Here is a 65181-nt window from a genome sequence, read left to right on the forward strand (position 1 = left end):
ATCTGATAGAGTTTCCTGCCAAGTATTAGGAACTCAAACAGAAGAAAGGGAAGAAATAAAAGCATGAAATGATGGGGAAAGGGAGTCATAAGAAACAACATGAGATATAGGATGCTGAGTGCAAGTCCTGACACCTTTGCTAAGGGCAATAGGTAACTCAGGAGAAGAAATATTACCAGGTGGAGAGGCAGGTCCTGGATCCAGATTTGGCAATTGGATGGGTACTGGAGCAACGGTTGATTGAACCTGCTTATGTTTCCTTCCATAGGTCTTCATATTGCTAGCATCAATCCTCTTCTGAAATTCACTAATAGTCCTCTGGACCATAGTTGTCATGGCGCCGCCATGGCGTCCTGGCACTGGGGGAAAGGGCATATCGAGGTCCGCCATGGTATATGTATAAATATCGAGCGATATGGCTTCCATGGCGTCACCGTGGACGCCATACCACGATATATGGGTATGTCGACCGATATTTGAACATTTAATGTATAAAAGTCAGGTTTATATATATATATATTTTTTAAAAATGATTTAATAATTTAGATGCTTATTCGTTAATGTGTATTGGAGGTGTAACTCCCCAATACACATTATCATAAAACTTAAAAATATTAAACATAATAACTTATACCCTAATGGGGGGAAATAGAAATCGCAAAAGCGAAAATCGAGAGGAGAGGGATTGTGACTCCGGCAACAGTAACTTCCTCGCTTCCTGCAACTCTCGAGTCTCGGCAGCCTTCGAACATTCGAAGTTCGAACTTCTCCAGTTCTCCGGCAATCTCCAGGACTCCAACTCTCCAAGTAAGTAATTTTTTATTTTTTTTTTAATTTGGATCTTCTTCCTCCTCCCAGGTAGACCTCGTCTTCTTCTTCTTCAGTTCTTCTCCTCCCAGCCTCCGGTAGTGATTACAGCCAGTAGTATCGTTTTTTTTTTTTTTTTTTTTTTTCTCTTGCCTTGCTTCCTCCTCCCAGGCAGACCTCTTATTCTTCTTCAGTTCTTCTCCTCCCAGCCTCCGGTAGTGATTACAGCCAGTAGTATCATTTTATTTTTATTTTTTTTTTTCTCTTGCCTTGCACAGCCACATTCACACACACACAGAGACAGGGAGAGAGTCGAGAGACAGAGGGGGGGATTTATTTCAGTTAGTAGTCCTCGACTCCTCTCGGGTTTTTTTTTTTTTTTCTTTTTTCTTCTTTGCTTGTACAATCACAAAGACAGGGACATAGTCGAGAGACAGAGGGGAGGGATTTATTCCGGTCAGTCTTGTAACCATAGTCCTCTCGGTTTTTTTTCTTTTTCTTTTTTCTTCTTCTTGCCTTGCAACTAGCTTGCTTACGATCACAGACCTTGGGACTTCTTGCCTTGCATTTTTTTTTTCTTCTTCTTGCCCTGCACAGTGCACACATACACACAGTGTCACACACAGAGACAGGGAGAGAGTCGAGATACAGACGGGGGGAGGGATTTATTACAGCCGAACTATCTCTGTTTTTTGTTTTTTTGTTTTCCTTTTTCTTGCCTTGCAGTTGCAGGGTTGCACAGTCACAGAGAAGGTGTTTGTTTTTTATTTTTTCTTCTTCTTACCTTGCACACAGGCCCACACATACACAGTTACACTTACACACACAGAGACAGGGAGAGAGTCGAGAGACAAGGGGGGGAGGGATTTAATAGTTATTACAACCAATCAGCCAGTAGTCCATCACTATTCACTGATTTCACTCACAGTCTCAGTCACAGACTCACAGTCTCACACACACAACAGCAGCAAGCACATATTCAACTCCATAATTTCAGTTTTTTTTCCCCCTCCATCCATTAATGTTAATCTACTAAAAACCAGTACTTGGATTTTGTGTTTTGACTGTTTTCCATCCTAGTTCAGCTTAATGTTAATATGCTAAAAACCAGTTTAATTTTTTTTTTTTTTTGTTTTGTTACCTTTGTAGTCTACTAGTCTCTTTCACTCAACTAATGGATGGTTCTACACCAATTAGTAGTGGGGGTGAAAATATTGCAAGTATTGGAGCTACTCCAGGATATGATCCAAGCAAAGACCCAGCAAGAAAGGCCAAATCAAATGACCCTGGGTGGAAGTATGGGTATTGGCCAGATCCAACAAACAAGAATGTTGTTAAATGCACCCTTTGTGGCAAAGAAATGAGTTGTGGAATATTGTTAAATATCGATCTTGTTCTTTATAATGGTAATGGGGTTAGTAATAAGGGTAAATTACACGTCATCCCCTAGTTTTCAAACAAAACTTAGATCACCCCCTGATTGTTGAAAAAACTCAATTCACCCCCTCTACAATAATGGTGTTAGTCTACTGTTAGTTATTGGTGTGAAAGGACTATTTTGCCCTTGTACTAAAACATTAGAATTAAATTTACAATACTATCCTTCCCTCATCTTCAACATTGGTCAAGGGTAGTTTAGGGATTTAAATTTATTTAACTGGCTGATATCATCACTTAACAACATAAAATTAACGGTAGATACTACTTTGTCATATTGGGGTCTTAACCAAGTGGTGATTTGAGTTTTTTCAAAAACCAAGGGGTGATCTGAGTTTCGTTTGAAAACCAAGGGGTTATGTGTAATTTACGCTAGTAATAATTATGGATATACATGTGGTATTTACCCATTCTTCCAAAATTTTCTACCAAAAAAACAAAAAAATCTTCCAAAATTTAAACTATTTGTAAGGAAAGTGTTACTGAATGGGCTCTATACTAAGTATCATATTTATAAATTTATGGGTATTGATGATGTTTGCAGATTTTCTTAAAAAGAACAAGAATCAGATTGGCATGTGTTTCATTATGAATTCAATAAACGTATTTGGGTAGCAGATCCATTAGGGCTTAAAACTGAACATCTAAGTAGTTCTTCTTTATCTCAACTTTTCATGATATTGTAAATAATTCTTCTTTTTCCAAAGTTCAAATTAAAGAGATCCTTTCGATGGCAGCTATAACATTTTATTTTCCATGGCTTCCTAGAAATCGAATGGTTTGTAACTATCTTAGTCAAAATCTTACTAGAGTCTAGCTAGTCATCTGTATTCCTTTATAAGTCTCAATTACTTGTGGTTTTCATGATTCATGGATTTGTAGGAAGCACACAAGACTCAAAAATCAAAGGAGTTTTTAACGATCGTAAGAGGCAAAAAGATAACGACGAAAATAGATAGACATGAGAATGGATCATCTGCACGTACCAACAGGTGAACGTACATCTCAGAGTCAATCACATTTTAATTTTGTTTTCATAAAAACCCCTCTTCGATGCTCCCCTTGTAATTGGCAAAAATAGGACAAGTGGTTGGCTCTCACATGTATGTTAGTTCACCTGTTGGTATGTGCAGAGGAATCGAACTCGATAAACATCTGGACAGATTATAAATAAATGACTAGTTGACTAACTCAAGGGACTAAGGTTGGATGACCATGAGATCTTTTTGTGTTGTTATCTCAAGATGAACTTTGTTCATACCCCCAAAAAATAAAAAAGTTTATGAACTTACTGTTGTTCTATATAATACTGTTATTTTCTTTTTGTCCACAAAAAAAAAACAAAAAAAGGAAAATAATAGTTCAATTTGTGAGGCTCTTAAGCAAAATCAGCCTTGCATGGTAGTCCAAGGGTGTCAATTTAGGATCGGACTTGGGAATCATCCCAAAACGTCCTACTAAAATCCGGAATTGATTTGTTTCATTATTAAATGGGATGAAGTTGGGAGCTGATTTTGGGACTCAATATTAAATGAGATTGGTTTAGGGATAGGTGTCCCAATAGGTCTAGAACCGAAAGATCAATAAAGAATCAATTGGTGTTAACAAAACAACACCCAGAATGGCGATTTGCCGAAGAAAAACGAAAAACAGAAAGAAAGCTCACAACGCACAACACAGAGATTTACTTGGTTCACCTCCAATATGGAAGCTACGTCCACGGTCGAGCAGTAGAACAGGTTTCAGTAGTCTCTGAAAAATGTTTACAAAACCCTCATTTTCCTATCTAACAGATAAGAACAATATATAAGGAAATCCTAACCCCAAAAAGTACACAAATGTCCCTAGTCCAAAAACTTGCCAAAAAACCTGGCCCAGACCAAAACATAACACATGGCTCAAAAGTACTCATTTCGAAGATCTCGACGAGCCCAATATAACTCCACGCTAAGCGTCGAGCCCCGCCACTTTTTGCCATTCCGAGGTCGTTTCGAGGCTGAAATGGCCCTCCAAAGATCTCAACCGCACTTTCTAGATCAAATCAGGCTTCACCACAACAATTGGAACCAGAACTGCAAGGGTTTGTTACTTATTTAAGATTAGTTAATGACGAATTATTATTGTGACAAAAGTCTGTCATTTTCCCAAATGTCACAAGGCATCTATTCTACCACGTGGATGGATAATATGTCTATTCTGACTGTTGGATAGAGAAAACATGCTTAGATTAGGCACATGTAAATTTTAAGAGTCTAATTCAATAAAATACCCTCTTTTGTATTGGCACACATCCCGCATATGTCTATACATAAGTACCAGTACTCATGACATTGTTGTGCACTCCCCCAACTCTAGTTGAGAACATACAGTTTAGATTAAAGAAACATACAAGTGGATGATTAAGATTTGCCTAGTGATTTTTGGAAACATTGCCTTTCATTGTTACATATAAGGGTTGTCGTACGTACAAAAAACTAAGGATTCTGTGTCAAAGAAACACTTAGACTTGAGTGTTTGAGATTTTGAGGACCCATAACCATTAAGAAACCATGATTTGGGTGCAGTCGTAATTACAAAGAAACACTTATGTTTGACTTTTGGAATGTTTAGAATCAGAACGAGATATCTCAGAATTAAATGAGACGAATCCTAATCTTAAGACCGTTTTGTATACAAAGCAATTTTAGAATTGGTTCCCTTGGGACTGGAACCGGTAATGAATCGTCTTGAATACCTCGAACCATCCTCTCTTTTTTTTTGGATAAACAGGAACCATCTTATTTGACACCCTTACACAGCACCTTCAAGTGCGACCTTTTATATGCATTAGTTGATGCTGTGTAGAATCGAACGATCTTCTTTTGATTTTTTTTGATGAAGGAATCAAATGATTCATCTATTCAATTCCGATTCCTCAATCCATGTTCTATACCCCAGTGTGCCCACCGAGTGGGTGAGCCGGTGAGCCTTGGTGCAACAGTTAAGTGGTGCAATTGCAACCAACAAGTTGCGGGTTTGCGCCTCCTAGACTCTGCAGTCGCTAGACCTGAACGTATGTGTGAGAGGCAACCACTTGTCCCTTTGCTCCAATAAAAACTCTTCCTCATCTTGTAAATGATAATAATAGGACGGTGGTTGCCTCCCACATGTACGTGCACCTGCACGTACGTGTTGAGGAAGTGAACTCGTTCTCTTTTTACAAGTTTCTTGTTCGTTAAGTCGCCAGTCCTGCAAACTAAAGCAAACAACACCCTTCCTTTATATTTATCCTTCGTTGCAGGCCCATAGCTCATACTCGAAGTGAAGAACAACGAGAAAAGGGGAGGGAAGAGAGAAAAACGAGGTGTGTGAGAGAGAGAGATGGAGTGTGTTTTCGGACTTGTTGGGAATGGATTCGCACTGGTGGTGTCGGATACTTCGGCAGTAAACAGCATATTGGTTCATAAATCGAACGAAGACAAGATAATGGTCCTCGACTCTCACAAGCTTATGGGCACCAGCGGAGAGCACGGTGACAGGTTCTTATCTCTTTCTCTCTTTTCTTTTTCTTTATGATTCGTCTTATGGGAAGAATTTATTGTAGACGATGATTTTCGTTTTTCAATTTTTGAATTGTGAAAGTTCGTCTTTCTTTCTTAACCATATAATTGCAGAGTTCAATTCACGGAGTATATACAGAAGAACGTAGCTTTGTATCAGTTCCGTAATGGGATCCCGTTGACTACGGCTGCTGCTGCGAATTTCACCCGCAATGAGCTCGCCGTCGCCTTGAGAAAGGTCCTTTTTTTATTGATACTTGTTGATTCTTATTTGCTTGATGTAGGGTTTCGTGGATATTTTAAGTTTCTACTTTCTGGGGCTTAAGAACTTTTACTTACCCCTCTCTTTAGGCATTGTTCTGTGCTATTCTGAATGTTGCGGTCTGATGCTGGAACATCCGATAGGGTTTCATCTGGTAATGTTTGGGTACTTGGCGGATCCATTTTGAATATCTTTGCAATATTCCATGGTGAAGCTGCTACTTTGGGGGGCGGTGGGGGTGGGTTGGGAACACTTGTTTTATGACCTGAAATCAACAGTAAGAATTTAGCTTCTAGCGAATTGACAGTTAGGGCCCCTCTTCGTGTTTGGCTTTAAGGTTTCATTTTTTAGTGGTGTTAAGCATCGGTTTTTACTTGAAAGTCGAATTTCATCTGTCACAATTGCTTGATGCTTCTGGTATAAGTTTTAGAAACGATTTTGGGTCAGTGTTCTTTCATGCTTTTCATCACCTTACCGGTTGAGATCATGGTGTATTAAATTCTCTCCTCTGGTGGTGTTAATCCACCCCTGCCAAGCAACCCCCCTATGGTCCTACCCCCATATTTAACAACCCATTCATAATAGTTTTAAAACCTTTATTTATCACGTTGTGGAGTTATTTTAGAGATGTGATTCCTGATAAGTGTGGGTTTGAAGGTGTTAGAGTAAGTCAGGAGTACATAGGATATTCTGGTATGTCAAGGGGTGAAATTTGGGAGGATATTTGATTGAGAAAATCAACTTGGTGTTTTTCATATGCCTTAGCTACTGATCTCAAATATCGTTTTTGAATCCACCAGGATTGTATGTTGGGAACCAGTAGCCTATTCTAAGTCATGGGATTAAAATAAATTAATATTTGTCAAAATCACCAAAATATCTGGATTTTTTTTTCAGGATTAAAATTCTAAAATTTAATTAATTTCAGTTGGAGTCAGCTAAAAAAAAAGGCATACCCAGTGCACGAGGCTCCCGCCACTGCGGGGTCTGGGGAGGGTCATAATGTACGCAGCCTTACCCTTGCTTTTGCAAAGAGGCTGTTTCCAGACTCGAACCCGTGACCACTTGGTCATAATGGAGCAACCTTTACCATTGCACCAAGGCCCACCCTCAGTTGGAGTCAGCTAAATTTCTGTAAAATCTACATATTTTCAACCAATATTGAAGTTGAATCCTCTGAAAATATTGTCAGCCATGACCAAAATCATGTTTGAAATCGAAGCTTAATTCCATGTATCAGCTAAAGGTTGCAATCCATCTTCGCCCCCAGAATACTAAAATGTAAACATTTTTTTTTACTGGTCTAACATCCAGCAAGATCTCGACTCATCACATCCTTTATTGTTTGGAAGTGGAGAGTCTTGCTTCTTAATTCTAATCTTTTGCTGGTCAGTCGGAAGCTCCTGAAAATCATATTTCGTTACTCTGTTATTGCTAGAGGAATTTGACTTTAATCCCTTAAACTATTGGAATGAGATGAATCATGTCATGTATCACACAATATTTGCAATCTAACCTTTTGATTTAATAGCCATTTAAGTCCTGATTGTGATATGTGGAGTATTTGGGAGAGGGAAAAACAAAAAATACAGTTTTCATATTTGTGGCTCTGTCACCATTTTGAAAATCTTAAGTAAGATAAAGGTGAAGGTGGTCTGGTGATCATCAAGAAGGCCCTTTAAAACATTGAAATTGTTTTTGGTTGTAAAATTTCACATTATTAATTAGAATTTTGTGCCTGATAAAGTAAATGGGAAATTCATTTGAGGCATCCATTTGAATCTAGAAGTTTGCACCTGATAAAGTAAATGGGATCTTCATTTGAGGCATCTTAAAGACTCTAAATGAAGTATCCTTCCAATCTAAAGGATTTGAGCTTACTGAAATTACAAAAGGGAGCTTTACTTATTGAGAGGAATGAATTTTTGTAGTTGTCAGGGGAGGAGTTCTTTGAAAAAGAATGAAGTAAAGGGTCATCAATACGTGCACATGCCTCGAAGGGCTTAGTAGAACAGTTTGCTAAATCATTCTTGTAGATAGGTTCAAGGTTTGGTTGACTTTTCTTTAGGTCATAGTTATCAAGGCGGCAAGGCGACCATGGCGCCTTAGAGGGTTCAAAAGCAAGGCGACACTGCCAAGGTGCCCGCCTAGACATCCAAGGCGACCAAGGAGCCTGGACGCCTAGGCGTCGCCTTGATAACTATGCTTTAGGTGCTCGTAGATCAGCTTTACTCTGCCCATGGGGTAGCACACCTTCTATTCACACCTCTGCCTCTTATAGGGTAACTCACTCCCTTATATACAAAATTTCAGTCAGTTTGACAATTCATCCCTCCGGGCACTGAACAAAGATTTCGTTGACCACGGACACCATTTGTTGATGATTAAAATGATCCATCGGATACAAGTGTCCTCATTGCTTAACGAGACAGGCTCTTTGTCTAATATCCGAATATCCTACCATTAACCATAGTTACAGGTTTTGAAACCAGGCTCAAAACAGAAATATTTTACGAAACCTTGAAATTTCGGTGGATGGTTTCAAGTGAGGGTTTCGAGACCCAAATGGCCAAATTAGGTCCTGAAACTTCTAGGAAACCATTTTTTAGATCCTCTAAACATAGTGGAACCTTTAGATTTTAAAAAACACCCAAAATGGTATCCTAGGTTGGTAATACATGATGTATGCTGCTGTATTGTATAGATTCTCTAATATGGCCTATTCCACAACAAATTTTGTACTCCAACACCCATAATTCAATTAAAACAACTAAAATATGCATTCGGAATGAATAGACAAAATTATAAACTACACAACTTGTTCGACACTTGTATGGGAATGGTTTGGTCAAAAATCACAAAAAACTAGGTTTGCACAATCCTTAAAGTCGAAGCCAGTGAAGTGAACGAAATGGGTTGAAATTTTGACCAATTTCGATCGAAACTGTACATTTTATACTAAAGAAATGTATCATTTTGGTCAAGACGATACATTTCATCGAAATTTCGCTGAAACATCAAAATTCGATAAAAAAAAACTGAACCTTGTACTTAAAAGTTGAAGGTAAGGATGGTCCAGCCATGGTTCAATTTTGTAAATTTTACTCCCCAGTAGAAAGAAAATTGAATGATGTTGCAATTTCCAGGTTTGTTACTTAAAATGATAATATACCATGCAAAGGCAACTTTTTGCATAATCTTAATCTTGTTTTTTAGTCCATGTGATAACTTTTGTTGATAGGCACTTTCCTGTCTAATATAAATGAGCTCTATTTGGGTAAAAATTCAGATTCCAGCTGAAGCTAGTTTAATGGAACATTTTGTATTTTCTCTGAATTCATTGGGCGTAGGCATGGTTGAGTTTGGTGTCTTAATGGTTGTTGAAACAGTAGTCAAGATCATGGGCCCATGGCTACATATTTTGCTCAGAAGCTAAAAAGTATTAGCCAGTCAGATATCCTTCTAATAAACAATCTAGGGTTGTACCTAAGTTGGTTGATAATCAGTCAAACAGAGAATGTGAAGGTGAGTTTAAAGCCACATAAAAAAGCTGTAGGAGATTGATCAACAATGTATAAATAAATAATTCCTCAGTCTCACAGGACAATTAATACCCAACGGGGAAAGAAACTTCAACTTTTACAACCCATCCAATTCCATCTAGAAAACTGCAAAGTTTACAAGAATCAAATAATAACTTAAATTATAACAAATGCCAATAACTGATCATAAATTTTATAGAATATGAATTGAATAATTTACAGTTATATGAAACCTTGGATACATTCCAATCCCCATAATCGAAGACTAAGATAAACATCATATGAGTCTGCTCTCTCTATATGATCCTAATCAAATTTCCCTCTGTTCACTATCTGTCAAATTTCATCTTCAAATATCTTCTATTTTATTCCACTCTGCCAGCTGTCTGCCACAACTTCTTAACTCATAGTGATCTCCCAATTGCTTGCTATTTAAGCCATAATATCTTGCTTTGGAATTATATGGCCTAGCTTTAGCCAATACATGCTCCAGCATCTATAGAGCTCTTTCCTTATGCTTCATCAAATCTCCTCAGACAGTTGCAAATTCATATTTTCAAAATCCAGAAATTGGCTACGAGTCCTCCAAAAGACAAGATGGTTTGATTTTCTCCCTTATGGATTCCCATGGGGGTTCACTAGCAAAGAGAGAAAGTGATGCAATATCGCTTTTGCGGACCAGGCCAAACCTGATTAGAGGCTCAGACCAAGAACCGGTTCCATATTTTCTCTGAATTATTTAAGACCCTCTAACCAACTGAGCTGCCCTTGCAAGTTGCAACAACAATGAGTTTGAATCATCCCATCAATACCCATTCTTCTCCTAATCCTCCAAACCACCCCAAAACCCTAATTTTCCCACCCATCTCTTGAAACCATCACCTCTCCCAAAATTCTTAACAAACCATTCAGCTAACAACACCTTCACATAATTGGATTGAGTATTCTCCTGTCCAATTGGAATACTCAAACCAAGTTGTTTCCCATTACTCCATTCAAACCACCACATCCCACCTATTTCTGGAGATCATTCCATTACCCAAATTCTTCACAGACCAATCCAACCATCAGAAACTCGCCATACCTGAATCAGATTTCATTCCCTACACTAGGAATAATCAATCCAAACCCCAGCCCCAAATTTCACCAAAAAAACCTATTTTTGACTTATTAGCTGATTTACCTGTTCATAACAGATCCTGGTTTACTGGTTCCTAGTTGGTCTTCTACCAATCTAGGACTACATTAATCCTTCATTCGAACATCGGTTTGTATGGTTTCATCTTGGTAAAATAGATAGACCAGTGGGGTGCAAATCATATCACAAATTTGCAGACCTTGGCTCAACGATAAGGTTTCTCCCTTTGACCTAGTGGTCTCAGGTTCGAGTAGGGAAACAGCCTCTCTGTGAAGTGGGGGTAAGGCTGCGTAAATTATGACCCTCCCCAGACCTTCGTTTTTAAAACTTGTTTGTCTTCTGTGATCTTGATTTAGACGATTTTGTAGTTTTAAGCTCTAGCCATTGTTATATATCATTATCATCTCATTTGTTCTGATTGGTTCACTCAAGTTGTAACTTGTTATGAAATTTGAAGTATACGATTTGAATGTTGTTGAATTATCAAATGAAATTTAAGCAAGCATTAGTGCACAATGTGATGTGTTCTCTCTCCCCCTCCCCACAAACACACTACACCCAGTCTGTTATAGTGATACACTGTGAACTGAGCTATGTAAATCGTAGTCTCATGAAATTAGTTTCGAGGAAGCATTGCTTTGTTTTCCTTAACTGGTTATGTCATTGGGAATTGAATTCCATTGAGCCACTATTCCCAGTCATTTACCAGGGGTCATCTGCTCACTGCCCTTTGAGAACTTTTCTTGATCTTTTTAGAGTGTGCAAACCTACCTTTTATATAGAGGGGATCACTATCGAATTCTTTCACCTTATCAATGCATCCCTGTCCTTCACAGAAAGGGATCATTTGGACAAGGGAATTTTTTGTTTTCACGACCCTGTTCTGATAAGAGTCCACTATTTTGAGCCACATGAAAGGCTGATGTGGTAATTCTGACTTTTCGAAGACAGTCAAGGTTTTGGATTAGCCACCTTTCAAATTTCAGGCTGAAATTCAGTCAACCAATCCACAAAATCTGGGCCCAGTTCGATCTTCCACATGGCTGATATTTGGGCAGTTATGGAAACATTTCCTCGGGAAGGGAAATTTTATCTTTCTGTTATTTATTTATGGGGGAAGTTTTCATACACGGCTGTGTAAGCCGTGCATGTGAGAGGGTGGGAGTTTCAAAGCATTAAATATGGGTGGGGGGGGTTTATGACTTTTCCTACTTTTTGTGAGAGGGGACACGACCGTGCATGCTTGCACGGCCGTGTGTGAAATCTTTGGCCTTTATTTATAGTTCTAAAAAAAGTTAACCCAAAATAACTCATCTTTTCTGCTTCGTGTGGCACTCTTTATTCTCCAGAATCCATACTCTGTCAACATACTTTTGGCTGGCTATGACAAGGAGACTGGCCCATCACTATACTACATTGACTACATTGCGACACTGCACAAAATCGAGAAAGGGGCGTTTGGTTATGGATCCTATTTCTCTCTGTCCATGATGGACAGACACTACCACAGTGGGATGTTGGTGGAAGAAGCAATTGATTTGGTTGACAAATGCATACTGGAGATCAGGTCCCGGTTGGTTGTGGCGCCACCAAATTTTGTGATCAAGATAGTTGACAAGGACGGAGCGAGGGAATATGCCTGGCGTGAAACCATTAAAGATGCTGATGTTTCATCAGCCTGAGCACATTTTGTTCGTTTCACTTGGACCATCTACCCTTGTTTTTGGTTCCTCCAAAATGGGGTATTGTCCTGTTCATGGAAAAAGAACTTTTTTTATGCTTTCTTAACTGTTCAAAACTGTTGAAATGTCATGTATACATGCATTATTATGGTTGTAGCCCCAGAGGGGAGTTGAGCTAAGGCGATGGACATCGAAGGACTGGTAACTTGGTAGGTTTATTTGGAAATTTAGAATTTTGTTGTTGTTGGGAATAGGAAAGATATATTACATTTTAACCCCTTCCACCCTCTCTTTGAAGGTGGGAGTGGTAACTTGGTCTTCTTATTTTGGAATTCTGATTTTATTTAATTGTCATCCAACTGCTCCATATTATCACCTTCCCAAAATGAAGAAAGCAGTATGCTAGGACGCCGGGTTTCAGCTATCTAGTGTAAATCTCCTATTGCATGGCACTACACGCTATTCTTTATTTCATTGCCTTCTTTTATTTTTATCCTTATATGATTTTTTTTTGTTGGGTTGGGGGGGTTGGGTTTGGTTGTGGTTCTTTGTTGTATTGATCCCATTGAGTTTTAATTAGTCTTAGTTGAGTTGAGTTTTTTTTACAGGGTTTTCCATGCCCAAATTTCAAAGTTTGGTATTCAGATAGACCGGCGAGCTCGCTGCAAGGTTGTTGTTTATGGGAGTTCAGCAAATTTCCCTCAATAATGTGGATTCATCTGAAAAGTCACCGATTTTGTTAAATCTTTGCTTTTTCTTCCCAATCCAAACCTCCTTCCCCCAAATTCCCTGTTTAAAGTTCTGACTCCTAAGTTACTACTAATAGGTATGTGACTTTGCAATTGCAACCCGAGCTTTCTTCTTCTACCAATCTTACCCTCTCTTTACAGATTACTCTCCCACCGCCTCCACTCCAGGTGCTTCACTCGACTATGTCATTGGATCCTTACCCTCACTCTCTTATATCATGTATTTATGTTTTCCTTTTGGATTGAGCTTCCTTCACCTACTCTTCACTTGAGGGTTCTCATGGATTCTCAGATCACTGCCAAGGGTTTTCGGATATTCATATGTGAAGAGAGGTCATTATCACAAAGGAAAAACTTTCACCTTTCCATCTGGCTGTATATGGTGCCCCCTTCATCTTGCTTTATCCATATGTCAAATTTCAGGTTCAACAGAATCTTCGATGTGGCAAAATAGAATCAAAAGCAGGTTCAAAAAAAGGAGTGAAGGAGCTCTGAACCTATCAATTGAATAGTTGAGGTCAGCCATGCCATCTCTCGATTTTGCTCAAAATCAAGCAGCCATTGAACTAGACGTAAATGTGTTGCAGTGGCAAAACACTAGGAATGAAATTGATTCAGTTTGGTTTGAATTCAGAGTGAGGAGATTTTAAGATTTCAAGAGACAAAAGGCATTTCTTTTTCATTGCTGTTCGGGATGACTTCATTTTGGGTAATGAAAATATGAGCTCAAAGTACACTGAAAACCAAAACGAATTCATTTTTATGCAAAGTGCCTTTGTGGGTTAGTTTCTTATGTAGTTCCAAGTGTCTTTCAACTACTGGTTTAATAATGAGTTTCTCAAGGTGTTATTAGACTAGCACAATTGCTTGTAATGGAGCTACAACTTCTAAAGCAAAAGAGGAATCGTGGGGATCCTTTCATATATTGGTAGATCTTGAGCTGTATTGTTGTTTACTTTGACAATCTAATAAGCAACAACTTCAATACATTCTGGTTTGGTGATGAGTTTCTAAAGGTGTTGTCAGACTAGTTCGAGGGAGGAAATTTCACTCCCCATATCCTATCATGTCTGATGAGTAGCAGCTTAATCCACAGTGACAGCAAGATCGCTCTCAAATTGGGTCCACAGCACCAAAGAGTTTATGAAAAAAGTTTGATGAATCAAGTACCACATACTGGTGAAGATGGGAACAAGAAAGAGCACAATTCCAGGTTGAAGCAGAGGGCCCCTGTTGTTAACTGGCTTCATTCTTGGTGAATCTACCCCAAGTGTTGGTGGTGTAGGGGAACTTGCATTCGATTCTGGTGGCAAGTTCATGAAAGGGGCTGAAGAATTTTCAGAGCCTGCAAGTGAGTGTGAGTAAGTTTAGGAAATGAGATGGGAAAGGATAAGGGTTTAAATTTCCTGATCAAATATGTTGAACATATATATACCAAATTACAAATAGTTTCAAAATTCGTATCCTCAACTTCAAACTTGAGTGATGGCCAATTGCATTTGAAGTGAAATGAGTTGCATTGGTATTCTTTCTTTCTTGCCTATCACCCATCCAAAATGTGATCCACACCATCAGTTCAGATTGATGAATTGGTGTAGGCCACGTTATACCGCAAACCTCTAAAAGGTGGCACCACAGTATCCCAAATAACAACCATAAACCCGTAATCTTAGAAAGGAGAATATGGGAGAGAACAACAGTGTTAGTAGAACGCAGAAGCTAATGGTAAGGTTCCTCCATTCTGACCAAATGGTCACAGTTTCAAGTCTGAACACAGCCTCTCTGTGAAAGCAGGGACAAGATTGAGTACATTATGACCTTCATGGGACACCCTGTTTTTTTCAAGAAGCTAATAGATTGGTTGCTGCTAAATCGAAAAGGCTGGGAACGCAGAATATTGTAAGACAGTATAGAAGAAGGGAGCAAAGGATCACAATGCATACCTGTTGTGTACTGAAGAGGAGGCAAAATTGGAGACCCTGTAACACATCAATAATTAAATTGATATAAGTAATTAGTCATTCAAATTGTTACACAAAAAAAAAAAAAAACTAGTCATTCAATTCCATAAGAACACAAATGCATCAGTAGCTTAGCCCAATGGCTTGCAAGGGCACTTTCGTCACTGTAGACAACTTGTTTTCCCCCTTCTTTCCTTCAAAAAGGACAGAAAAATCCTCTCGAAGAAATGGGCGCCTAATTCACAATTCAGAATTAAAAAAACCTATTTGTTCGAACAAATGGGCGCCTAATTCACGATTCATAAAAACACATTTGTTCGAACTTCGAATAGACGCACAGGAAGTAAAGTTACGTTTCTAATTGTTTAGAAAAGACTCTAACGAAGCAATCATCACGTTGCTTTTTTTTTTTGTTACCTGAACCTTAAATGTGGAAGCGCATTGTGGTTGCAGCTAGGGCTAGTATATCTTCTGGAGACGTTTATCGTTTTAGATCGTTAGCAGTAGCTTTGGGTTTACCGGATAATGCTGAATGCATTACTATCGCTATGAGCTAATGGATGAATAACATCGTTTTGAATTAAAGAAAAACACAAAAATCACAGGCCACAACACAGGAACCCTGAGACATTACGCGATGCGATCGATACGATCGGAGTAAGATCTCTCCAATTACACGGAGAGACGAAGAACCGTACACATTAGCAATCAGAAATCTAAATGAAAAAAAAAAGAAACTTAAAACGAGAAATTAAAGAAGAGAAGGAAAGCCGCAGGAGCTAGCTAGTCGCAAATCCAGGTAGGAAAACATAGATAAATATAAAAATCCGCAAGTTTAAACTTGGAACTTGAAAGTAAGCGGAAATCGTACCTTCGCAGAGATGTTCCAGAGATGCCGCGGTTGTTGTTGAAGTAGTGGAGTTGTTGGAAGAACAAAGAGATGATAGCGATAGGATCCTCGAAGTATTGAGAGGGAAGCCGAGGAGCAAAGGTTGGCTGAGGAGGTAACAGTAACAGACAGCGCCGGAGGTGTTAAAGGTGGAAGAGAAAACATCGCAACAGAGAGGAGGGATTGAGGAGGAGAGATTGTTGGGCGGCGATGAGATAAAAGGAAGGCAAGGGGACAGTGCCGTTAGCTCGTTGAAACAGACTTCGGTTGGAGAGGTAGGTACAATTACCAGAAACGTGAGAAGCAGAGCAAGTATGGTCTCTCCCTGCAGATCCCTCGCCGCCGGTATCCGAACCAGAATCATCACATCCACCATTTCTTCCGTCTGGAGAGTAGCTCTCCAACTCTGATAGAATCAAGACTGTTTCCTTCCTTCCTTCGTTCCTTCTCAGTTGCTGAACAGTGAAAATCAAAATGTTTGAACCTAAAATGTTTTTATAGGCTGAATGGCGGGAGGCTCTGCTGTAGAGGGGCAAGAGATCGCTGCCTGGTCATGTAGTTCTTCTACGACTACAGGGGGCCAATGAGAGCAAGGCATTAACATGGATGAGATATTTTATTTTACAGGGGGTGGGGCAGTAATTTCGCACTCTAGTGTTACCCACCATTTATACTTCACTAACACCAACCAATAGGACCTCAGATCACAATCTCGTACCGAGAATGTGAACCGGCCTAAACCAATAAAACCAATAGTTCAAGGTAGTGGCTTGACGAGGACCCACTGAATATTGTGACAAATCAATAATCGACCGGTCATAGCCCAATTAATCCGTTTAAGCCCATTTAACCCAATTATAGCTTGTTTATGTCTTGTTTAAGAACAATTTATAGTCCAATTAGTCAATTATTCCGTTTCAAGCCTGACTAACTTAAGCTCGATTTTAGATCAGTAATTGATCGTTCGAATAGAAATGTGTCCATGCCTTGGTCTATAAAGCTTGATTCCCTAAATATGCGGGAACCATGGTTTTAGGGCATGGTATCAAATGATAGAATTGTTTATCAACCAACCTAGAAATCGATATAGTATAGCCGTATAGGTCGTATCGGATTGGTATCAGCCAAATGCTGGGTCAATATACCTTTTTTTTGTACCAGACCAGGTATTGATTAGAAAAAAAAATGCCAAAAAAATGTCATAAATAATAACAAAATATTTATAAAAAATCTATAAAATAAATCAATTTTGTGTGATGAATATGCAATAAGTATGTAAAGAATATAAAAGGGTCGATTTCTAGAAAAATCCATTCAATATAAAAATTAAATTGTGTTAGAATGAGATATATATCTTTATATTAAATACTGCATAAAATGTATGACCAAAATTTTAGGGATTTTTTTTTTAGGTAGAAAGAAATCTATTCATTCATGCGCGCCCAACGCCAACCAAAGGAAATCAAAATACATAAAATAGATAGAGAACATGATAAACACAAGGTATGGATATACGGTATCCAAAACCAATGGGTGGAAATTGACCCGGTCTCACATGCCATTGATTGGGTCATTCAGACTAGGGGATGGGATGCAACTACTTCCCTAGATAAAATTAAGCACATGGACATGCGTGCCAATAGAGGGGGGCCCATACATGCTGAAAAGTCCATCGCCACACTACCCACGCGTGCCAACACACTACCACAACCTACTTTCAAATAGACTTGCCGGATCGACAAAGGTCTGCTGGATTGACGAGTGGAGCTTCGATCGACGACAAGAAGACCACCATAATCGCTGCCACAGCCTACTTTCGAATAGATTTGCAAGGATCTGCTAGATCGGCAAGTAGAGCATCGTCTGGTGATAGGAGAGGGATGGTGAAGATTGAACAGCTGGAGCTTCGGAGCCGATGAAAACCTCGGTGCCACTAGCACCTGAGTCGACATCACCTGCAAACACACAAACAAAGAAAAAGGAAATGTCTCCCCTGTTTGGGAGCCCAGAAACTAAAACCCAAAATTGAAGCATATAAATTACAGTTGTTTGCCGACGATGGCTAAAGACCATAACCAACCACAGAGGTGAAGCCCACAGGGTGAGATGGCAAAATGGATAGGGCAGAACAAGGAGCTTCAGGGGAGGGGGAGGGGGAGGTGTATGGTAGAAAGGTTTGGAGGTGACAGCCATGGTAGGGAGCGGGCCGGAAGGATGGCAGGCGCAAAAGGCGGTGGAGCAAGGTGGAATGGGGGCAAGCACAGAGGGCGGTGGAGAATGGCGGAAGGGGGGCGGACATATAGGGCGGTGAGGCAAGGTGGTGGCTGTGATGATCCATGAAAGGGGAAATGCTTTTCCAGGCAGGTTCATTATCATCATCGGCATCGTCGGCGTCGTCGGCATCGTCACCTATGGCGGTTCCAAGGATCATGGCTGAAGGAGCAGAGAAGGAGAGGAGAAGAATGATTACCTGCATAAGGCGGATGTGTTACACGCACAACGACGAAGAAACCCTAGTGTTACACACACAGTGGCGGAGGCAAAGCAATGAAAACCCTACTTTCTCTACTTAAATTTTTTAAGGAATATAGGGATTGAATCGGAAGTTTCGGTATTTGATTGTATCGACATTATAACATAATATTGAGTATTTGAGAAAATAGTAATAAAACTCCAGACTAGGTGTCAAAATTGAGACTGAATAGGGTAAATCGGCCTGGATCGAACCACATCGAACGAAAGAACCCGAAACCGAAACCAAACTGATCTACCCTGATAAGAAACCGATAACAACCCAAAATCCATTAAAAATCATAAATTCTATAGTTTTATATAAATGTGTAAGTTAAACCAAACCCAAACAGGTCGAAACCGAAGCCGACCTTGATAACAAACCGATACAACCCGAAACTAAACCGAATCGAGCCAAAACCGAACTTTCCTTATTGGTTTGGTTTCATATTCACCATTCCCAAATTGAAACTGACTCAACCTGAACCGATCGATTGACACTCCTAGTCTTGACAATCATATCTAATCATCATAGTACAATAAAATACATCTGACAACCCAAAAAAAAAACCGAGTAATCCATAAAAACTAACAATGTAAAATGACAGGCATACGTCACCTAACCCAGCCTGATGCAAACTACAATTCTACGAAAACAAGTAGTTTTCAATTAATTTTATTAGTTCAATTATCAATCTATAATTAAATAAAAAAGCATCTGATCCAAAGAAATATTTAATTATACATATTTCATATCCCCAATGCACCGAATGTCATGTCCATGGTATGTATCATCATCATCCCCTCGTGACAAAGAGTGCTATTGGTACGCTACTGAAGGTGGGAATAACTGATAGAAGAAAGATGACATACCACTCTTAGGAGTCTGACTCCTCCTATTGGTGTCTCCAATAGTTAGACTCCAACTATTACTCCCCCTACTATTGTCCCTACATGACTCATGGCTTGACTATGAGGGATAAGCAAGGTGCAGTAGATAGATAGGATGAGGTGGATAGGTGGGTTATTCAGCGGATGTGGATATTGAAAAAAATATATATGATACTGTGTGGGGTTTGGTGGCTGAGTCTCAAACTCGTGCCTTACGTCAATATGGGGAATATGTCCCTCCCTCTACTTCTCAACATACCTTCTTTGGACGTCATCCATCACACATATAATCTCCCCACCATACGTCGAAGGTTTCAAAACATAACATGACTGTGTCTCAAAACCATTATCAACATCATCCTCCTGTGCATCCTCGGCCGTCACCTGTAGACTTATAATGTTGGTGGAGATCTTGCGCCATTTCACTTGCATGTCTCTAATCTCAGGGAAGCATGCCATATCCTCCAATATAAGATCAAGGCAATGTGCAATGCATGGGGCCCAAGAAAGGTATGGCCTTTGGTGCTCTTGTAGTCTCCCCATTGGCTTTTACGCTGCCTAGTTGTCCGTCACCACCTGAATAACGTGCTCGTCCTCAATCTTAGCAACTACCATGGCTATTTGTTGGAATATGTACTCAACCATCTTTCGCTCACCAGATGCATCGACAGACTTGTGGAATATCATATTGCCACAATAGTATACCATAAAGTTGATGAGATCTTCTTCGTTATGTAAGTCCACCCATCACACATTATAAAAACACCCTTTTTGGCCCAAAGTGATCCATGACTGCAAGGATCGGATGTAATCCTTTAGGTCCAACTTCTCAAGTGGTAGGTATGTATGCTGAATTTTCCAAGGCATAGGGGTTTTCACCTTTCCCTCCTCTGCACAAACATCGAGGAGGTTCTATAGTTGAAACCCTAATTTAAAGGTCTAAATGTAAAACATATGTACGTCTTGTGTTGATTAATTAACAAATTTAGGAAACTTATTCCATGGAAAGGGAACTTGCTGTCAAATATGGAAAGACTTTTTTTTTTTTGGTTAAGTATGGAAAGACATTCATTCAATTATATAGTTGGGTTATGTAAGATTCTGGGACTTTGTTTAAAAAAATAATATATCTCTGATGACTTTTTTTTTTGTTAGAGTTTAGAGGTTGTCTAATTGCCTATGTCTTCGATAACACAGATGTGTGTAGGTGTGTGTGGGTCTCAACAAGACAACTCGGGTGTGTTTGCAAAATCTATTTCAAATTCATCAAAATCTGTGATATATAACAAAAGTTTGATCTCAATATCTTCCCTTTCCCATTTTCCTTGCAACCAAACAAAGCTTTTGGATCCCATTTTGATGTAATTGAAATTATATGCTAGCAACACTCTTCCTCTTCTCTACCTTATTCCCAAAATCTCCTTCAAGGAATTAATCATTGCTTCTCATTAAAATATCAAGTGATCACGGGTTCGAGTCTGAAAATGGCCACTTTGTGAAAGCAGGGGTAAGGGCGTAAGGCTGCATACATTATGACCCTCCTCAGACCCCACAGTTAAGGGTGTCAAAATGGAACCGAAACCGATTGTCGGAATCGGAACCGACCGTTTACGATCGAACCGCACCAAACAAAAACGACATGATTTTAATTTCATAGGTTCTATTACCGGTTTGGTTCGATTCAAAATTGGAAAACCGTCGGTTAACCGAATAGAAACCGAGTAGAAAAACGAGATTAGCAATATTCTTATTTGTTTAAGAATAGAGTTAAGTACTCTAAAATATTAGGACTCCTTACTAAGATTTTTTTGAATTTCAGTTTGAGTGTCAAATTCATGAAGGGACGAAAGATTTTAGTACGAGCATGTCTTAGTGGACTTTGTTAATGAATTGAGTGGGGGATGGATCGGTGATGTCCTCAAGTTGGTTTCCCTTGCGGTATTTTACAGCCTTGAGTAATCACTTAAAATTATCATTGCTACTAGCATGTCTAAGTGAACTTTGCCTAGAGTTAGATGTACATGTATGAAACAATATAGTTTCTCCCATATAATAAGGATATGGAAAATAAAATTAAAGGGTACAAAGGTGAAACCGGTATTACAAATCGCATGTAAATCAAATAACGAAAATCGAATAGAAACCGTTGAAACCGCACTGCTTATAAAACGAATCTAATTGTAAGTGATTCTTATCCGGTGCGGTTTTGATTTCTACCTTGCAAAATGTGCACCGAACCAGAACCGCACCATTTGACACCCTTACCCATAGTGGTGGGAGCCTTGTGCAACGGATAAGCCCTTTCTCATTAAAAATATCACTAGGATAAAATGATGTCCAGGCAAGTCCTAAGTGGTCCAAGGTGTATTTTAGTAATTTGGGGGATCTTGATGTACCTTCTTAGTATAGTTTCATATTTGACAAATCTATGAGATCAAAAAACGAATCAAAATTGGATTAATTTATAAGGAATTACAATACAATCGCCAATAGATGCTCAATATATAGAGGATACACTCAGACTAAACACAACCAATATATAGAATCTCAGACTTAATAGTACTTCAAAGCCAGAACTCCTACAGCAAATAATAGGAGAGATGGTGAGAAACTCTCAGAGGGATTGGCGGCTGATGGGGATAGAACCGGACGGATCCCTGAACTCGCCGGAGTTTCTGAGCTCACTGGTGTAGATGCCGGAGTTAATCCTGTAGGGAGTTCTGCTTGTGGTGCCAGAGCTGGAGATGTCGATTTGGGGACTGCAGAAGGTGCCCAACAAAGGAAACAGAGTTAAGTGCTATTGACACAAGCCAAGAAGATTGCTAACTGTGACCTCTGCTCAGTACATTAGGTGACCCAATTACCCAAAACTAAATATTATATGATCGAACAAATTACCTGGGGGAGACAGAGTTGGCCCAAATGCTATAGGACCTGCCAGAAATCAATTATTATTAGTGTAAACAATTAGCTTAACAGCTCCACATTAAGGGTGGATCAAGTGTTCAACCCAAAAACTTAAGTTGTTAGGTGGAGAGACCCAACTAGTATATGAAATCACCCAAAATTCTTGAGTTAGTCGATGTGAGACTATTCCCAACACTACCCCTCACGTGTTGGTTCTCTTTTAAGTGGGGGTATACGTTACACATAGAACTTAAGCTGTTAGAGAGACCCGAAAAATTATCTCCTCCAGTTCCCTGCCCGGTTAGTTCCCCAGTGCCACTAATAAGGGGGGTGGACCCCACCCGGACAGAGTGTTCGGGTTGGGGTAGGGTGGTCATTGTGCCCCCCCCCCTTTGTTAGACACACTGGGGAACTAGGCCGAACAGGGAACTAGAGGGGATAAAGATCCAAAGAGACCCAACTAATATATGAAATCACCCAAAGTTCTCAAGTTAGTCGATGTGAGACTATTCCCAATACTACCCCTCATGTGTTGGCTCTCTTTTAAGTTAGTCGAGTACAGACCAGCTCCCCGGTCCACATGGGAATAGGGTGTGCGTTCCACACCCCATGGAGGGTGGGGATCTGTCCCCACCCATCCCCCATGTGGGGAGCAAATCTTTTCCCTGACATGTATGTCCCTCTCTAATATCATATTGAAGTGTTCAACCTAAAAGCTTAAGCTATTAAGTGGAGAGGTCCAACTGATAGATAAAGTCATCTAAGGTCTCAAAATTAGTCTATGTAAAACTATTCACAATAGGTGTTTCATAACTATCATTGTACCTGGAGCAGGAAGAGGAGAACCAGTGGCTGCAAACAGAATGAACCCACAATTAGTAATCTTTAATTACAAGTTAAGCTGATGAATGCACTGAAAACCCTAAAAAACAAGCTTACCTTTGCATTGAACCGGCACACCAGACATGTTACACGCACGGGGTAGTGAAACGGCAAGGGTTCGATTGATGGGTAGGCGTAAAGGAACATTTCCAGCGACAACAAGACATGCACAATCCATGCTAGTGTTCATAAGAGTCCCAAGAGATCTGCAACAATCTGCAGTTGGAGAAGATCCATTTGCTGCACTTCCTGTGATGTAACTCATGCATGGGGTGAAGCTAGTGATCATAGAGGTTGTGCATGATCTACTCATCTGGCCCTGTAGTACTGGAATCACTGACATCACTAATGCAATTGAAGAGATGGCAATGAAGAAGCACTTGAAACTCTTGAGACCCTCCATGTATCTGATCCTATTAAGAAGAGCTAGCTAAGTGTGGAGTACTATTCAATTCTATAGCTAAGAGAAGAGGAGTTTTAAGAGAAACAAGTATAGAGAGATTAATAGAAACAAGGGCAGGTATGAAACTGAAATGGGTTACGTGGTGTTGGAGTAAGAGATTGGGAGGAGATTCATATAGGTAAGAAAAGTGGTAGTGTGGATGGAATAGAAATTGGTAGATTTGAAGTGGGTTTTGGAGTTCACCAACCTTAGCTAACTTTAGTTTTTTGGATGAGCTAACATCTATGATAGATAAATTAATGGATAACTAACTATTTCTTTCTTTCTTTCTTTCTAGTCTCTGCTAGAGAGCAATTAGGTGGAGTTGGCATGTATGTGTAGGGTCCAAGGGTTCTTAGCTTGGAGCCTGGAGGTTGGATGGTTGCTTCGGTCAGCATCTATCAATGATTATACCCGTTAAAAAAAATTTTAAACTAAAAGAAAAAAAAAAAAATGAAAGGAAACGCGCCAGGTAGGGGTCGAACCTACGACTTTCTGCTTAGGAAACAGACGCTCTATCCACTGAGCTACAGGCGCTTGTTGATTTTGAATTCCTACTTATTAAATTAAACATATATAAACTTGTAGGAAGGAAAACATTTTTCACTGAAAAATTTGCAAAGGATTCAGTTTCTCTTCACCATTTCACCTGATTAAAAGAAATATATATTTTCTTTTTATAGAAAAATATGAACCTTATTAAAATTAACCTGAATTACACATGGATGGAGTTGAACATAACTCCTAGATACATGGATCAAAATTTGACCAGACTGTTGTGCATACGTTAACAACAATTTGATTAAAAGAAAAAAATATTTCGAACCATAAGCAATAGGGGTGAGAGTTAATTATAAACCTAGAGTCTCATCAGATTGTACCTTCTATCCATTCTCTATTCACCCAATCCTTTGGGTAATCTCAAGTTAGTTGATTGCTAGATTGCACCAATGTTATAGAAACCTGATTCAGCCCTCAACCCATCTTGGGATTGGTCTGGTTCAACCACCAGTCTACAAGATCATTCAAGTTGTTGTCCACTCAAAAAAGGAGAAGGGATCAAGTAGGGGGCTTGATCCACTCACTTATTGTCCAGGTCTCAGAGCAACGGATTGGACATAAATACTCTCTATAGATCCAAAGAGCTTTTCTCTTATACCAAATTCGTCATATCCTTCTTTTGTTTTTTTTAAATCACCACCTCACTTCATTTTATTTTTTCTTAATTTTCTTAAGAAGGAAAATGTTTTCTGTTCAGGAGTGTGGCCTACACCAATGCTCCCCTTAAGGGTGCCAATTTTGAACTAGAAGAACCTGCTAGGAACCGAAACCAACCCACCTGATAGCTTATTGGTTCTGTTCTGAATCTACCAATTAGGAACCAGTGGAATCGGGGTGGAACTGAGACAAATTCACATCCTAACCCTATATATTATATAATATAATTCTTAAGACTCAAGGTCATGAAAGCTAAGGTCAAACCCTTTATTTAGTTTAGTCTTCAATTTTGATTGGTACCATTTGTCTCATATACTATTTTACCAAAGATTTGGCAGTACATTTAAAGGTATATTTGGGAATGCTAACTTAAGAACATACCTTAAAATAATCATACTTATTAATTAATACAAAACAAGAGGTAATATAGACTAATTCTATGATTTGAGAAAAAAAATGAAAAATATCTCATGTAATTGAAATTAGTGTCTTATTATAATATTATTAAATATATGTAGCATGTGTTAAGGAATTTTATTTTTAAATTTTGGACTGTTTGGAACCGTTTTGGAATTGGAATCAACCCACCCATTAGTTAATGGTCCTGGATCTCAAGTTTGGAACTGATTAGCTTATTGGTCTGGTTATAATCTTGACCCGTTAGGGATGGAACAGTTAAGGAACCAGACCAATTGACATCCCTAGCTCCACTATGTCTATCTCTCTCCTCCCTCTATGAAATGACATCTTTGTCCCTCTTTGGGGAAGAGAGAGATAGACCCTGGGGATGCTGACGTAGGCCACACTCCTAGATGGAAAACTCCGACCCTTTTCTTAAATCTGCTTAGAGTGGTAACTTGTTATGTTAACGTAGGCCACGCTCCCGGATAGAAAACTCCAACCCTTTTCTTATATTTGCGTAGAGTGGTATGTTATAGGACTTATTACTTAGGGTAAATGACACGTCACCCCTTGGTTTTCAAACGAAACATAAATCACCCCCTGATTTTTGAAAAAACTCATCTGTCCCACTCTATAGTAACAGTGTTACTCTATTGTTAGTTATTGGTGTGAAAGGACTATTTTACCCTTGTACTAAAACATTAGAATCAAATTTACAATACTACCCTTCAGAATCTATGTTTGAATGTCAAGGGTAGTGTAGGAATTTTAACTTATTTAACTGGCTGACATCATCATGTAACAGCATAAAACTAACGATAGGGGCTAATTTATCATATTGGGGTCTAATACAGGGGGTGATTTGAATATTTTTAAAAACTAGAAGGTGATTTGAGTTTCGTTTGAAAATCAGGGGGTGATGTGTAATTTATCCTATTACTTATGGATATTTTGTTTTCAAGCAACATGTATTAATTGAGTGAATTACTTTTGGGTACCTTTTGTTGTAACCAAAGTGGTGAATAGGTAAAGGTACTTTTTTTTGTAATCAAATTATTAGAACTTGTAATCTTCTTTTTTTGATTGTTTCTTGTCTTATTCTTTACAATTCTTTTAAGTCAATAAAGGGTTTTTAAAATAAGAGAAAAGTATTATCACAACATCAATGTGCAAATTCCTATGTCGTCCTCTCACATCCCACTCTTTCCTCATTAAAATCCCCTACTAGGCAATTTGATTTCCCACCCACCCCCTCATTGGTGGAAAATTGCACTCTTGATACGTTGAGCAATGCCTCTCATTTAAAAAGTGATTGAACATTATATCATTCTTAAGAACCTTCATTCTCTTGCACCATAATAGGATTTTACCCCATTAAAAGAAAAAAGTGTATTAAATAAAAGGGCAAAAAGATAAGGATACAAATACTATTTACTAACTTAGTTACAACAAAATTTTCTCATATATCCACCATTGTCGAGGATATTTTAGCTTTGAAGTCCGCTTTTGTTTTCTGTAGCTTTGTGCATATTGTTAGGACTGAGAATATGTTCATCCATACTATTTCTAAGTGGACTCTTTTTTACACCCGGCTTGGGCTTGGGTGTCTTTCTTTCCAGAGGACTTTTTGTTATTGTATCCCCCTTTTTGCCTCAGTGAGTGAATAAATTCCACCCTAGTGGGCTCTTTGAACCCCTCCCCCTCCCCCCAAAAAAAAAAAATCCATAAAGTTATGGATGACTTAATTAATATATTTGTATTATAAATGATGAAGCCCTTTAAAATAAGATGCAAGGATGTCCTTTCAGGTTCCAAGTTCAATAAATAAAGTTGCAACCCCGGGTTACAACTTTTTAAGTCTTAGCAACTTCAATTTAATAAGGCAAATCTCCTAAATTTGCAAAATTTGAGAAGGAATTGCCTACCCTTTTACCTTTTACCTTTTACCTTTTACCTACCCATCTGGCAAAGGTTCTTCTATTTTGTTGTGGTATAAAAAATTTGAATTGTTCATTAAAAAATTTACATTATTGGATTGACCATGACCAAAGCTAAATATTTTAGCAGTTACTAGTGTTTTCAATTAGTATTAATAGCTTGAGTCTATAATCTGTTTCACTGTGTCACTTTCCGAGCCCATTTGGTTTACCAAAAGTAATCCCAAAATTTTGGAGTAGGCCAACCAAAAACGCCCAATTTTTGTTTTCCTCTCAAGCCTCTACTCTCTGTTCTACACTACACTCAAACAAAAGCTTCCAATTTAAATAGTTGGCTACCCATCTCCCAACTCCAACCCAAACACTACTTGCAGAGCCCATTCTACAAGCAGCATCAAATTAAGAATGGGTGCAGAGAAAGGGATGGAGATGGGTTTACTAGTCACATTAATAGCTGCTGTAACAACAATGATGCTCTGGGTGGGAGGTGCGGCTCAATCATCAGGTTGCACAAATGTGATCGTTAGCATGGCACCTTGTCTCAACTACATTACTGGTAGTTCATCAAACCCATCTTCCTCTTGCTGCCAACAGCTTGCGAGCGTGGTTCAATCGCAGCCACAATGTCTCTGCAAAGTGCTTAATGGTGGTAGTAGTGTAACTGCAGCATTGGGCATTTCCATTAATCAAACACTTGCTCTGGCACTCCCTGGTGCTTGTAATGTCAAGACTCGACCAGTTAGTGCTTGCAATGGTAACTAATTAAGCTCAACACAACCTATATAGCACAAAGTATTGACATTTATAGTGATATGTATTTTGATTAATTTGGAACCATTTGTGTACAGTTGTTAATGGACCATCAAGTTCCCCGGCGACAGAATCTCCGGTGGGTTCTCCTATAAGTAGTAGTACTGTTCCAAAGGAATCATCAGATGGAAATACAGATTCTACAACTACTACTCCAGTATCAAACACTCCTTCAGGTATAGAAGATGAATGATTCTCTGTTTTAAGAACTTTTTTTTTTTTTGAAATTAAGGGTTGATGGATTGGATTGGATTGGATGCAGGAATTGGGTCAAAGGCAGAACCATCGACAGGGATGGATACATCTGAGGGAACTAGAATCATTACCAAATCACCACTTCATCTTGTTGTCTTGGTTCTGTTCATCATGCTGGCTTCATTTGCTTCAACTCTCACTAGCCTCTGAGTTTTCCTTGGCTCTGGGGACTTGTTTTTCCACTTTATAGAGTTCCTCCTTTTGACAGTGTAGTTGTTGTATCAGTTAGATTTACCTGTTCTGTAACTTTTTTCGAGATTGGACTTTACATTTGTTAGAATAAGGATTTCTATGGCCATTGGGCTTATAATGGGTGATCATTTAAGTATTGTTGGAACAAAAATTTAATCAAGTTGGTGTAACAGTCTAATATGTTGCATTAATCCATGGCAAATGACCCATTTTGCACATGAAAATAACAAAAGGAAGGTAGGAATGTACCATTTTTCTTCTACACATATGATCATTCTTCTACTTGTGTTTTTTGTGGGGTGGGGGGAGGGGAGGGCGTGTTAGTGACTACAACAAAATGTTACCCGAGAACTGGGACATTACATCCAATCACATGTCAGATAAAATCTTATTTATTTTGAAGGCAAAAGTTTTGTTTACATGCATGATGCATGGGTGGGTGCAGGTGCACGATCTGCATTAAAGGCAGTCAGATTGATATAAATGCCCATAAATCATATAGAAACCCATTCCCTTATTTGATGAAATTGATGGGAGAATCGACCCCACCATGATCATATGTCAAGGGAAAAAAGAACCACCATACACATGGACGAAGGAAGGGGATGAACAAAAGTAGGATTGAGACTTGCTCTGATATCATATTAAATTTTCATTTTTATAAGAATGGTTCTTAAGTAAGAGGTACTACAAGGTATATGAACGAAATTGGGATCCAATTCACAATTGATGCAGAATCCAACAGCTTGGACTAGGATTTTAAGAGGCTGGGGTGGTAGAAGACTCAACTTCAATTCCAAGGCTTCGAAAGCTTGTGCAGAGGAAGGTTTTTTTTTTTTTTTTTTTTTTTTTTAAATTTCAGATGGATAATATTGTTTCAAACTGGAGTGAAAATAAAAATCCTTTTAGAGTGCTAGTGAGGAGTTTGAAGGTTTTTTTGACACATTTTCTAAAAGAATATCACTTCATTGATTCATGGACCTGTTATTTCTTAGTTGAAGGTTTTGTAATTATTTGTCGAGCAAGAGTTCTCTGAGTCCCACCTGACCACTGCGTGTACACGGGGACTAATAGAAGAACGTGTGGTGGCATCAACAGGGTGGTCATTATCGTCATTCATGGGGGTGGGGCGATCATTTCGCCCCCTCTCTGGGTGCAGGGCACAAATTCCCCCCCCCCCCCCTCCGTAGAGAAGTGTTCTCATTATTGTTCTGTTTTAGCTACTCTGCTGTAGTTGTTTCTGTCCTGTGGGCTTGGCATTTGTATTTCTGGGGCTAATGGTCCCTCCTCTCTTCCTACAGTAAATTCTCCTTTTTAATAAAAAATTAAAATAAAACTTCTTGATTCCTCCATGGTACATGTACATCTGCACTAATTATTATCCAATCAAATTGGTTAAAAATAGAGTTTTCCTTAAGCCACAGTGAATGAGAATCTAAACACCGCAAGACTTTAGACATACGTAAGAGGGTATCGAGAAGATATTTTGACAAATATACTAAAATCTTATGAAGGTTTGTGAACCCGAGAATGATGTTGACATGGTATAAGGTTATTCAATATATCAACCGCTCTAGCCAGACCTGCTAATCATCAAACTTGGTAAGATTTTTTTAAGTAATTTATACAATCATGATAAGAAAAGTCTTCATTTTTTGTTTTAAATTAATTTCACTTTTCTCTATTTTCTTTTGCTTGCAGCTAACTAAACGAAACCTAAATAAGTAATGAATGAAAAAACAAGGAAAACCCTTTCAATGTGGATTTTAAGCTTAGAGCTGTCAGACTTGAGTCAAAATATCAGTTCACCGGCCTCTTTTTTTTTTATTAAAGCATTCTCTCAAGCATTTGAATTCAAGGACTGTATACACTCACTTTTTAGAATCTGAATTTCGATCCACTATTACTATTAGAGAGATTATTAAGTCAATAAATTAAGTGGTGCTAAAGCTTTGGAAATTATATGATCACACCAAAACTCTATCAATCTTAAAAGGCTAACTTCATTTAATAAGTCTCTCAAGTCAGAAGAACCCAATGGATAATGAAATCGTCGGGTGGTCGACAAATCAAACGGTTGGAAATCATAGGTGGACTTCATATGGTACTCAATTCCAGATACCCCCCCGGCTCAGTTTTCAGTAATAGAGGAAATTGCTCATCACAACATGGTTCGTAATCTTGGTATCGGGATCGGATCGGTATCACCTAGAATCAGGTTAAATAGAACACATTTGCCCTTGTTTTTTTCGTACAGGTGTATCAGATCGGTCTCGATTGATACCAATCTGATCCGGCCAAAATCAGCCGATCCAATTCAAGATTAGGAACCATGCATCATAACCTATGGATCTAGGCAAGACCTGTAAATTGGAAGGCTCTTGAATCTTCATGGCCTCGTCAAGATAAGTTTTCTTGAAAATACACAAAATTTAAGTTTTCTTGAAAATTCACAAAATTTTACCTCGTCATATATTGTGGCAATTCTAACTAAGGAAAATGAACGCTACCTGATCATGTGGGTCCTACACCTAGACACAGAGGCACACGAAAGTACCACCATGCCCCCCATGAAATCAAAAGGTGCATCAACAATTGATGCCCTTGCATGCACTTTCATCGACTCTCCCGCAGTAGTGCAGTTGCTACATGACCATACAACCATCTTTTGCCCTTTTAACAATTAGATGGACTTTTGGGTACGTCACTTATCAAATTTCAGACTCAATTCGCCCATACACTCCTTGCGTATTGGCAAGCAACCCATATATGTCCATGCATGCCTAAAGTAATCCAACCAACCATTTGGTGCATTCTCACATAGTCCTAGATTTAGCCACTTGGCAAGATTAGACCATATATGACGAGGGAAATAGGGTCTATCAATTCTACATGTCTACAAAATTTCGACCAATTGGACACACCATGTAGCAGATTTTGTAGACCATCAGATATGGCTTGCCCAAACTTATTACGTGCATAGTGCATGAATTTTGCAACCTCAACTGGGGAAAAAAACAGTAAGGCTGTGTTTGGTATGCATTCTGAAATGCCTTTTTCACTCCTGTAAGATCCTGCTTCTTTGTAACCACCAAACACCCCCCCTCCCCAGAAAAACAAAAAACAGAAAAAAAAAAAAAAAAAAAAGATCCTGCTTCTACAGAACTGCATGCACTGACCGAATTGGATCTTTGGTACGAACCAGCAATACCAGAGTGGAAATATAAATCCGACCAAAATAGAAGCTTAATTAATGTCCATTTCTATAGGAATAGAGTAACACACCAACCAGATTCTGCTTCCAAGGTATAATATAAGAATAGTGTTAAAGCAGATCTGGAGTGGATCATTATTCAACAGAGTAGATCCAAAGACAGACATTCCATTCTCATCACTGAACTGTGAAGCCCACATACAGAGATGAGAGATTTAGAAGGTGGAGTTGTTCACCCAAAAAGTAGGCCAGGTTTGGCCACCAAAATAATATTGCCTTCTTGACCCTTTCTTCAAAGTTCTTTCTTTGTAAACCACACTACTATAATAAACCATAATCCCCATTCTTCTCTTTCCATCCCAAAGTCCCTCAAACCACAGCAACTTAGAAACTTAGTCTCTCTATCCAACCAAGTGTATTTTGGAATGGCAAAAATAGCCATGGAGATCATGGTTCTGGTAGCAGTTCTCATGATGACCATGCTCTGGGCAGGAGCCTCAGCTCAATCCAGTTGCACAAATGCGATTGTGGGCATGTCTCCATGCCTCAATTACATTACAGGGAACTCATCAACTCCATCTTCCTCTTGTTGCTCCCAGCTTGCCAGTGTTGTGGCATCACAGCCGCAGTGCCTGTGCCAGGTCGTCAGTGGTGGAGGATCCTCGTTGGGAATCAACATCAACAAGACCCAGGCAATGGCACTCCCTGATGCCTGCAATGTCCAAACTCCACCTGTTAGTAAGTGCAATGGTAAGTAAAACAACCTAATTGTCCTGAAAAATAGGCAACCCTCCAAAAACATAAACTGAGAAACTCTTCTACAAGTCATCACAGCTCTCACTGAGTCCAATACTCCTCTATCCCCGACACTTGAGGTGCTTCAGGTTATTAAAAAAACAAATCAAAGTTCTTTACATTAAAGCAGCATAAACAGTACTCAGAATGGAATATAATCTTATGCCAACTTGTCATTAATTGTGCAGCTGCTTCACCATCACCTGCAGGAACACCAAGCACTTCACATAGCACTCCATCAGGTATGATGAGATAATTAAAGACAGGCTCAAGTGATTAACATGTCCAATTTCGATATAATAAGTTATTTTGTTGAAAATGGAATTCATTGTTCAATGTTTGCATGGATGCAGGAAGTGGATTAGTGATTGATCCATCGACGGATAATTCATCGGATGGAAGCATTAGCAAACTGTCATTTTCTCTGTCATTCTTCCTTCTCTTCATTGCATCAGTTTCTTTGACTTTCACCAGCTTTTAAGTTTCTTATTGTTCACTGTCGGAAGATCATACTTTGTATGTCCTACATATGTCCATGATTCTCTATATAATCTTATTATTGTTCCTTAGTTGACTGGGAGTGTATTATTTCTTCTTTTGAGATGGGTCTTCCTGATTTTGTACGAAGAGCTATCACGCACTCCCTCTCAATATTAAGTAGAAACATTAGTTACGCACAATGACTGGAAATTTGGAGATCTGTAGGATGTCCCGTATGCAATTCCCTGTTCTTTTTTCTTTCATTTTTTCCTTGGGGTAGGGGTGTTCGGGGAAGGCAATTCATCAATCAAGAACCTAGGACGAACTGCAGGGAAATCAAATGCAAGACAAGGGAAAAGGGAGAGACAATAGTGCATCAAAATTACAAAACAAGAACCAAGAATCATTTAGCTCTTCTTTACACTTTCACCCCACCTCCCCACCCCCAGAAAAAATATTCTCCAATTCCTAAAAGTGTGCAGTGCAGCAGCGCTAGGTGGAGATGTTGACACCTGGCAGCTCGGACCATTGGAGGTCCAACTGCCAGGTGTCAACATCTCCACCTAGCACTGCCACACTGCACACTTTTAGGGGGACAAAAAAAAAGAAAGAAAGAAAAAGTGCCACAAGTGCAAACCTATCATTGGGTACATGCTTGGCATGTTACAGAAGAAAATATTCTGAAACTGGTGCAAAATTCAATCATCTAGAAGTTTTTTTCAAGATAATTAAGATCAATACATTATGGTAGGTACAAAAGTCTTAAAACAACACAGAAAACTGAAAAGCAAAGTTTACTGTACACTTGCTACAAAATGCAAATACATAGATGAGAAGCATCCTCAAGTAGCATGCTTTATGCCACCATAACCTTCTCCAGATACGCTAGGGCTTCCCCAAGAGTGTCTCAAACTGCAAGCCAAACCCTAATCAGCATTTAAGACATGAAAACCAATGGCTAATCTCCAAGCATTCTCTGCACTCAGCAATCTTTGTTTCGTCCCAACTGGGAAAGTCCAACCAAGCAACATTAAGAGATTGATGTAACTTAATTTTCTTTTTCATCTGTATCACAAAATGGGTGAACGAAATCAGTGACTATTGGGCACTGAAATGGGTCCAGTGTTAAAATTCAACACATATGCAGAATCCAGACCTACTGAAGTATAGAACCATAAAAGTAGTATTTATGAGTTCAATATATATCGAATTAGTGTCATAGGATCATCAATCGCACATAGCAAATGACTATTATATCGAATTATAAATTTTTTGTATGAATTGTAAAAACCACCCCCCCCCCACCCCACCCCACCAAACCAAAAAAAAAACCAAAGGATCATCTAGAATATCATAATGTTATATTACCAATAGCCAAAGAAACCCACAATTTAAGAAACGTTGAACTCATAACAATGGTAGCTGTTATGCATGGCATGCAAAGCAATCATAAGTCAAGATTAAACCCAATCAAGCTTAAGTTGGGAAGCTTGCATGTCTGAAGCAAGTAGCACTCTTAAGATGACACACTACAGAAAGGAAGATTATATTTAGGGACCGAATGAAATAGAATGTGATTACCTATAACCATACACACGCACATGCACACATAGGGAGTCAGGAACAGTTATACTGCACCCTCTGATACCTTAAGACAAGGAACCATGGATTTGATACCAGCAGGAATATATGTGATCCCCTTCAGACCGAAAGCTTCAAAGAAATTTTAATGTGGCAATCGTAATTATCCTCAAAATATCGTGAGCTTCACCAATAGGTAGACCAATGAATATCCATGCACCCTAACCCCGCTCCCAGTGTATCAACAACATGATTTTTAAGGAGCTTGTTTCTTCTTAACTGGACCAATTTATTGAATGGGAAGAAACAGCAGAAGTTGCCAGGCAGAGAATGCATATCATGTACAAGAAAACAGGAGAAAGAACAAAAATCTAATTCATTAATGGATAGAGGTTACAGGCCAGGAAAAGGACCATATATACATACATAAGCTCTCCACAGGCTCCTTCTTTTTCAAATTTGAAGGCCTATGCTAGGGTTTTTATACAATACCGATACGTATAGATCGAATCAGTCAACAAGGTGCTCTTTTTCGAATTTTTGTCAATACAAGTGATACATATTGGTATCATATAAATATTGGTCACGGCCGATCCAATACCATATCTACCAATCAGATACTGATCCTTAAAACTATGCTCTACTGTCCTTACCTATTTGCCCCAGATAGAAGCATGACAGCTATATTACTCAAAACCAGATAACATTAAACAATGCTTGATAGAGAGTCACCCTTGTCCCTTATTTAATTTTTCTAAATCTTTTGTCTACGTGTATCCGTTGTACAAGTGTGATAACGCTTCTGCATTCAAATCAATAATTTATGAAAAAGAATTTAAAAGAAATCAGGAGATTCATTAATAAACACAGACATCTGATTTGTTAACGTGTTTTTCAAAGTGCCGTGATCAAAGTGCATTACACAAGTGAATCAATTTACTTTTCTAACCTTATTTTTGGGCAAAAAATGAATTGAGCAAGTGGACAAATGGTCAAATCAAATTTCAATAATACCCCTTCTTTTGTTGTGCATAGCATACACCATGGCTAATTGAGGTCAGGTTACAGCTTCAATTTGACACCAATAGGGGTGTCAATCAGACAGTCCCTACAATATAAGTACAATAGTGATTGAAAAAGCACATGTAATGCAATTGCTGCAAATCCCACATGTATGCCAGAAAGTATTCAATATCCAAGTCAGTACACTTTAAACCTCATATACTTTGGATTTGGTATCAAATACAAGAATTGGGTCAGCTATACTAGTCAGTAATGGTAGAAAATGATGGCTGTAGAACTTACAGACAACAACAACAACTCAACCTTATCCCAACTAAATGGGTCGGCTCAAGGTTCAAGATCTCGGGTTTCGACCTGGTTTCTACCAGGCTGAAACCGAGATATGGTCGAAACCTACTGAAACCAGGTCGAAACCTAGTACTTTTTCCCAGCTAACTCGAGACAGTGGTTTCGAGGCCCAGAATTGATTTGTTGTATATAGTCTATTTTTGACATTTTAAACACAATGAATGAACTATTTTCACACCAAAAAATAAAAATAAAAATAAAAATGGTACGTGTGGTTATTGACCCAAGTTTACTAATGTACGCTGAATAATACACTAAACTAGTATTATAAATACTTTGCTCATATAAAGTTAAAGTACAAGAACACTTAATAATACATGTTATCCAAAAAAAAAACATTAAGGTGCTCCTTCCTCAATTCCATGCGGAGTTTCTTGGTGGGTCTAATCCACGAGTTGCGTACCATTGAAGATTTTGGAGCCGTTCCTCGAAATGCACCAAATATATATCCCATGACATGTTTTAGGACCAATTGTTCTCATAATCCATAACTGCCCATTCATAAGCCCCATCATCAACTTGTCTGAGATATCCCAATCTAGGGAAGGACTCACAGAGAGTGTAAGAAGGTGGAGCTGGCACACATGGCTAGGCTGGATACCTGAAGATACTATCGACAAGGGATGACCCAGCACCTTACCCATCCCCATATCCATACGTAGCAGCAAATGTATCATAACCACTCCCATATCCAAATGAACCAATGATCTCACAGGATGGTCCACCAACATATCCACCACCATACGGTCCAACCCAGCATATGATGCTGATCCGACGCTTTCGAAGCCACTATCATGATGATGTGCTAGAATAGGCGTCTCTGCTATGAATGATGGCACACACCAATATCCAGATCCTCTAGTCTCCCCCAAACTCATGGCTTCCTTAGTTCCAAACAAGCTAGATATATCCATCCCATATTCTTCATCAAAAGGTCCAAGTCCATGCTTGCGAGGACGTCGACTGTAGGTACATGCACCATGATGCTCATCTTGTGTTGCATGAGTAAACTGATTCTCCCCTATAAATCTTTGTGGATCTGGCTCTGAATCTGCCTCTTGCTGCTGAAACTTTTGATCCTCATCATTGCCGTAAGGAATCTAATATGGGATTATCATCATAATACCCACCAGTCCTCATACCACCACCACCACCATCACCACCACCACCATCATCATCATCATCATCATCATCACTACCACCACCACCATGGCCCTGAGTCTGGGTAGGTGGTTAAGTAGCATCAAAGGAATGGGACCAACCATCATCATCAGCTCCACTACTACCAGGGTGTTGTTCGAATGGGCGTGGGGTCTACGAATGAACTCTGCCATCTGTTGTCATTAGGGGTGTCAATTTTGGACCAGAACTGGTAACCAAACCGAAATCGGCCTGCTAGGAACCGGAACCGACCCACCCACTAGCTTATTGGTCCAATTCCGGATCTACCAACTAGGAAACGGTGGAACCGGAATAAATTCACACCCTAACCTTAATTTTTAAGACTCAAGTTTATTAGAGCTAAGGTCAACCCTTTTATTTTTTTAGTTTTTCAATTTTGGTTGTATCATCTTGTCTCATATACTATTTTACCAAAGATTTGGCTGTAAATTATTAAGGTCCATTTGGGAATGCTAACTTAAGAACATACCTTAAAATAATCCTAACTTATGAGGGTGGTGGTGTTCCTACTTATTAATCAATTCAAGGCAAGAGGTAATATAGACTAGTTATGTGATTTGAGAAAAAAAATGAAGCATATCTCATGTGATTGAAATTAGTGTCTTATTATAATATTATTACCGAAAAAAATTATAATATTATTAAATATATGTAGCATGTGTTAGGGAATTTTTATTTATACTTTTGATTGAATTGTTGGGAACCGTTTAGGAACCGGAACCGGCCCACTCATTAGTTAATGGTCATTTATCTCAAGTTTAGAACCAATTAGCTTATTGGTCCGGTTCTGGTCCTGACCACTTAGGAGTTAGGACTTCCAAAACTGTTAAAGAACCGGACCAATAGACACCCTTCGTTGCCATATACTCATCAACATCAGCACCCATCTGTGAAGCAATATGGATGTTGGGTCGACCCCCATCCTCATCTAATAAAGGCTCACCTTGATCCTTGACCCCGTCATAAAGGGGATTCTCATCATCGTCATCTACTTAGAATATGTCTACCAACTCAATTGGGCTTATATCATGTTCCATGCCCAATCGTATGTGCTACTCTCTCAATCTCATATTATAATGCACATATACCAAATCCTCTAGTCTCTTTGCACCCAATCTGTTCCGCCTCTTGGAGTGTATGAGGTTGAATGTACTCCAATTACGCTCGCATCTAGTGGCAGAACATGTGTGAGATAGCACTTTGTGTACTATCTTGGATACGTTGGGGGAATCGATGACATGTTGCAACCACCATTCAGCTGCAAGAAATCATTAAAGATTATTATTAGGTAATAGTAAATAAGGGTAAATAGTTATATACTTAAATATAAATGGAAAGACTAATTCAGCCATACTAACCAGCAGCAGTGCTTTCCCGAATTGATATTGCCATTGATCGGCCGAAACTCCCAATGGCATCTCAAAAAGCTTTCATATGACATTATACAGCTTTAAATTAATATCAATACCTAAAAACATAATGGCATATGTTTTTACTTACTAAACAATGGCTGGTTCTCACCTCAGCAATGATGATGGACTGGGTTTTTTAATTTGGCTCAAACCTTTCCATCGCTCTATGAACTGCATTTATCAAATATATCTGCATCCCAAGTCGATGCTTGTTGGTACTTAGGATTTAGATGGTACGTTGAACACAACAAAGTTCTACAATTAGAGACTAAATGACAATGGCACATTGATAAGTTGAATTGAAGTTAATAAACTAATAACTCACCAGCCTTATGCAGTGGATGCATGAGCTGCCTCTCCCATCGATCCTTGATAATCGCAAGAAACTTTCGATTACCCCTTCTGTAAGTTGCCTCCACTTGCACCTTCATCATACCAATTGATAGCCACAAATGTGATAAGGTGGGCTTCCTCTGTTGATCCACCATTTTCAACACAGTAACAATTAGGTCTAGGATATTTACAACCTTCTTCAAAACATCCCAGAACCTATCACTAGAATGGTGGCCTAGGCTGTCCTACCTCCACTACTTGAAGACCCCTCCCAGTTAAACCATTCATTAAAAGCAAACATCGACCTAAGACCAGTCTTCTTAACCTCAAAGCTTTGAAGTGCAATCCAATCGGTTGCAAACCGTGTAATGTCTGGTCAAACTAGGTCACCACCACACCTAGTCCTCAACATATACAAAGAAAATCCATGATTACAAATGTAGGTGCTTACTTGTCTTGCTTTCTCCACCACCCCTTTCACAAGTTTCAAATGCCCCATGTCCTTCAACATAAGATCAATGCAGTGAGCAACACATTGTGTCCAGAAGAGTTTGTATTTGGGATTGTTCATCAATTTCTCCCCAGCCTTCTTAAAGTTGCTACCATTGTAATCATCTGCACCATATTGTCCACTCCCACATCCTTGACTATTTTCAACAACTTGCATCTATATTTTGCACCCTTTTCTTTAGATGCATCCACAGACTTAAGGAACACAGTCCTCCCATCACAGTTCAACATAAAGTTGATGATGGACTGTCTAGTGGGTTTAGTCCAACCATCACACATCACAGTCACTCCATACTGCTCCCACATAGTCTTCAACCCGTCAATGTACTCCATCAAATCTTCCTTGTGTAAGGCAAGTAGACATTGTACATCTCATATGGTATTGGCCCCTTTACTCCAGATCCAGCCTTACCTATCTCATCCAACATATGCTGATAGTATGGCCCATGGGTGACATTGGCTGGAATGTTGTGGTAGAAAGCCCATTTGGAGAAAGCAATCCCCACTTTCTCCTTCACATTAGTCCACATTTGTTTTAATTTCTTTTGTTTAAACTCTGGTTGTCGAAAGAGTACAGGATTTGTCCGGAGTATTTCAACATTTGGGTCCCCCACTGGGGATGGGGGCGGGGGAGCAGGCCGTGGGGCTCAGGCCTGTCGGGCTCGAGGTCATGGGCCTGGTACTGGGTCTGGTTCTAGGGCCCTCACACTCTGGGTCCTTCTCAGTGGAATCTCTGGCTCTCTCTGTCTCAACCTCCTACGAGGTTGCTCTGGCACTGGTTCCTTTGTAGCCTGTCAAGATGAACCAGCTTCCCTGGCCATCTGTAACCTTCTCTCATCATCAATCCATTGTTTCTCTTTGTTCATCAACTTGCCCCCCCCCTCAATTGTGCAGCCTCAGCCGGTGTTTCACAATCATCCTACTCATCTGGTTGCTCATCATCATAATCCTAGTCCCTTAAATCAGGATACTAATCTAGACATGCCTCTTCAAACTCCTCCCTGATTGCCCTCTTCTCCCTCCTAGCTGCTCTCCACCCCTCAGATGTTGTGCCATAGCAAACTTTATCTGACTTGACACATTAGAACAGCCTATCACATTCCTATCTCCACCAGCAAGATGCGCCTTCAATCTAGTCACTCCACCTCCAATTATCTACTTCCCACAATAATTACATTGTGAGTTCCTTTGTCAGCTGAAAGGGGTCTCCAATGCATCCATGCAATGTCCCCAATATTTCAGTACTTAGAATTTACCAACTTGTTCCAACAAGAATACATAGATTACTAACAATAACACTACAAATATGACTTCTATACAACAAAGCATATTTTAAATTTCTCCCAAATTATGAAATTTTTTCCATTGTTAAAACTATTTTTTAATATTATTTTAATAATTACTAATTAATTAACTAACATTACTTAATTAAAGAACATAACATTATCAATCAAATACAGCTGAAAACATATTTTACAACCTTCAAATATTTTTCTACTTATTTAAAACTAAAACAAAATATTTTTCCTATTTATTTTTATTTTTTTAATTTTAGCAATTATTTTTCAAAAATCAGACAATTTAAATAAATAATTAAAAACAAGACAAAAAATCAACTCCGTCACGTCGTAGCTTGGCCAACGGTGTCTCACATATATTAAATTGGTGTCCATCCATCATATATATATGTCATGTTTTTTTCAAAGATATATTGTATGAAAATGATTTCTATAAATGAGAAAATAAAAAATAATAATTAGGCTACCAAAAAAAAATTTCGACTCCACAGAGTCGTAGATTGGGCCAAGGATACTAACATATATTAAATTCAACAAATTCTACCATGTATTCAATCAACAGTGTTGAACAAAAAATTTAATTTTGGGACAAAAATACTTTACCTTTCAAAAGAGAAGTTCACAAACGAGTAGAATCAAGTTGTAGATGCACCAAACACCGGCAATATGCGAAGAATCAAGCAATGGAGGCCAAAAATGTCGAAATCTCCCAAGTTTCCCACCTCTATCGAAACCAGCAGCGCTCGACCAAAACTTGCGAAATATCACAAGTTTCAATCGAGATAATGTGTTTTAAGTTCTTGGTTTGGTTTGGTTCGGTTTAGGTGGTTTCAACCAGTTTCGACCAAAACCAGTCGAAACAATGTAATTTTTAAAATACACTAAGATTTTGTCTCGGTTTTCCACGAAACCGAGATATCTCGAAAATTTCGGTCGGTTTCAACCGAGATCTTTTCCATGGGTCAGCTACATGAATCCTTGTAAAGACTAAAGACAATATAAAAATAATAGCAAAAAGACAAAAGCACAACATCATCGTCAGAAACTCCGGGAAAACCCACCTGAATGGGGTTGGCTACATGGATTTTTGCCCCCCAATCAGCTCTATTTGAGGCCATACTTGAGACAAGGCCCAAACTATCCATGTCTTTCCTCACTACTTCTCCGGGTGTCATTTTAGGCCTGCCCCTAGCTCCTTTTAGATCCTTCAATCTGAATCAACTCACTCCTCCATACCGGTGCATCCCAAGGCCTCCATTGAACATTACCATGCCACCTCAAACGACTCTCTCGTAGGTTCTCAGGTATAGGGGCTACTCCCAAACTCAACTCTAATAAGGTCATTCCTCACTTTATCCTTCCTAGTTGTTGGGAATTGCCCCTCTCCACATAAGTATTTTGATGATATCAAACACATGAACATTACTAACATTCTATTTAAGTGATTATATCCACCTTAATCACACCCAAGCTTGAAAGAAGCCCAAAGACTCAAAAGCCCATGAAGCTTAAAGAGGAATATACAAGACTTGAAGATTGAAGAACATCACATACAAAGTGTGAGGAACTTGCTTGAAGAAAACAAGACCAAGCTACTTCAAGCAACACGTCAAAGAAGATAAATAATATAGGACACATGCACCGCATTGTACACACATCATTGCATACATGTACATAGCCTAGATAGACTCTAGGAGGAACCCAAGATGCTCCCAAGATGACTCAAGAAGAGTAGGAGGTCATTACAATCTAAGTGGAAATCAAAATAGGCTGAAATAGCCAATAGGGATCCGGCCTTGCCCAAAACAGCATGCCCTTTCGTTTTGTGAAACGATGGGCACCGGATGGGAAATGGCCAGGCCGTTTCATACAGGCTATAAAGCCTTTAAGTTTTAGAGACCAAATGGAGGCACTGGATAAATCAAGAGGCCACCAGATGAGGACTTTTCCAAACAGCTATTTTTTAACAGCTATATTTTAGGAAAAGGCATGCCGTTTCATGGAAAATATGACCGTTAGAGCTCCACTCATGTCCAACTTTTTGGCCATGAAGGCTATTTAAAGGCAAACAAAAGGAGCCTTTCAATAATTGAACTACAATACAAAAAGTTGTACTTTTGCATCTTACAAGTTCACTACATCCAAGTACTTTCTAGTCTTCTTTGATTATTCAATTCTCTCTCAAAAGAAGTCAAGTATTCAAGCTCCTACACTTCTTCCAAGATATACTATCAAGAGAAGTGCATTAGGAGATCAAACGTGCATTATCATTATCATCATCGTTTATATCATTGAAGCACCAACATCACTTAAAGGGTAAAGTGTCATTACCCTTTGATAGGTATTTATACCACAACTCCTTATTGTAATTGATTGGTTATGCTTTTGAGTTAAGAAAGCATTGTTGTATTAATCTAGATCATACTTAGCTTAGTACAAGGACCCTCTCATCCATAAGAGATTGTAAGGATACTCTTGTCCTTTAACTAAGACTGTAAGGATCCTCTTATCCTTGAAAAAGAGTTGTAAAGATGTCATTTCCCCACCCATTGTATTGAAAGGAAAATACTAGTGGAATTCTCTCAAGTTTTGAGGAGTGAACAAAGACTCTTAGAGTCGAACTACTATAAATCTTATGTCTCATTTGTTCATGATTTGTACATTGCAATTCAATTAACTCGTATTTTACCTAAGTGTGCAACTAATCGAAAAAGAGACAAAATCCACTAGTGATAACCTATTCACCCCCCCTCTAGGTTATCCAACACTAGTCTTGCCATACATCCATCTCAACCTTAGTTGTCACGGCGTCTCGGCGACCCAAGGCGGTGAAAAGGGCCAAATTCAAGGCGACACCAAGTAGGTGGCCAAGGTGCTTGGATGCCTAAGTGTCGCCTAGGCGACGCCTTGACAGCTATGATCTCAACATCCTCATCTCTGCCACACTTAGATTATCTACATGCCACTTCTTTACTGCCCAACATTCCGCACCATACATCATAGTACCGTATGGGAGTCCTATAAAAATTTAAAAGAGGCCAAAACACTGTTCATGTTACTGTTCACATGAGCAGTGTCATAGCCCCTTATTTTGCCTTGGTGTGAATGCTACTAGAAGATCTTGTGGGGCCCAAGAGCAGATTGCGTGAAGATTCTTTTAGAAGGGTCAATTCTGTCTATTTGTGGGGAATTAGGAGTTTAATTTAGTTTCTATTTTTAGAATTATTCTCTTAGATATTTTGTGGTTGTCTATTAAGCAACCTTAGCCCAGTTTAGTTCCTAATTTCAGATTTAGAAAGTAGGTTTAGCTTTTATTTAGAAGTTTTTATTTTTATGTTAAGTTTCTATTTCTTTTGTTACTTGAGGTGCAAGCATGGCCCTCTATATATTGTAAAGGCTTTTAGAAGCCTCCCCACGATTTATTTGATGAATGAAATTTTGCTTTGAAGCATGAAGATTCTCATGTCCAATTGATTGTGACTTGAAGGGCTTAAGGAGCCTGGCTGAGAGAGCTTAATCCACCTATCCCCCCTACTTTCTAATTCTCTTCTTCTACATTCTCTCCATATCCAATCGATCCCTGTGTTGCTGCTGTTCTCTGTTGAGCAATTCGAGTGCTGTGAAGACTCATTCAAGGGCTGCAATCAACCCCCAGTCACTCCAAGACTGTTGCTGCTGTTGGTGCCATTGACTGAAGCCTGCTGCTGCTCCTGCAAGTTGAGTTGTTGCTGCAACTTTCTAATTCCATAACTCTATAACCCCCCATCAGAACTTACTGGGCTTTGAAGCATAGCATCACACCAACACCCCCTCCACTGGATCCAGTTTTTCGCCTGTTCTGTTGGCTAAATTGCCCAATTCTCCATAACCTTCTATTTTCATTCCACCCCCATAACTTCACTTTTACCCCCATCAGAATTTCACCAAATTTGCAGCAGAGCCTTTTCTCTATAGACCCTACACTCGATCCAAGTTAGAGCCCAAACTGGTGGTTAGTTTGGCCTGCAGAGAACTAGTTTCTATTTTGGGTGTTGCTGTTATATCTTCCAGCTCAACCATCAGAATCAAGTGAAACTTTCAGCAGTGCTTCTCCTCCATACAAGCACCAATCAATCCAAGTTTGATTACATTCTGCCAGCTAGTTTGGTCTCTACTCACTAGGTTACTAAATCTGAGTTTACCTTCTATTTTAGAGACCTGTTGTATCTCCCTCTTCAGCCATCAATCAAAGCTGAGATTTCTAGGGCTTCATCACCCCTATTGGACCTTTACTTGTTAGGAGCATAGTTCCAAATCTCGCGAAATCTCGAGCGAGATTTCGGAAATTTCGGATATTTCGAGCTGCTCGAAACGAAATGCTACTTCGAATCGAAAAAATACAATATCTCAAGTGAAATTCTCGAAATTTCGTGATATCTCGAGATTTTCGCGAGATTTCGAATTTTTCGTCAAACCCCTTTATATAAAAGACCACATTTCGTCAGACTCGGTCGAAACGAGACTTCAAAACAACTCTGGTTTTTTGGTTTTTGCTCATTTCTTCTCCATTCTTCCACTTCGCATTTGAATCCTTGCCGCATCTACGCCGGAACCACTTGGAGAACACAAGATTCAAACTTCTTAGCACATCTGTGAAGCCTTTCCACTATTCTAGGTAAAACCATATTCTCAAAATTGGTTTTTTTTAGGGAAATGCATGATCAATCTGTTTGTTTGTGATGAAATAAATATATGTTAGACACCGGAAGCCGATCTACAACTTCACGGTGTCGAAAACACCATTTGGGGTGACTATTTTTGCAATTTGAACATTTAAATGTGTTTATATAGCCTAAAATAGGGTTTCCATGAAGTTTCAGGCCTTAACTTGGCCTAAAACCCACCGAAATGACCTAGAAACATAACAGAAAAATACAATATTAAAACACCATTGTGAATTTTCATTGAACATTTAAATGTGTTATAAGCCTAAATGGTTTCAAATGAGTTCTCAAACAATGGTTAGGAGTATCAGTCCCATACGAGCATAGTTGTCAAGGTGCCGCCTAGGAGTCCAGGCGCCTTGGTCGACTAGTCGATCGGCTTGGTCACCTGGTTGGTGTCGCCTTGGATTTAGACCCTCTCCAACGCCTTGGATCGCCTAGGTGCTGTGACAACTATGCATACAAGTTGGGGAACTACTGGTTCTGGAATTTGCAATTTTCTAATGCTAAACCTCTGTTTCAGACCTGTGGTTGCAGTGTTTTGGCTGCTATCTGGTTTTATTGCTATTATGACGTTCTGCTGCAGCCTGTCATCGATCCTACTGTAGAGTGGTTCTTAGTTGAACCCCTTCTACATTAATCTTACTTTGGATTTTAAAGGGATACACCGGTTGCAACTCTCCACTTCAGCCATTCTATGATGCAGATAAGTCACTTCAAGGGCTTATTTTAGAGGAAGTAAGCCTTGGGATAGGTTATGTATGTATTGGGCCTTTGATTCTATGTGTTTATTTTGTAATTGGCCAATTTAATGAGCCTGAAATATAGGTACAAAGTAGGAAAACGGGATTTACTTCAATAGTTTAGTTAGAGTCCTGTTTTGAGTCTGTTTCTTTCATTATTTTAGTTTCCTAGTCAGTTTATGCTACCTTATTAGTTAAGGATTGTGTTAAGCCTTTCCTTTTTAGTGTTTGAGTCTTTTTTTGAGTCTTCTACGTAAGTTTACAAGGATTGTACACGAATTTGATAATGAGATTGAGAAGAAAAAAAAACATAGCTTTGTGCTTTGCTTTGTAAGATGCCAATGGTGAGAGACCAAAATAAGGTGACAGGCTGTGGATGAGAGACCCAAGGGAGAGAGTGAGAGGCTCAACCCAACTATCCAATCTTCTATTTTTCTTTTTTATTTTGTGATCTGCTACAAGTTATGCAATCGATTAAGGAATATCTGCTATAAGTTCATCAATTGTTGCACAGTTTTTGACAACCAAACCAGCATTAAACTTTGTTCAAGAAGATCCTGCTGGGGCTAGGTCCTTCGTGATCCAGCCTAACATTATCCTATTTTAATTCTTTAGGAAACATCAACCTCTATATCGCCTTCTTTATTTACTATACAGCCAAGATATCTAAAATAATCACTTGAGGTATCTCTTATCCTCAATATTAACCACCTTGTTAACAAACATAGTGTGGCTACAGTTGCACACCATCTACCCTGTCTTTGTTCTATATATCTTAAGACCTTTTGACTCCCAAGGTAGATTTCCATAAACTTCAAGAAAGCAACCCATCATCCACATCAGAGAAGTCCAAGTACTATAGTGCCTTAAACGTTACGCAGCCCCCATAATACTTATGATGGTGCACAAGAACAAAAGTAGTTGTTGAAGGGTAAACCCCAAGAATTAAGCTTAAGTAGGGAAGCTTGCATGACTGAAGCAAGTAGCTCGTTTAAAATGGCACTACAGAAAGGAAGATTATATTTAGGAAACATATGAAATATAATTCCCAAAGTATCGGAAATTACTCTCGCCCCAATGCTGATTATAGTTGGTAGAAAAAGAAATCAAGAAAATGTCACTTTGTTGGACCCACTACAGTCCTTAAATTGGTCTTGTAATGTAAGGTCCAATCAGTCTTGCAGTTTTGGATCATCATATTGTTCGTACATTAGGGAAAATGAATCAAAAAAAGGGTTACGGTACTTTGTTGTTGGAATATTTAAAATCCACTGGTGTCATTAGTTCAGTCATGGAGTTAATTAAGTCCATAGATTTCCTTTTTTTTTTTTTTTTTTGAGCTTGATAATGAGCCTTATGATTTGTAATAGGTCTGGGACCGTACAAGTCTCTGTTAAGATATGTACTGTGATTAGTCACGATAGGGAAGTGTTCCTATTGTGATACGTTTGGTCTTCTTTAGTTTTCCTAGTTGGAGTCTGTTAAGATATGTACTGTAATTAGTCACGATCAGGGAGTGTTCCTATTGTGGGTTTAGATATCTCTCTTCTACTTTGCAGGTATTGGTTTCAGGTCCTGGTTTCGTTACAGTCTAATTAGGAGTTCTTTCTCTCTCTCTTTCCCACCCCACCCTCTAGAGTTCGACCTACGCCCATACATTCCTCAGAATCGATAAATCGAGATTTTTCAAGTTAACTCTTATAATTGACATTCAAGGTGGATTCCTGGTTAAGGTCTTTTCTTTTCTTCCTGTTCTTTATTTTATCTTCACACTTGCTCCACCAATATCCTTAAGCTAACAGTACCAGCCAAGATCCATCAGCAATCATTACCAACTCTCAAACCTTCCCAAACCATCAAATTTAGCATCTGCTTTCAGACTTCCATAGTTTCCCACCAGTCTACCATAGCCAATTGCATAGACACCCAAAGAAACTAAGCTGCAAATGATTGCATATGAAGAAGCATCCAAGAACCACACAAAAGTAACCAAGCCTACATACACCTCATAAAACCCTCTAAGAGAAGGGGGACCTACATCAACTGGTCACCATATCTTAGTCAACTGAACCTTTTCCTCAAAACCCTACGACTGAATCGTATTCAAGATTTAATCCATATTCCAAACAAACCTGGTTACCCGTATCACATTGACAATGAGGAATAACCATCCCACGTCACAAATTTTGTAAAGATCTCATATTGAGCCACTGAAATGAATAAATTGATTCATCCATGAGTTGAAGTTCCAAAGTCCATGAATTTGAACAGCCCATGGTAGGAATCGGTAGAGTGATTACCCTTGCTCCAAAAGTAAAAGGGCTGACATTGGCATGTCTTGTTCAATGTCATCCCATTGAACATGCAAACACCACACCCACATACATACTCATGTGAACACACACTGGTGCAAACCCGGGTCGGAATAACCCTTACTGGGTTTCTTGCGGGCCCACCCAAGCAAGGAAACACCTAAATCCAAAGTTAAGTGGCAAAACAGTAAATAATTCAATGTTTACGAGGTTGGCGATTCTGTAAATAAGTTAAAGTTCATAAGACAGTGGCAGATTTGTAATTAGTAGAAGCACAAGAGACTAGAACAATAAAGGAAAAGTAACGTATGAGTGAAAGGGGTAGTTTTGGAATGGAAAACAAAATATGGATACGGAATCATAATGGAAGAAGGGAGGGTAAAATAGGAAGAGTAAATTAAAAGGGGTTTAATTAGTTAATTACCAAAAGCAGGAAGGGATCGTCTTCAACCTTCCATCAAGGGCCAAGGCAGAAACCAGAACCTGCGCTTGGTCGATGGTACCTCATCATATGGCCATGAAACCACTTTCCAACAGTCCCAGGCTCCAGAATCAGAATCGAATGGGTCAACTACCTTGAATCAACATCAACAACTCCACAGAGAACAAGCAGCAGTGGCACTTGGGTTAGAAATTCTGAAGTTGCAGGCCAGCAGTATTGTACATCTTCAAGGAAGAGATTTTCCTCAAAAGGAAACCAATGGAGTTAGGCCTTTGGATTTGAACCACAACTAAAATGGGCTACTGAAACCCAGGTAATAGCACAACCAATCGTCAACCCTAACAACGGATTAGGGCCCTTGAAGTCCTCATTTGCAGTAAGTATGGATTCAAACCTACAACTGGTTTCATTACTTGCAGCAGAAGAGAACTGGGGGTTGAAACTCTAGAGTTCTGATCGCAAAAGAAAAGCTTGACCCGAAGATCCACATATCAAACCAAATAGATTTCTGCCGAAGAAGTTCTAACGACCTCCCTGTTAGACACTCCTTTGTTAGGACAGAAACAGAGATTGAAGAAGATAAGAAACAGAAGGGAAAAGAAGAAAAAGAAGAAAAGAGAGAATCAATGGTCGCCAAATCTGGCCTCGCATTCACAGCTCAAGTACTCAATCAAAATTTCATTCAATCTCCATTCTCATTCAATATTCAAGTCTGTGTTCTCCAAGATATTACAATGAATATAAAGAAGACTCTCTTGCATAAAAATAGAAATCTAACTAAATTAAAAACCAACTAAAAGAAGAAACTAACTGAAATAAAAACTAAATAACCCCCAGCAAAAATTCCCTACATATCTACCCCACCCGAATAAAATAAAATAATAAAAGATTGCATTCTAAGTAAACTAGCAGCCCTTGTCAGACCAGAAAATTGGTTTAGGACCAATCCTTGGGCCTCCAAAGTGGGTTATATCAGTCCAGCCAGGCTGAGGCAATTGCATCACACACTTTTTTTGGTCTAACCTAATCTAAGCTACAAAGGGAAGGCTAAAACAAGCCAACAGAAATCTACAACTACCAAGGGGGAGGGGGGAGAGGGGGTACCTTTTATTTGGCATAATATGCAAACCAGGAGAGTCGATCCATTGACCTCCTGGGGGGCATGCACTCCAATTGGCAAACCACCAACCAACCGACCCAGTGGTTGTTTGCAATTGCATCACATACTAACATTTTAAATTGATTAAGCCGGCCAATGTTATCTTGGTTTAGGTATTCCAAACATAATACGTGATACACTAGGTACTTCAGCTACAATTTTGCGAAATGTTAGGTAACTTAAGTATCATTTATACCCTATTTGTTTTTCTTTCTGTTTTGGGCATTGGAACTTGCCTTTTTTTTTTGGTAAATGAACTTACTTTGTTTGGCAACTTAATATTGTAACTAACTTGAGCCCTATGGTCCCAAAAAAAAAACCCAAAACAAGTTCATCTTGATGCATTGAAGAATGGGAATTAACTTTATCGTATTTTTACATAGAGTAATTAAATGTTAGTATGCAATTGCATCACATACTAACATTTTAAATTTAGCGAGACAAATTTTGTAATTTCTCATCCTGTGATTAACAACAAAATTACCAAATATGCTGTCACATCAAGTGTACAAATGACTTCCAAAATTTTGAAAACTGATAAGTGGACTGCAACTAACCATAAACAGGATCAGAAACTTACAAATATCAAGAAATTAAACGTGGCACTTCAATTATGTGACCGTGACCGCATGAATTCTTCTAGCCTGTCCCATACCTCAAGAGCTGCAGCCCTGTCCTGGTGTCTCTTATTCTTGCTAATCTGTGCATTGAGAATATACGTGTATTAACTACACAAGGCTCTTCCTTGGAAAAGAAAATCAATGTATAGAATGCCCAAAGAGAAGAAAGCACTTGATGGCTTGAAGTGTAAGGACAAAGAGGGAGGAAAGAAATAAGAACAGTGCGCACCGAGATGATCTTCACATTCCACTGTTTCACCATCTTTGCTGACTCAACACTGTCATCTTCAAAACGCATGAAAAACCCAATAACTGCATAAGATTCAACAGACACTTCATCTTAGAAAAAGTGTTCCTCTATCCTGAGTCTATTCAAGTTGGCTACGAACAAAATGATCCTGAACCCACTAGCAATTTAGACAGTGCCAAGTCCATCTAAAATAAATCAAATCCATTACGTTTGCCTTGCACAACCAAAACATTTCCTTGAGAATCAAGAGGAATAAATAAAAATTTATCTACCCATTTGTAATTTTTTGAAGAATCACATAAGAACACAGTCTAAATATCTACTCCTCTAGGACCAAATTCCCAAACTCACAAACAGCATCATATACTGAAAATTTATATAAACAGCCTTCCAGACTTACTTTTATTGAATATTTCAACGTGATCCTTAAAAGGCCAATCCTTGAACTGCCATTCCTTTCCCAATACAAAAACTGCAACCACCCTATCCCAATCCTCCACCTTCAAAGTGGACGGTTTATCTCTAACCTCGTAAGCTGTCACCACCCGGTCCCGACTAAACTTCTTCTGCACGGTTACACAATCTGGCTTAGCTCCCTTCATCTGTTTCACCTTCACATCCGTTGGTATATAGACCCCATCTTCCAGAAACTCTTTCACATTATAAATCGTGATCAGTGTCTGGAATGCACTAGGGACCAGAATTATCGGAACACCTTCACCAATCTTACTCCCCTTCAAATGCATCTTTGGTTTTGGTGTGGAATCATAACCCATATCCTCCCCATCCTTCCAAAACCCTAAACCTCTATCATCCGCTCCCATCAGCCTGCTCTTGGCCACCAACCCGTCCTTTCTCTGCTGCGACTCCATCCGCTGTCGTTCCTCCTCCCGCCTCGTCGATGCCACAAGAACACTATAAAAGTCTCTATGTCTACACTCCAACAACAGCTCCCGATCCTTCAAGGGTCTCTCGCAAGCCTTGATCATCGAGACGTAATCGACCTTCTCAGGAACCCTAACCCTAGACCTCTCATCTTCAACTTCGTGGGTCGGCGACCGAATTCCGATCAACCCCGGATCCTCCGGCCGATACTCTTCCACGTCGATGGGTACGGGATCGACGGCTCTGGGGTTTTGAGGGACGACAAATTCGATGGCATCGTTTGATGAGACTTTACCTTGGAGGTACTCGAGTAAGGGCTTACGGTCAGGTAGGGTAACAGCTGGGATCTTCTGCGTGCGAGCATTCTGTAGATACTCAGTGTGCTTGATATGGTGATTCTTGACGTAATAAACTAGGGTTTCGAGGGTGTAGAGATTGCCTTGCTTGGATCGATAAGCAGTCTCGGCACCGCAGGAAAAGACGTAGTCGTTACCAAATCGGAATTCGTCGCCGACCCGAACGATTTTATCCAACTCGCCTCGTACTGTAAAATCCCGGAGAGCAGATAAAGGATCCATGCGAGAAGCAGAACCGTGTGTCAACAATCGAGTGTAGCTTCGAAGAAGAAGATGGAATACTTGAGACTTGATAGTAGTATGGATGCAGGAAGAAGAAGTTGCAGAGAAAACGAGGGAGAAACAGTCAAACAGGTCACAACTGGAGTTCCAGGGGAAAAGGCCTTTAGGTGAAAGTGGCTCAGACCGTAATTTTTTGGGGAAATATCATCGCCCTCCCCTCTAAGTATCGATAATATCAATTCAATCTCCAAGTTTTGAATAATGATAATGCCCTCCCCTATTTTCCCATGATTATATCAATCGTACCCTAACCGTTAAAAAACGTCATTAATGATGATGTGGCATGTACAAAATTTTTAAAACCCCAAAATACCCTTAACCCAACCCAACCCAACCGTAACCTAACATTCTCTCTCCTCTCTCACTCCTCCCCATCCCTCTTTTCTCTTTCCTTCTTTCTTCTCCGGTGAACACCACCACCGTCACACCTGCAACTCTTCTTCTCCTGCGAAACCAGTGAAAGAATCACAGAATCAATGAATAGGAGCAAGGTGGAAGTCCTAGTTGCATTTGAAGGGCTTCTGAAGTAGCTAGTTGCAGAAAATAAAAGTAAACGAAACTGAATTTTGAATAGTTAATTAATCCTCTATATCCAGTTCGTGGATATTCGATAGCGAAATCTCAGGAGAAAAGTTAGTGCAGAAAATCTATTATTTTTTTCCAGAAATTCTCCTCTGTTCTATAGTTCTATTGCAAACAGTTGGATTTTCAGAAAAAGAAAGACTGTTTCTTCCTTTTTTTTCTCTTACAAACAGTTTTTCTCTCCGTGGATTCCAGAGAAAGAAACTCTACCAAAACCCAAAAGACCCAACTGGTACAACTCCATCCAAACACTTTCAACTTCAATTCCCGTACAAAAATTTTCTTTCTGCTCTGTTTCATCATCGATTTGGAATTGACATTTTCCCTCTTCCATTGCCCTTTCTTTCCTCAAATTTCCATTTCTCTCAATCTATCCATCCCTTCCTTTCCCTTTCCTTCTCTCTTTCCTTTCAGATTTGTGACCCTTCTTTTTCTTTTTCTCTAACCCCAAACATCTCCTACCCATCATCCAAGGCACCTTCACGAACGCAAGCGCCAAGAAGCTCACCACTGCGTAAAGGCAACAACAGATAGCTACACAGTCCGCCATGAAACTGGCAGTGCACGATCTGCAGTACTTTCCAGAACACTTTATCACATCTCCAGCCCCATCGTCGACCAAATGACGATTCCTCGTATCTCCGCCTTAGTGCTCCGGTTCTTACGTGAAAACCGATTCGTGAACAAGAGAAAGAATCATCAGGAAATGGTGATGAAACAATTAAACATGAAGAAAATCCCAATACTGAGACCACCACCACCGCTTGATCCACGGCTGAGTTGGAATCCTCCCGAGTCATTGACACTGCTTCTGAAGAAAAACCAGTTACCGTTCAGACGGGAAAAACTAACGAGGTAACTTCTTGATCGATCTTTTCTTTTATTTCATTAATCTTGTTCTACTTACAGGGGGTGGGAAAAAAAACATTCTTTTAAGTTCTAATAAGTGTTGGTTGGGCTGTTAATCTAACTTTGTAGAGTGAACAAGAAGAGAAAGAAACATCAGGGATTGGTGAAACAAACCAATCAACAGTAGTCCTTCTATTGGATCCAGTACTAAAACATGAAGAAAATCCCAAGATCGGGATGACCACCACAGCTCCTCCTGCGGCCGATGAATTGGAACCCACCCCCGTCTTTATCGACGCTGCTTTTGAAGAACAATCATTGAAAGCTGCAGTTGTGGATCAGATAGGAAACACAGAGAATTAGAAGGAAAAGAGAAAGGAAAAGTTGTAGGTGTGACGATGGTGGTGTTCGCCGGAGAGGAAAGAAGGAAAGAGAAACGAGGGATGGGAGGAGAGAGAGGAGTGAGAGAGGAGAGAGAATGTTAGGTTAGGGTTGGGTTGGGTTAAGGGTATTTTGGGATTTTATAAATTTTGTAAATACCACATCATCACTTGATGCATTTTTTAACGGTTAGGATACAATTGATAGAATCTTAGAAAAATAAAGGAGGGCATTATCATTATTCAAAACTTGGGGATTGGATTGATATTATGGATACTTAAAGGGGAGGGGATGATATTTCCCTGTATTTCTTCTATGGATTGAGGGTACGCCGGTGCTCCCTTCCCCAGTACTGTTTTTTTCAATGGCAATCCCCTCCCCTCCATTTTAATTACAACCGTTTCTCCTGAGATTTAAAGATTCCATCCACCGTACCTGGCCGTCTGGCTGATGTTGTTGGAAATGCACTGAAAAATACAATATTACCCTCATCTCTAAAAACCTTTAATACTTCAAGGGATGATACCTCTCAAATGGTCATAAGTCTCCAGTAGAAAAGATGAGCTAAAATCGCCATTGCAACTCTTCAGCAAGGACCTGGTCCATTTTTTAAGCTGATGTAAAGGTTGATGTGGATGATTTAGTCTTTTTATTTTTATATATGATGCTTAGGTTAATGTGGATGATTTTGTTTGTTTTGGAGATGATGTTTAAGAATGAAAAATTATTTTTAAGTCACAAGTCTATCATGTTGTTCTTATTTTGTAATGAAATGCTGTCAAAATTTTCAAGTATATCAAGCTGTCTATATAGTAATGAAATGATGTCAAAATTTAGAGAGTGATCATATTGTCTATTTAGTAATGAAATGCTGCTCTCAAAATTTAGAGAGTGGTGTCACAGCCCGCCCAACTATGGCCCAAGGCCAAGCTTGCAAGGCCCATTGACATGGACCTTGGGCCAAGGTAGAACCAAGACTTAGAACTCTCTACACTTGGAGAGATTTTAGAAACCTTCTAGAACCTCTGGAAGCTAGGAAAGTTCTAACAAGCTTCTAGAGAACACTTGTAAATATCTTAAAATGTTCTAGTCTCATTACTAGAAAGTTCTCCACCATTAGATGGAGGACACTTGTATAGATCCTAATCATTCATTGTAGGTTGGGGTGCCTATAAATAGAGGTGGCCTCATTTGGCCAAGGCACCAAACAAGTGAGTTATCAAGTTTTGTACTCAAGCTTTCTAAGTTCAATTGAAGTTCATTCACTCAAACTCTCTTGTGTTCTCTAAGTTCTTTTCCCAAGTCCCTTGCTAGAGTTGTGAAAAGGCTGACTTAGTGCTAGCGTGAGTGCTAAGTGCCAGCGCGATAGCTTAGAGAGGTCTAAGTTCATGACAATTATGGTGTCAGAGCTTCGATTGCGAGGGATCATACTCAGAGGTCGTGGATATGTCGGTGAGCGAGCAAACCCGTGGAAGGGAGGCCATTCCCAACAAGGAGAGGCGAAGAGGCAAAGACAAGTTCGTTGACATTGGTGGAGCTATGGAGCCACGTCTAGCTCGGGTGGAGCTAGCAACAGCCGAGGTGAAGGAGCGCCTTAATGTTATAGAGCAAAGCAGAGACGAGCTCGAATGCCACATGGTGGAGCTCAAGGAAGAGCTTGTGGGCCAAATGGGGGAGCTCAAGGAGTCCCTACTAAGCACTCTCAACACCATAGTGCATGCCCAATAGGAGGAGCATGTACAACATCTGAGGGTTGTCCTCAAGGTACTAAAGGACAATCGATTGTATGTTAAGAAAGATAAATGTTCTTTTGCCCAAGAGGAGGTGATGTTCCTAGGGCATAAGATTGGGGGTGGAACTCTAAGGATGGATGAAGGCAAAGTGAAGGCTATATAGGAATGGGAGGCACCTACCAAGGTCACTGAGTTAAGGTCATTCCTTGGCTTAATGAATTACTATCGGTGGTTCATAGCAGGGTACTCGAAGAGGGCAGCTCCACTCGCTGATCTCCTGAAGAAGAACAAGGCATGGGAATGGTCAGACTCATGCCAAGATGCCTTTGATGACTTGAAGAAGGCGGTTATGGAGGAAGCAGTGTTCGCCTTACCAGACTATGGCAAGCCATTCGAGGTGCATACGGATGCATTTGACTTTGCTATTGGTGGGGTGTTGATGCAAGAAAGGCACCCCCATCAAATATGAGAGCCGCAAGCTCAATGACATGGAGCCGTGCTATACTATCCACGAGAAGGAGATGAGCGCGGTGGTGCATTACCTACGGACATGGCGACACTACCTGTTGGGTTCGAGGTTCATGGTGAAGACGGGCAATGTTGCGACTAGCTACTTTCAGACCCAGAAGAAACTAAGTCCCAAACAGGCTAGATGGCAAGACTTCTTAGCGGAATTCAACTTCGTCTTCGAGTACAGGCCAGGCAAGGCCAACGAGGTGGCTGATGCACTAAGTAGAAAGACGAAGTTGACTTCCCTTAGCTAATCGGAAGAAGAACTCATGAGCTTGATCAAGGAAGGTCTACAACATGACCCGGTGGCTAAGAGCTTGCTTGCCCTTGCCAAAGAGGGCAAGACATAGAGGTTTTTGGAGCAAAATGGCTTGCTCTACTCTAAGAAGAGGAGACTCTATGTGCCTAAGTGGAGTAATCTAAGGAGAAATCTCACCCGAGAATGCCACGACACCAAGTGGGCTGGTCACCTAGGGCAACGGCGCACGCGAGCATTGTTGGAAGCGGCGTACTATTGGCCTCAGATGCGTGATGACATAGAGGCCTATGTGAAGATCTATCTTGTGTGCCAACAAGACAAGGTGGAGCAACAACCACCCCGGGGATTGTTAGAGCCACTCCCTATACCTGAGAGAGCATGGGAGAGTGTCTCCATGGACTTCATTAGTGCCCTACCCAAGTCGGAGGGGTGTGGGTCAATCATGGTGGTTGTAGACAGATTTTCCAAGTATGGAACGTTTGTGGCTTTACCAAGAGATTGCATGGCGAAAGAAGTGGCAAGACTATTCTTGAAACACATGATCAAGCATTGGGGTGTGCCATGGTCGATCATCAGCGATCAAGACCCTCGCTTCACGGGGAGGTTTTGGACGGAGCTATTCAAGTTGATGGGGTCGGCACAACACTTCTCTTCAAGCTTCTATCCACAAACCAATGGGCAGACGGAGCGCATCAACAGTTTGTTAGAGCTCTACTTAAGGCATTTCGTGAGTGCCAACCAACGAGATTGGGCCAAGTTGCTTGATGTGGCTTAATTCTCCTACAATCTCCAAAGGAGCGAGGCAGCCAAAGTCCATTTGAGATTGCCACAGGACAGTAACCCTTGATGCCACACACGGTGATGACAGGCTACATGAGAAAGAGCCTCTCGACGTTCAAGTTTGCAAGGAGTGGCAAGAGAAGGTGGACGTGGCTAAGTCATACTTAGACAAGGCCACTAAGAAGATGAAGAAGTGGGTAGACAAAGATAAGCGGCCAACAAAGATCGAAGTTGGGGACATAGTGCTTGTGAAGCTTCTACCTCAATAATTCAAGTCCCTATGGAAGGTGCACAAGGGGTTGGTTCGTCAGTACGATGGCCCATTCGAGATCACAAAGACGGTGGGCAAGGTATCCTATGAGGTGAGCCTATCTCCAAAGTTAAAGATTCATCATGTTTTCCATGCAAGCATGCTCAAGCCTTATCATGGAGACATGGAAGACCCAAGCCGTGGAACATCAACAAGAGCACCAATGAGCATCACAACTTCCTATGACAAGGAGGCTGAGTACATGATCGCAGATCGAGTTATTCAGAAATGAGGAGTACCTCCTAGTAGGGAGTATTTAGTCAAATGGAAGGGGCTACCGGAGAGCAAAGCAAGTTGGAAACCCGCAAACTCTCTATGGTAGTTCTAAGAGGTGATACAAAGGTTCCATGAGCAAGATGCAACGAGGACATCGCCAACTTAGATAGGGGAGAATGTCACAGCCCACCCAACTGTGGCCCAGGGCCAAGCTTGCAAGGCCCATGGACATGGACCTTGGGCCAAGGTAGAACCAAGGCCTAGAACTCTCTACACTTGGAGAGATTCTAGAAACCTTCTAGAAACTCTGGAAGCTAGGAAAGTTCTAACAAGCTTCTAGAGAACACTTGTAAATATCTTAGAATGTTCTAGTCCCATTACTAGAAAGTTCTCCACCATTAGATGGAGGACACTTGTATAGATCCTAACCATTCATTGTAGGTTGGGGTGCCTATAAATAGAGGTGGCCTCATTTGGCCAAGGCACCAAACAAGTGAGTTATCAAGCTTTGTACTCAAGCTTTCTAAGTTCAATTCAAGTTCATTCACTCAAACTCTCTTGTGTTCTCTAAGTTCTTTTTCCAAGTCCCTTGCTAGAGTTGTGGAAAGGCTGACTTAGTGCTAGCGTGAGTGCTAAGTGCCGACGCGGTTGCTTAGAGAGGTCTAAGTCTGTGACAGTGGGCTGACTAAGAAATGCAATATTGGGAAATAGGGTATAGATTACCACATTATACTTTTAAAGTAAAACTAAAACCATTTCATTACTGGAAGAGAAATTTAAGTACGTCCATTTCAAATACATCAAATTTTTAAAATTTTTTACCAATAAAAACTAATACAAATACACCAACAAAGAAAAATAACACAAAATGGCAAACAAGCTTCATTGATCCAACAAATTTCTCTATTTCATCCAATTTAATCTTCCCACAGCGTATCTCTTGTTGTAATCCTCGTAACACCTCTCACAGCCCTCGCACTTCCTCTTGCAACTCTTATAAATCATGGGTGAAATTGCATGGAGGCTCAGTTGTTGGTGCATTAATGGGATCACACCAAGCGAAGTATTTACATCCATTATATTCTGAGCAGCTGTAAAGAGTCTAGCTAGATTATCGACAGTCTCTGAGATCCTAATCATAGCTTTTCGATTACATCTACACTTTATGGATCCATACTTTAGTATATCAGGATTACTGCAATTAACACTTAAGGTAGACATTTATTTTTCAAATATACACAACAACAAAACAAAAAGACCAAGTTAAGTAATCTAAGATACTATTGAAAGCAAATTAATGTAATGAAAGTAAAAAAATAAACTTGGATTCCATCATTTTCATTAGAAATGTTGGTAAATAAATCAAAAAATCTGATTGATTAATATGCCCTACCTTGTAGATATCTTTGAGTAGTCTCTATTACCTCTCAGCCAATGGGTTCCTTTGACTGATACTATAATTCCTTTGTTCCAGGGTATGAGTTTTAATATTATTTCACAAATTGAAAGATGCCGATAGTGATAGAGAGAAGCAAATGGACTTTTAGAGGGTGCAGTGTGATTGAAAGCACTCAGAAAAAATGGGATCTTAGAGTAAAATTCTAACCTAAAGAATACCTCAATATCCTAACCTAAAGAATATAAATCGGAGAGAGATGTGAGTGGAAGAATAACCATAACCTAAAGAATAGAAATTAGAGAGAGATGAGAGTGAGAGAATTATCCTAACCTAAAGAATAGAAATTGGAGAGAGATGAGAGTAAGAGAGTACAAGTTGCAGGTCCACGTACATTTGTCGGAAGTTGCAAGAGATGCACATTGGCATTCCCCTTTAACATATACATCATATCCAAAAAATAAGACATAGTCATATCTACTAATTTCTTCACTGCATCCCCTGCTCCCCTTGCATTCCTTTCTTCATCTTTTCTCTTCCTTGGCTTTCATTTGTGCTTCAATCTTTGACTGTATATTCTCATTAGTGGTGGTAGAAGAAGTTTGTGATCTAGTCATTATTTGAGAGGTATTGACATCAGATTGGTTCTCACTTCTTTTCTTTCTCTTCACAAACATGAAATAAGTATTAGTATTTAAAAAAGATTTTGTTACCAAAAAAAAATATTTAAAAATGATTTAGCTTAGAGGATAGGTGAAATTTTAATACCTTTACTCCTACTGTCGAACTAGAAGAAGCCTACTTGCTTGCATCTGCCACATTTGACACTTGCAGATCTTTTTCTAAACTTTCCAGATGGTCCTTCACCAGATTCCTTCTTCCTAATATTATGTGGTCTTCCTGGTAACCTCTTTAGGGGTGGAGACTAAACAATACCCATGTGATGCTCATCTTTTAACTCTTCCATACCAAGTAATGGATGGATTATATCCTTATAAGCAGCCAAGTATGTTTTTACACTGTAGCATTCTACACAATAGTTTTCCAAGCTTTCTCTCTTGTATTAAATACAACAGGTTGCATCCTTATAGGATAGTTATGTATCATCCCACACTCTACAACCACAAGTGTGGTTCTTCACTGTTTGTAACTTCAAACTCATCTAATACAACAAGAAGAATCATACACCCTTTAGATTCACTAATGACCAAATCTAGCTTTTTCTTTATCCTTGGTGTGATTTTTCCCTTAAAGGTGCAACACAATTGATACCTTTTCTGCATTCTGTCCATCATTTGCTTATTTTTCTCATCAATTAAAATCAGAATGGGCTTGCTTCTAAAAGATGTAATCTATTGGTTAAATAATTCAGTCGTATTATTTGTTATATGGTCAGTCTTGCATCTGAAATCGAATGCATGTCTAGACCACATGTTGAGAGAATTTATAATCAACTAATCAAAAGCTTCTCTGTTAATGGCTTTCATGCCATTCATTGCCTTCTCAAAAAAGAATGCATTAGATGCCCTAGATCTTGACCTAAAATACATTATTGGTAACACACCTAAAAAATTTTGCTTTGAAGTTTTTGGTACAGATGCCTACTGCACCATCTATGGTGACACCCTGCAAATGTCTAATTGATGGCCTCACGTAGCCCCTACATAGCATAAACAAGCAAAACTTGAGTAACAAATGTGGTTGTATTCTTTTTAGAGTCACATTTTTATAAATAAAAAAAAAAACATACTTTTTGTTTTGTTGGGTACATTCCATACCCCAATATATGTTCTAATATAAGTCTACTAGAATAAGGAATCAGGCTGTGGTGGGCCCCACTTGATAGAACCCATCTAACCTAAAACTCTAGTCTTTCCTATAAATACTAGCTGGAGGCAGTAACCTGTTTATTCCATACTTGATATGCAGGGTGAATTGTTTTAAACAACCTTGTGCTTAAACCCAAAACCCTAACAATCTTAAAGTAATATTTTTTTTTTCTCCTTCATCGTGCGTTACCTATTCGGATTCTCGGCTCTGGTTTTTGGGTGATCGGCTTTGGTGTTTGGATTCTCGGCTCTGGTTTTTTGGGTGATCGGCTTTGGTGTTCATCATTCACGGTTCTGGCCCTTTCGAGTGATCGATTTTGGTGCTTGTCTTCAATTCCACTTTTATTTTTTATTTTTTTTTATCGTGTGTCACGGTTCTGGCTGGTTTATCAATTTTGGTGTTTATGTCTTCCAAACTTTTGTTTGACAAAACGAGACCAGCAAAATTTTGTCATAAAGTTTTGTAATCCCAAAGCTTTTAATTGATTGATATTTTTTTTTAAAGGGACAAAAGCAAGTCATTGTCAAAAAGCTTTGATTGCTTGATTCAAGAATTTAAAAAAAAAAAACGGGGCGTTAATAAAATCTTTTTTATCAAAATTTTCTTCTAGTTTCGGTCATCATCAGTGCCCAACGCCAACGCTAGCATCAAAATCCACCGGCTCCACGCCAGCTATGTTTGATCCACCAGTATCCTCTGCTTCTCCTCTCACCAAGTGCGATTGTTCTACTTCAAATTATATATATATATAGCAATCATTGAGATGGAGAAATATGTCGTTCCGTTTGAGATGATCAAATTAGAAACTTTTAGTGGATTTGAGTTCAATTCATGGAAACGGAAGATAAACATACCGTTTATCAAACATAAATGTGATGGGCAAATCATCCATGTATTTGTGAAGAGTGGCATATAAATTAGTTAAGAAAAAATTGTCAACTTTCTCTACATTCACTTTCAACTATAGCATATACAATGAGGAACAATCCATTGTTTCCATCAATAGCCATAGCATCCAGTAGAACCCCTCCATACACACTCTTGAGGTGGCAACCACCAAACCCTACAAATGATCTTCAACCCTTCAAGAAACCATTTATGCAAGCTTGAAAACAAACAAACAGTCTCTTAAAAACTGGAGGATCTGTCACTATTTGCCTTTCATGAAATTGGAGCTTGAACAAACTCTGTGGAATTTTCTCTCTCATCAATTCACCTTAATTAGGTAGCTTAGCAAATGACTTTCCATGGCTACCTTCATTGGCCTCAAGGGCCTTCATTTTGGCTCTGCACAATGTAATGTAAGGGATTCTCACAAGATACTTTTCCATAGAGTATGCGGTTATTGCATTTAACCTTCATATCAGGATCTGCCTTCAACTGAGAAGCAAATTTTTGAGCTATCCAAGTAGATGTAATACACTTATTTGTGTCCTTTCTGCTACAAAATGCTTTTTACAATATGACTTAATCATATATGTGATTCCACCATCAGTAGGTGAAGCATGGACTCTCCATGCACGCCCACTTGCTTTACCCACACCAAAAACTCTTGACTTCTCATTCTTAACTTTCAAGATTTAAAAACCTTCTTGAGTATGGTCTTTAAGTACAAGCCTGAATTAATTTACATTATCAAAAATCATCTCACTCTCTAATTTTATTTTTCCATCTCCAGGAAATTTAACATTATCAAAGTAGGGTCCATAATACTCATCTAAATCATAATTAAAAATTCATCATTACTATCATGGGCTTCAACCCCAAACTTCTTCATTCCTACATCACCCTTATGATCATCACATGCCATGTTTTCCTTCTCAAGATCCTCATACATATCACTCTCCTCCAAGCTATTCTCATCATCAGTTGCACATTTCCACTCCACATCAGTATCACTATCATTAGGTTCATCAATCACAACAGGACTTTTACTAGCTGCCTTGGTCCTTAGATCAATCCTACCATTTCTACTGTAAGTGGCATCACTACTAGTTGCCTTGGTACCTGGATCATTCCTACCACTTCTACTTTAATTGGCATCACTACTAACTGCCTTGTTCCCTAGATTAGTCCCACCACACTCTTTGTTAGTGGCATCACTACTAGAAGCCCTAAAAGTAGCACCACCCCTTATAACTCTGTGCTTTGCCCTTCTAACCCCAGAAGTCTGACTTTGCTGGACAACACTATCAAATCCACATGGACTTTGTTGGATGTAACTATCAAATCTACATTGACTTTCCTGGACATTACTGCAAAACCCATATTGACTTTGTTGGACATCATTGTCAAACCCACACTGACTTTGCTGGATGTCATTGTTGTTCCCTTCCCATATTTGTTTGGTTCTCTCGAATGATCAATGCACTAGGGAAGTCATTGACTGTATAATAAGTGTAGTCGGGTGCTCATCAATACAAAGATTATAGACATACAAATTAATGATAACCACTTGTTCATTCAATGTAAATAGCTAATACATACTTTCATCCTCATTCACTTCCATATCCTGGTTGTTCGAGAGTATACACTTGACTTTGAATGTCACAATATGACCTACTAGGACATGCCTGATGACTGTATTGTATATGTCACATACCATGTCCGGTAGCAGTACTTGTCTGGGTCTACCACTGTAGGTGCCGAGGTATTTATGTAGTAGTGGTAACAAATGGTTGCCCTAACATCCATTGCTGGAGAAATTAAACGACCCTGATGAGGAGAGGACATAGTGGTGCATAATCAATATAAAGAATAAGTTAATGTGGTATAATGTAGCCTGATATGATGCATGATCAATTTATAGCTAAAGAATGCAATCTGCAGCCTTATATAATGCATGATCAATGTGCAGCTAAGAAAGCAATCCAACTCATGTCATATTCCAATCTAATTCATCTCATAGTGCAACCTTATGGTCGGTAGAGAGGAGAACATCCAATAATGCAATCCAATTCATTTTATATGCAAGAATCATTCAAATGTAATGTAATTGAAATGGGGATTTGTCAATAAATTGAAACAACTAAACCCTAAACCATGGATCACTTCTAATACTCATATGGGATGGAACAAAGAAGAAAATCTTTCCAAACCGTGTACCAATCTCTCTTTTGGAATCACTCTCCTAAAAAATTAAATTTATGATGTACAGCTTCTTGATTTCACTCTGAATTGAAGCCAAGATGATGTGAAAAAAAATAGGGTTTCTCTTTGGGATTTATCAATGGTCTGAAGCAACTAAACCCTAAACCCTATATTATAAATAGAGACTCAACTGGAATGGAATCAAGGGGAAAACCTTATCCTCAATTTGCATCATAGCCACTTGACTTCGTAGATATTAGATGGTGAGGAGATCGATGGCACTAACGATGGTTGGTGAGTTTCAACCCAAGAAGAACTTAGGAGGAGATCAATGGCACCATTCCATTCTTCGTAGGTTCCGATTAAGCTCACAAGGTGTATACGACTATTCACAAGTTCCGGTTAAAGCTTCGGTGACCGGAGAGCTTCAACAAAGAAGATGACTATCGGAGAGTGTTTAATAGAGAGGATGACTACAATCCCATATGGACAAAACACCGGTAGACTTACGTGCCTTCAGCAACAGGGCTTTCTAGACACTGGTAGGGCTTCCACGCCTTAGTCACCAATAAAGCCCCTGAAGGCCAAAATAAAGAAGAAAAAAAATGGAAAAATGGACAAAATTTCTCTAGGGATCAAAACCTCCATTTTTTTCTCTTATTTTTCAAATTAGAGGGGCCCTCTATAAATAGAGGGTCCTCGAGGTTCGATGCTGCCACCCAAGGCTCTGGTTGCACAACAAACATTGCCCCTACGCCCTTATATAGGGGTTCGTGAAATAACTATCACACCCCCTTTAGAACCCCGGAAATGACCGGGGGTGTGGCAGTCATTTACGTCCCTATGTCAGGGTGTAGGGGTGGT

General features: G+C 39.4%; 6 protein-coding genes, 1 long non-coding RNA gene and 1 other non-coding gene across 10 annotated transcripts; 3 read left to right on the plus strand and 5 right to left on the minus strand.

Moving 5' to 3' along the window:
* The first annotated feature begins 5476 nt into the window (after positions 1-5476).
* On the plus strand, positions 5477-12682 carry LOC122647254 (proteasome subunit beta type-2-B-like). The gene is made up of 3 exons (XM_043840694.1): positions 5477-5762; positions 5898-6021; positions 12075-12682. Exons 1-3 carry the CDS (start codon positions 5605-5607, stop codon positions 12405-12407), a joined length of 615 nt encoding a protein of 204 aa, XP_043696629.1. The 5' UTR covers positions 5477-5604; the 3' UTR covers positions 12408-12682.
* Positions 12683-14093: 1411 nt separating this feature from the next.
* On the minus strand, positions 14094-16382 carry LOC122648804 (non-specific lipid transfer protein GPI-anchored 25). Its single transcript, XM_043842038.1, has 3 exons — positions 15989-16382; positions 15100-15135; positions 14094-14501 (listed from the first exon to the last, which is right to left on the minus strand). Exons 1-3 carry the CDS (start codon positions 16380-16382, stop codon positions 14242-14244), a joined length of 690 nt encoding a protein of 229 aa, XP_043697973.1. The 3' UTR covers positions 14094-14241.
* Positions 16383-21883: 5501 nt separating this feature from the next.
* LOC122644361 (non-specific lipid transfer protein GPI-anchored 20-like) lies at positions 21884-23615 on the minus strand. The gene is made up of 4 exons (XM_043837921.1): positions 23255-23615; positions 23141-23167; positions 22307-22342; positions 21884-22176 (listed from the first exon to the last, which is right to left on the minus strand). Exons 1-4 carry the CDS (start codon positions 23598-23600, stop codon positions 21962-21964), a joined length of 624 nt encoding a protein of 207 aa, XP_043693856.1. The 5' UTR covers positions 23601-23615; the 3' UTR covers positions 21884-21961.
* Positions 23616-24103: 488 nt separating this feature from the next.
* Positions 24104-24176, minus strand: TRNAR-CCU. The gene has a single exon. It is a non-coding gene; the product is annotated as a tRNA-Arg (tRNA).
* A 3425-nt stretch (positions 24177-27601) lies between these two features.
* On the plus strand, positions 27602-28463 carry LOC122644392 (non-specific lipid transfer protein GPI-anchored 5-like). The gene is made up of 3 exons (XM_043837923.1): positions 27602-27950; positions 28045-28182; positions 28269-28463. The coding sequence occupies exons 1-3, from the start codon at positions 27602-27604 to the stop codon at positions 28409-28411; spliced, it is 630 nt and encodes a 209-aa protein (XP_043693858.1). The 3' UTR covers positions 28412-28463.
* A 3610-nt stretch (positions 28464-32073) lies between these two features.
* LOC122671252 (non-specific lipid transfer protein GPI-anchored 5-like) lies at positions 32074-33136 on the plus strand. 2 transcript variants are annotated; one of them, XM_043868381.1, is made up of 3 exons: positions 32074-32417; positions 32645-32704; positions 32816-33136. In XM_043868381.1, exons 1-3 carry the CDS (start codon positions 32093-32095, stop codon positions 32941-32943), a joined length of 513 nt encoding a protein of 170 aa, XP_043724316.1. In that variant the 5' UTR covers positions 32074-32092; the 3' UTR covers positions 32944-33136. The 2 variants fall into 2 exon arrangements, with proteins under 2 accessions (XP_043724316.1, XP_043724325.1); XM_043868390.1 differs by having other exon boundaries at positions 32651-32704.
* Positions 33137-33618: 482 nt separating this feature from the next.
* Positions 33619-52439, minus strand: LOC122671241 (protein CDC73 homolog). Of its 2 annotated transcripts, none has more exons than XM_043868366.1 (4): positions 51259-52439; positions 50838-50920; positions 50579-50688; positions 33619-34007 (listed from the first exon to the last, which is right to left on the minus strand). In XM_043868366.1, exons 1-3 carry the CDS (start codon positions 52319-52321, stop codon positions 50596-50598), a joined length of 1239 nt encoding a protein of 412 aa, XP_043724301.1. In that variant the 5' UTR covers positions 52322-52439; the 3' UTR covers positions 33619-34007; positions 50579-50595. The 2 variants fall into 2 exon arrangements, with proteins under 2 accessions (XP_043724301.1, XP_043724308.1); XM_043868373.1 differs by having other exon boundaries at positions 50569-50688.
* LOC122671264 lies at positions 46674-59218 on the minus strand. The gene is made up of 3 exons (XR_006334323.1): positions 59121-59218; positions 54094-54099; positions 46674-46684 (listed from the first exon to the last, which is right to left on the minus strand). It is a non-coding gene; the product is annotated as an uncharacterized LOC122671264 (long non-coding RNA).
* Between the last annotated feature and the right edge of the window lie 5963 nt (positions 59219-65181).

The sequence above is a fragment of the Telopea speciosissima genome, chromosome 1, assembly GCF_018873765.1.
Source record: "Telopea speciosissima isolate NSW1024214 ecotype Mountain lineage chromosome 1, Tspe_v1, whole genome shotgun sequence".
NCBI classification, from domain to species: Eukaryota; Viridiplantae; Streptophyta; class Magnoliopsida; order Proteales; family Proteaceae; genus Telopea; species Telopea speciosissima.

Coding starts and splice junctions, on each gene's coding strand:
- LOC122644361 (XM_043837921.1), bottom strand. CDS start 23,600: ATGGAGGGTCTCAAGAGTTTCAAGTGCTTCTTCATTGCCATCTCTTCA. Junction 23,168..23,254: donor TGTGCCGGTTCAATGCAAAG/GTAAGCTTGTTT, acceptor TTCTGTTTGCAG/CCACTGGTTCTCCTCTTCCT. Junction 22,177..22,306: donor GCCAACTCTGTCTCCCCCAG/GTAATTTGTTCG, acceptor TTTGTTGGGCAC/CTTCTGCAGTCCCCAAATCG.
- LOC122644392 (XM_043837923.1), top strand. CDS start 27,602: ATGGGTGCAGAGAAAGGGATGGAGATGGGTTTACTAGTCACATTAATA. Junction 27,951..28,044: donor ACCAGTTAGTGCTTGCAATG/GTAACTAATTAA, acceptor ATTTGTGTACAG/TTGTTAATGGACCATCAAGT. Junction 28,183..28,268: donor AGTATCAAACACTCCTTCAG/GTATAGAAGATG, acceptor GATTGGATGCAG/GAATTGGGTCAAAGGCAGAA.
- LOC122671252 (XM_043868381.1), top strand. CDS start 32,093: ATGGCAAAAATAGCCATGGAGATCATGGTTCTGGTAGCAGTTCTCATG. Junction 32,418..32,644: donor ACCTGTTAGTAAGTGCAATG/GTAAGTAAAACA, acceptor TTGTCATTAATT/GTGCAGCTGCTTCACCATCA. Junction 32,705..32,815: donor TTCACATAGCACTCCATCAG/GTATGATGAGAT, acceptor GCATGGATGCAG/GAAGTGGATTAGTGATTGAT.
- LOC122648804 (XM_043842038.1), bottom strand. CDS start 16,382: ATGGTGGATGTGATGATTCTGGTTCGGATACCGGCGGCGAGGGATCTG. Junction 15,136..15,988: donor TCTGGAACATCTCTGCGAAG/GTACGATTTCCG, acceptor GATGTGTTACAG/GGTCTCCAATTTTGCCTCCT. Junction 14,502..15,099: donor TCCTCTTCAGTACACAACAG/GTATGCATTGTG, acceptor ACTCACTTGCAG/GCTCTGAAAATTCTTCAGCC.
- LOC122647254 (XM_043840694.1), top strand. CDS start 5,605: ATGGAGTGTGTTTTCGGACTTGTTGGGAATGGATTCGCACTGGTGGTG. Junction 5,763..5,897: donor AGCGGAGAGCACGGTGACAG/GTTCTTATCTCT, acceptor ATATAATTGCAG/AGTTCAATTCACGGAGTATA. Junction 6,022..12,074: donor TCGCCGTCGCCTTGAGAAAG/GTCCTTTTTTTA, acceptor TTTATTCTCCAG/AATCCATACTCTGTCAACAT.
- LOC122671241 (XM_043868366.1), bottom strand. CDS start 52,321: ATGGATCCTTTATCTGCTCTCCGGGATTTTACAGTACGAGGCGAGTTG. Junction 50,921..51,258: donor CGTTGAAATATTCAATAAAA/GTAAGTCTGGAA, acceptor AATCTTATGCAG/TTATTGGGTTTTTCATGCGT. Junction 50,689..50,837: donor GGAATGTGAAGATCATCTCG/GTGCGCACTGTT, acceptor CTCAATGCACAG/ATTAGCAAGAATAAGAGACA.